Raw genomic sequence first — 61,138 nt, forward strand, 5'->3', positions numbered from 1 at the left:
AAACAGCCATGTTTGCTCGAGTTTGTGATATGTCAACACTACTATAGCTACTCATTCCTTCTTCGAAACCATTGCCAAGAAACCCAAACTCTCCATTTTCAGTATCTGCAGTTAGTGCAGTACGATTATTTTGGTAGAACGACTCCAACTCGGGCGCCAAGAAAGTATCAAGAAAAGGTTGGGATCCTCCCACAGGATAAGAATAACTGAATTCTTGTGGTGAAATGAGTCCCAAAAGTGAAGGATTCGATGCCACCAAATCTGGGGTTTGATCAAATGGTGAAAAGTTCCAACCATATGGAAGGAACTCATTCATTTCAGTTGGGAAACTGGTCCAACTGTCTCTCTTTGGAGCTATTAACTCATCTAACATATTCTCTTGAGTAAACTCCATTCCCCTCTCCCCTCAAAATATGCTTATTTGAGAAGCGAGATTAGTTTAAGCCTCAAGGAATATACCTCACTCTATATATAATATTGTAGTATTTTTTCCAGTACATAATGGGTAGATATAAGACCTAAAGCATAAGAAGCAATCCGCTTTTCTTCCATATGAATATCTTAGGACCAGTTTGGCAGGAATTTTTAAAAGACAAAAGTTGTTTTCTGAAATTAAAAAGTTGCATACTTGGATAATTTACTCGAAATGTTTTGTCCAGCTAAAAGAGATCAAGTAATTTTCTCAAGAAATTCTCCTAAAAAAAAAAATGAATAACTTTCACCGAAATCTTAAATGAGACAGGATTAAGTTGCTATCCTGTAAGGTTTGACCCACAAGTCTGTCTCAAACGAAAACGATGGAGTTGGCATCATAAACCTTGTCAGTTTGTTTTTTTATTAATATGTGACCTCAATAACAGTAAACTTTTTGCTTGATTAATTTCTCTTTCTGTACCAGGATGCTGCCGTTGGTCCCATTTCATCATGCCTCGATACCTTAAATTCTTGCTCGGTGAGCTAGTGGATTCTTAACTTTTTTTTCTTTCTTCTATATGCGAAAGTGTTGTATTATTTATCTACATATCTTTCTTTTCAGATTATTGGCTGCTAAATAATTATGTGATTTATGTTTCATGGTTTTGCATCCTAGATCATTTGAGATCAATAAAGAGTGCCGAAAGAGATGAATTCTGCACTTGATAGATATGATATTTGAGAACCTCAATTTTGAAATTTGAAGGCTCGTTTGAGTTTCTTAACTAATCAAATAGACCACTTTAATATTACGTGCTATGATAATAAATAATAGCAAACAAGGACTTGGTTTCATTTTAAAAAGATTAACATTGTTAAGACTAGTAGCATAATCCCTTAGTTAATGATCTCATCGTTATTCAATGAGGAAATTATCTCTCGACAAAGGTTATAGGCTTATAGCCATTTTTAAAAGTTTTTGAAGAAATAAATCAATGATCTTTATTAAACTCGATGTTGATATCCACTAACATTATAATTAATAATTCACCTAATATATAATTTCATGTAATCACGCCCCATTGTATCTTCAATTAATAAATTCTGTAAATATGAAAAAATCCATTTTTAAACATAATTTATATCGAAATATAATAACATTTTCACACTAATTTAAATATTATAATAAAATTAGAAAATTATAAACCGAAGAGGGAAATTATAAAATTTCAAAATTAACTAATATTAAGAGGGTCGAAAATTCGTCTATATCTCATTCGCATGGAAAAAAATCGTAAAAAATCGGAAACAGGTCTTAGACATGCAAATTCAGTCTCTAAATATCTAGATTCGTAAACATCTCAAACAAGAGTCATGTTACCTAATTCAAAAAACATAGTATATAAGATTAATAGCTGAAATAATATCATTTAACAACTTTAAAAAATAAATCACTTATTTCAATTTCACAACATACCAACACATACTAATTACGTAGAATGTATCTAACTAGTAACACAAGTTCAAGATCGAATACATGCAGGGAAAAACAATTAAACGCAACTTCAAATTTATATTTTATTCATTATTAATACCACTTTTAATGATTTACTTAAAAAAAAAAAGACAAATTTCATGTTAAGTAAATTAATCGACCATTTCTTCTTCTTCTTCTTTAACTTTTCTAGGTTTTTGGGGTGGGGGTGGGGGGTGGGGTGGTGAGTGGCTAATTTTTTGAGATGAAAAGGGTAGGGCGTGTACTAGGTTACAAATGGGGTTAATGGTTTTTTAATCTTCCTAGTGGCATTCTACTTAGTTTAGGTGAAGAAGGACCAGCTTATTCATATTAAATTCATCTTGTTAATTTTCTAACTAAATTAACCTTAAGAGGGATCGAAATTTGTTAAATAGATCTTTGTGTCTTACAAAACCTAATTCAGGAAGAACATTGAGTGGCTAATTTTTTGAGAGGAAAAGGGTAGGGCGTGTACTAGGTTACAAATGGGGTTAATGGTTTTTTAATCTTCCTAGTGGCATTCTACTTAGTTTAGGTGAAGAAGGACCAGCTTATTCATATTAAATTCATCTTGTTAATTTTCTAACTAAATTAACCTTAAGAGGGATCGAAATTTGTTAAATAGATCTTTGTGTCTTACAAAACCTAATTCAGGAAGAACATAGATAGAAACCACCCTTTCATTTCTAGTCTAATATTTCATTCTATCACATTTTTTTATACTTCAACTTCGCCAAAACTTGACATAACCTCCCATGATAAAATTTTCCATTGTGACTAGGTGGATAGATCCCTCTGAGATAGGTTGGTCATCGAACAAGAGTTTAACTTATTTCCATAAAATGGTCGAACGTTCAACGGAAATTCATAAATAAATTTCTTGGATCCGAAGATCATTAATAATGCAAAAGTATAGAAAGACTCATTGTCAAAACTTTTTGAACTTTCATTTTAGCTCCTTAGAATTTGCAGAAGTGCCCATCTTTCCAATAAACTTCTTAAAACATGCGAAGATGATTTCGCCCCTGGTTTCTGTGAATCTACAAATTCATGGGGAGAGAAATCCTCCTCTGGTTCATCCACAATAGAGGTGGTGATGGCAATGGCAGCGAAGTGATGGTAGTGTAGGTGGGATACTGGGATGTGGTGACGGTGGGAGTGGGGAAGATAATTAGTCCCTGTTTTAGCCTCATTATCTAAAAATTCATTTTTCATCAAATTTATTTTTAACGACAAATTATTTTAATAAAATAATTTTACACATAAAATCAAAACTTTTTACTATCTTTAACCTCATATTCTCCAAAAAATCACTATATGAAAACTCATATTTCATCAAATTCATATTCAACCACACCTTATTTTAATAAAATAGTTTTGCACATAAAATCAAAACTTGTTCCTATTTTTGAACCTCACATTCTCCAAGAAAAGACAAATTACTATTTTCAAACTCATTTTAAAAAAAAAAAATTGAGCTCAAACATTGCCTTAGTTTGTAGGTTTTAACTTTTTTTTTTTTTTTTTCAAACTTCAATAATAAAATCTAAACTGCTAGATTATTTTAAAAATAAGGGTCATGATTATTTGTCAAATATTATTGTCAAAGGTTGAACAGTCCCTTTTACTTATATTTTTAACTCAAATGAAAATTTTGTCAAACCTCCAAATCTAGTTGAGACTTAGTGCATCAACAAATTCTACCTATACTTCTCTCGAGCGTATGTTACGGATCCACTTGGAATGCATGCGTTAGATGTCAAAGACCGAAGTCTCTCTAAATACAAAAGGTGGGGAAGGTCGCGATCATTCATGCTCTAACACTTAATTCAGTCAAATACTAGATATTGCAGTGATGCTAAAAGGAGAGGAAATATGGGAGAAGGGTTTGCATCATAGAGAGATTATCAAGATTGTAACTATCTCCACCCGACTATTGTATGACAGTATCGTAGGCAAGGAAATAGATTTAAGGTTTTTTTGGATGTTTGACATGTGTTTTCATTTCAACGGCTCACTAGTTAAGTTCCATAACATCTCCATATTGCATCCTAGGCATCAATAGGTGTGCAACTCCGCGCACTATCCCTGGCAAGAAAAAGGTGAGATTTGACTTCCAATTGCCACTACAGAAGGTGTCACATCAATTACTTTTACGTGACTCCATGTCATTAAAACACACCTTACATGAGGTGCCTCTGAGTATCACCACCGCCTTACACACCAAAGGTCCATCTTATACAGCTAAGGGTGGTGGTCCTTCCCATCACCTCAGATATAGGTGTTGATGCTCTCGCTGCATGCAAAATAACCTAGGAGGCATTAGTCGATGAGGCGTCTGTCTTTACCTTCAATGCATCGAAAAGTAACGGTTGACGAGGCAATGTGATATTTTTTTATTGCTTCAGAAGGAGAAAAAATAGGGCCTTGAAAAAACTTACTGACAATTTTTAGATGGCATCACATAGCTTGCTACGTATGTAGAGGCGTAATAATGGCCCCCCAAGTTGGAGTTTGAAAGTGAGGCTTGAAAAGTTGTAGATGTCTTGTTGTTGATGCACTTACTATGAATGTCATTGTAGTGTCTTCACTTTGTATTTGATTCGAAGTAGTAGTGGTTGTATATTATAAATGAAGCAACAACACAATAGTCCCCAAATTCAAATATTGACATTCATACGAGGCATTGGACTTTGATGTTGAAGATGAAATCCAGTTGCCAAGGTAACAAAATAGTCTAATTTTATGGAGAAGCCTTAAAGAGAAGCTAAAGCTTTGAATACAAAAGTCTTATTTTTTGGAGAAGCCTTGAAAAGAAGTTGAAGCTTAGAATATAGAGCTAAATCCCAAATGGTTGACCTTAAATTATGTCTGATTGAGTGGTGAATAGGATCTTGGCTACCTCCCAGCGGCCTAGGCATCTCATGCACACTTAAACACGTCGTTACGATATAAAGGCCACTGTCCATTAGAAAGTCTGACGATCATTCGCACTCTTGTCAAGTTAAGAGTCAGAAAAAGGAATATGAGTGTAAGACAGATAATTGAGAAGGAATTTGACTAGGTTTTAAATGAACATAGGTATTGAATAGGATCAAAGTCCAAGGATGTGGTTTAATTTGATTTGATCCAATCCAAACAACATAAACTATGCTCAGTCAGTTATGTGAGTTGTTCAAGAAATATTTTCTTTCAGTTAAAATCATCGCAAGTGTACGGTTCGTTAACAAGTAATAAAGTGGATTTTTAGAGTCCGAATATCGTCCCACAGAGATTGAGTAATTCAATTTTACCTAGTATAGTCTTAACCGAGACGAATTTACTCAGTATCAATATCTACCTAAATAAACCCTAATTTTATGAAAACCATAATTATGCAAAATTAAATATTGGAATGAACTCAAGTATGCAAAACGATATTTTGATGAATTAAAATGCTATATGTTAGAGCGCAAATTGGTTGTATTCAATGGAAATTAAAGACACTAAGATCACGATTTCCCATGCAGTTATCACCTTAACCCTAATTTTACAATGTGACAACACACTTAAATTATTGAGGAATAAGTGCTCCTAATCTATCCAATACTCTCCCTCAAGATGTATCGAACCTATTTTTACATACCACCGGCCTATATTTCTATGATAAGTGCATATATAAAAATGCATGTAGTCTTGTGAACACTTAAAAATTCACGTAGGGCATAGTGATATATTTCTATCCCCTATCGGACCCTACGATGATTTATATTATGTCGAACCTATTCCAATTCTCTCGAATGCAAGAATAATCCACCTAAACTCACACAATTACGAGCCCTTAATTGCGAGAACAAAAATTGCATATAAATCATTCAAAACAATCAAAACGTGTCTTTAATGTCAAATTGTAAAATTAGAAAATTAAAGATCAAATCAAATGGTACATCAATCTCCTAGTATATAAAAATCTATCCTAACATTGATAAAATATATATTATTGTCAAAGGTTGAACAGTCCCTTTTACTTATATTTTTAACTCAAATGAAAATTTTGTCAAACCTCCAAATCTAGTTGAGACTTAGTGCATCAACAAATTCTACCTATACTTCTCTCGAGCGTATGTTACGGATCCACTTGGAATGCATGCGTTAGATGTCAAAGACCGAAGTCTCTCTAAATACAAAAGGTGGGGAAGGTCGCGATCATTCATGCTCTAACACTTAATTCAGTCAAATACTAGATATTGCAGTGATGCTAAAAGGAGAGGAAATATGGGAGAAGGGTTTGCATCATAGAGAGATTATCAAGATTGTAACTATCTCCACCCGACTATTGTATGACAGTATCGTAGGCAAGGAAATAGATTTAAGGTTTTTTTGGATGTTTGACATGTGTTTTCATTTCAACGGCTCACTAGTTAAGTTCCATAACATCTCCATATTGCATCCTAGGCATCAATAGGTGTGCAACTCCGCGCACTATCCCTGGCAAGAAAAAGGTGAGATTTGACTTCCAATTGCCACTACAGAAGGTGTCACATCAATTACTTTTACGTGACTCCATGTCATTAAAACACACCTTACATGAGGTGCCTCTGAGTATCACCACCGCCTTACACACCAAAGGTCCATCTTATACAGCTAAGGGTGGTGGTCCTTCCCATCACCTCAGATATAGGTGTTGATGCTCTCGCTGCATGCAAAATAACCTAGGAGGCATTAGTCGATGAGGCGTCTGTCTTTACCTTCAATGCATCGAAAAGTAACGGTTGACGAGGCAATGTGATATTTTTTTATTGCTTCAGAAGGAGAAAAAATAGGGCCTTGAAAAAACTTACTGACAATTTTTAGATGGCATCACATAGCTTGCTACGTATGTAGAGGCGTAATAATGGCCCCCCAAGTTGGAGTTTGAAAGTGAGGCTTGAAAAGTTGTAGATGTCTTTGATGCACTTACTATGAATGTCATTGTAGTGTCTTCACTTTGTATTTGATTCGAAGTAGTAGTGGTTGTATATTATAAATGAAGCAACAACACAATAGTCCCCAAATTCAAATATTGACATTCATACGAGGCATTGGACTTTGATGTTGAAGATGAAATCCAGTTGCCAAGGTAACAAAATAGTCTAATTTTATGGAGAGGCCTTAAAGAGAAGCTAAAGCTTTGAATACAAAAGTCTTATTTTTTGGAGAAGCCTTGAAAAGAAGTTGAAGCTTAGAATATAGAGCTAAATCCCAAATGGTTGACCTTAAATTATGTCTGATTGAGTGGTGAATAGGATCTTGGCTACCTCCCAGCGGCCTAGGCATCTCATGCACACTTAAACACGTCGTTACGATATAAAGGCCACTGTCCATTAGAAAGTCTGACGATCATTCGCACTCTTGTCAAGTTAAGAGTCAGAAAAAGGAATATGAGTGTAAGACAGATAATTGAGAAGGAATTTGACTAGGTTTTAAATGAACATAGGTATTGAATAGGATCAAAGTCCAAGGATGTGGTTTAATTTGATTTGATCCAATCCAAACAACATAAACTATGCTCAGTCAGTTATGTGAGTTGTTCAAGAAATATTTTCTTTCAGTTAAAATCATCGCAAGTGTACGGTTCGTTAACAAGTAATAAAGTGGATTTTTAGAGTCCGAATATCGTCCCACAGAGATTGAGTAATTCAATTTTACCTAGTATAGTCTTAACCGAGACGAATTTACTCAGTATGAATATCTACCTAAATAAACCCTAATTTTATGAAAACCATAATTATGCAAAATTAAATGTTGGAATGAACTCAAGTATGCAAAACGATATTTTGATGAATTAAAATGCTATATGTTAGAGCGCAAATTGGTTGTATTCAATGGAAATTAAAGACACTAAGATCACGATTTCCCATGCAGTTATCACTTTAACCCTAATTTTACAATGTGACAACACACTTAAATTATTGAGGAATAAGTGCTCCTAATCTATCCAATACTCTCCCTCAAGATGTATCGAACCTATTTTTACATACCACCGGCCTATATTTCTATGATAAGTGCATATATAAAAATGCATGTAGTCTTGTGAACACTTAAAAATTCACGTAGGGCATAGTGATATATTTCTATCCCCTATCGGACCCTACGATGATTTATATTATGTCGAACATATTCCAATTCTCTCGAATGCAAGAATAATCCACCTAAACTCACACAATTACGAGCCCTTAATTGCGATAACAAAAATTGCATATAAATCATTCAAAACAATCAAAACGTGTTTTTAATGTCAAATTATAAAATTAGAAAATTAAAGATCAAATCAAATGGTACATCAATCTCCTAGTATATAAAAATCTATCCTAACATTGATAAAATATAAGAATACATCAGATCTTGAAGAAAGAACAATACCGGATTATGAATACTTGATAAATCTTGAAAATTCTTGTGCAATTCTTCGTTACTTACGCTCAAAATCCTCTACAATATGTGGTTTCTTGCCTCCCAATGCGTTCTTCTCTTGTTTCTGATGGTTTTGGATATTTATATCGCGTTTAGATTATGTTTCCATAAGAATTTTATCCAAAATATACCTATGCGACCGCATAGGCTTATGAAAATTGGCATTTTAATTCCCTGCCTTGGTATTCACGACCGCATAGGAGTTTCTACTATGCGACCACATAGTAGAACAAACTTTCAAGTTATGTCATGTTGGTCCTCAAACTTCATTCCTCCACTTCTTAACCTCTTCTCGTGTTTCTAGTTGTTCCAATGTTCCATTATGATCTCCAATTGGTGCTTAGCTCAATCAATTGCTTGATGTGTCCATCAGATCAACTTTTAGATAATTGTACTTTGGTCCCTGAACTTTCACTTTGATTCATTTTGGTCCTTTTGCTTCTTTTTCTCGTGAATTCCATCAAGTCCATCATTATACCCTACAATCCAACAATTAAACAAATTTAAGCCACAATTTAATTATTTTGCTTGTAATTTAGTCATGTTTGTGCATTAAATAAGTGCACAAAACGTTGTTGATGCACTTACTATGAATGTCATTGTAGTGTCTTCACTTTGTATTTGATTCGAAGTAGTAGTGGTTGTATATTATAAATGAAGCAACAACACAATAGTCCCCAAATTCAAATATTGACATTCATACGAGGCATTGGACTTTGATGTTGAAGATGAAATCCAGTTGCCAAGGTAACAAAATAGTCTAATTTTATGGAGAGGCCTTAAAGAGAAGCTAAAGCTTTGAATACAAAAGTCTTATTTTTTGGAGAAGCCTTGAAAAGAAGTTGAAGCTTAGAATATAGAGCTAAATCCCAAATGGTTGACCTTAAATTATGTCTGATTGAGTGGTGAATAGGATCTTGGCTACCTCCCAGCGGCCTAGGCATCTCATGCACACTTAAACACGTCGTTACGATATAAAGGCCACTGTCCATTAGAAAGTCTGACGATCATTCGCACTCTTGTCAAGTTAAGAGTCAGAAAAAGGAATATGAGTGTAAGACAGATAATTGAGAAGGAATTTGACTAGGTTTTAAATGAACATAGGTATTGAATAGGATCAAAGTCCAAGGATGTGGTTTAATTTGATTTGATCCAATCCAAACAACATAAACTATGCTCAGTCAGTTATGTGAGTTGTTCAAGAAATATTTTCTTTCAGTTAAAATCATCGCAAGTGTACGGTTCGTTAACAAGTAATAAAGTGGATTTTTAGAGTCCGAATATCGTCCCACAGAGATTGAGTAATTCAATTTTACCTAGTATAGTCTTAACCGAGACGAATTTACTCAGTATCAATATCTACCTAAATAAACCCTAATTTTATGAAAACCATAATTATGCAAAATTAAATATTGGAATGAACTCAAGTATGCAAAACGATATTTTGATGAATTAAAATGCTATATGTTAGAGCGCAAATTGGTTGTATTCAATGGAAATTAAAGACACTAAGATCACGATTTCCCATGCAGTTATCACTTTAACCCTAATTTTACAATGTGACAACACACTTAAATTATTGAGGAATAAGTGCTCCTAATCTATCCAATACTCTCCCTCAAGATGTATCGAACCTATTTTTACATACCACCGGCCTATATTTCTATGATAAGTGCATATATAAAAATGCATGTAGTCTTGTGAACACTTAAAAATTCACGTAGGGCATAGTGATATATTTCTATCCCCTATCGGACCCTACGATGATTTATATTATGTCGAACCTATTCCAATTCTCTCGAATGCAAGAATAATCCACCTAAACTCACACAATTACGAGCCCTTAATTGCGAGAACAAAAATTGCATATAAATCATTCAAAACAATCAAAACGTGTCTTTAATGTCAAATTGTAAAATTAGAAAATTAAAGATCAAATCAAATGGTACATCAATCTCCTAGTATATAAAAATCTATCCTAACATTGATAAAATATAAGAATACATCAGATCTTGAAGAAAGAACAATACCGGATTATGAATACTTGATAAATCTTGAAAATTCTTGTGCAATTCTTCGTTACTTACGCTCAAAATCCTCTACAATATGTGGTTTCTTGCCTCCCAATGCGTTCTTCTCTTGTTTCTGATGGTTTTGGATATTTATATCGCGTTTAGATTATGTTTCCATAAGAATTTTATCCAAAATATACCTATGCGACCGCATAGGCTTATGAAAATTGGCATTTTAATTCCCTGCCTTGGTATTCACGACCGCATAGGAGTTTCTACTATGCGACCACATAGTAGAACAAACTTTCAAGTTATGTCATGTTGGTCCTCAAACTTCATTCCTCCACTTCTTAACCTCTTCTCGTGTTTCTAGTTGTTCCAATGTTCCATTATGATCTCCAATTGGTGCTTAGCTCAATCAATTGCTTGATGTGTCCATCAGATCAACTTTTAGATAATTGTACTTTGGTCCCTGAACTTTCACTTTGATTCATTTTGGTCCTTTTGCTTCTTTTTCTCGTGAATTCCATCAAGTCCATCATTATACCCTACAATCCAACAATTAAACAAATTTAAGCCACAATTTAATTATTTTGCTTGTAATTTAGTCATGTTTGTGCATTAAATAAGTGCACAAAACGCACTTATCAAATCTCCCAAACTTGAACTGTTGTTTGTCCTCAAACAAGATAGTGACTTAAATCTCAATAAACATGGCTTAATAACATGCCTTATCTCAGGGTTGGAATTCAGTAATTAACAAAGGAAACAGTTTCAATAATGCGATAATAGAATTTACTTTTACTTGTTGGGTGCAAAACTCATCGTGTGTGTGTGCTCATACCAACATATCCGGCTCATGATTAGTTCAATCCCGATCCCAAAATGGTCAAATATGTCCTTACTTCGCTCGAGAGATATTGCACAACCCCCCCCCCAAACTTATCATTTTCGCTCAATTATCCCGGAGTTGTGTTTTAAAGTTAAGGGCTTAGGTAATAGTAGTCCTTACTCTCTCTTTGTTTGGATAGATCCTACTATTACAGGTTCGCATGTCAACAAGTGAGGGCTCTCCTAGATTTGATTGCTTAAACTAAGTTACTTATCTCGCCTTGAAGGTGTGATTCTTATCGACCGAATGTCCAAGAGCTTTATTCATACCATCATATTCTATAATTTTTTTTTAAGCAACAACACAATAGTCCCCAAATTCAAATATTGACATTCATACGAGGCATTGGACTTTGATGTTGAAGATGAAATCCAGTTGCCAAGGTAACAAAATAGTCTAATTTTATGGAGAGGCCTTAAAGAGAAGCTAAAGCTTTGAATACAAAAGTCTTATTTTTTGGAGAAGCCTTGAAAAGAAGTTGAAGCTTAGAATATAGAGCTAAATCCCAAATGGTTGACCTTAAATTATGTCTGATTGAGTGGTGAATAGGATCTTGGCTACCTCCCAGCGGCCTAGGCATCTCATGCACACTTAAACACGTCGTTACGATATAAAGGCCACTGTCCATTAGAAAGTCTGACGATCATTCGCACTCTTGTCAAGTTAAGAGTCAGAAAAAGGAATATGAGTGTAAGACAGATAATTGAGAAGGAATTTGACTAGGTTTTAAATGAACATAGGTATTGAATAGGATCAAAGTCCAAGGATGTGGTTTAATTTGATTTGATCCAATCCAAACAACATAAACTATGCTCAGTCAGTTATGTGAGTTGTTCAAGAAATATTTTCTTTCAGTTAAAATCATCGCAAGTGTACGGTTCGTTAACAAGTAATAAAGTGGATTTTTAGAGTCCGAATATCGTCCCACAGAGATTGAGTAATTCAATTTTACCTAGTATAGTCTTAACCGAGACGAATTTACTCAGTATCAATATCTACCTAAATAAACCCTAATTTTATGAAAACCATAATTATGCAAAATTAAATATTGGAATGAACTCAAGTATGCAAAACGATATTTTGATGAATTAAAATGCTATATGTTAGAGCGCAAATTGGTTGTATTCAATGGAAATTAAAGACACTAAGATCACGATTTCCCATGCAGTTATCACCTTAACCCTAATTTTACAATGTGACAACACACTTAAATTATTGAGGAATAAGTGCTCCTAATCTATCCAATACTCTCCCTCAAGATGTATCGAACCTATTTTTACATACCACCGGCCTATATTTCTATGATAAGTGCATATATAAAAATGCATGTAGTCTTGTGAACACTTAAAAATTCACGTAGGGCATAGTGATATATTTCTATCCCCTATCGGACCCTACGATGATTTATATTATGTCGAACAATTAAAGATCAAATCATATGGTACATCGATCTCCTAGTACATGAAAATCTAGCCTAGCATTAATAAACTATAAGAATACATCAGATTTTGAAGAAAGAACATCACCAGATTATAAATACTTGATAAATCTTGAAAATCATCGTGCAATTCTTTGTTACTTGCGCTCAAAATTCTCTCCAATATGTGGTTTCTTGCGTCCCAATGCGTTCTCTCCCGAAATATGATGGCTCTAGGTTTTTATATCGCGTTCCAATAGAGTTCCAAAAGAATTATAACGCAAAAAGGAAACTGCAGAATCGTGACATAACTTTACACCATGCGGCCGCATGGTGTTAATCCATGCGGTCGCATGGCTGAACCAATTTCCTGCACTTTAATCTTGGATGGGGCTGTGCGGCCGCATGGTTATGTTCCATGTGGTCGCCTGGTTGAAATTTTCTTTTTGTGTCATTTTAGTCCCCAAATTCAATCTTCTTGTTTTTGATCTCTTTTCTTCGACTCTTTTGTTCCATCATCTCATATTGACCTCCAATTGGTACTTGGCACTATAAATTTTTTGATTGCTCCTTTGGCTCATCTTTTGAATATTTGCACTTTGGTCCCTGAACTATACTTCGATTCATTTTGGTCATATTTGTTTCTTTTTCTCGTGAATTCCATCAAGTCCATCACTATATCCTACAATCCAACAATTGAATGAATTTAAGCCACAATTTAATTATTTTTCTCGTAATTTAGTCATGTTTGTGCATTAAATAAGTGCACAAAAATGCACTTATCAAATCCCCCAAACTTGAACTGTTGTTTGTCCTCAAACAACATAGTGACTTAAATCTCAACAAACATGGCTTAATAACCTGTCTTATCTCAAGATTGGAATTTAGTAATTAACAAAGGAAACAGTTTCAATAATGCGAGAATAGAATTTATCTTTACTTGTTGGGTGCAAAACTCATCGTGTGTGTGTATACTCATACCAACATAGCAAGCTCATGATCGGTTCAATCCCGACCCCAAAATGGTCAAATATGTCCTTACTTTGCTCGAGTGATGCACAACCCCTCAAACTTATCCTTTTCACTCAATTATCCCGGAGTTGTGTTTTAAAGTTAAGGGCTTAGGTAATAGTAGTCCTTACTCTCTCTTTGTTTGGATAGATCCTACTATTACAGGTTCGCATGTCAACAAGTGAGGGCTCTCCTAGATTTGATTGCTTAAACTAAGTTACTTATCTCGCCTTGAAGGTGTGATTCTTATCGACCGAATGTCCAAGAGCTTTATTCATACCATCATATTCTATAATTTTTTTTTATTTTTTTTATCATCTTCTTATTCACTTTCTATATAACCCCTGTAACGAGCTTTAGGCTGATGACTCCCAAATCAGTTGACTTTAGGGCACTAGGTTTCAAATCCTTACAGGCTTATTCACTCGAGTTATAAAGGCTCGATCAGATGACTTTTTACTTATCGTCCCACAGAGATTGAGTAATTCAATTTTACCTAGTATAGTCTTAACCGAGACGAATTTACTCAGTATCAATATCTACCTAAATAAACCCTAATTTTATGAAAACCATAATTATGCAAAATTAAATATTGGAATGAACTCAAGTATGCAAAACGATATTTTGATGAATTAAAATGCTATATGTTAGAGCGCAAATTGGTTGTATTCAATGGAAATTAAAGACACTAAGATCACGATTTCCCATGCAGTTATCACCTTAACCCTAATTTTACAATGTGACAACACACTTAAATTATTGAGGAATAAGTGCTCCTAATCTATCCAATACTCTCCCTCAAGATGTATCGAACCTATTTTTACATACCACCGGCCTATATTTCTATGATAAGTGCATATATAAAAATGCATGTAGTCTTGTGAACACTTAAAAATTCACGTAGGGCATAGTGATATATTTCTATCCCCTATCGGACCCTACGATGATTTATATTATGTCGAACCTATTCCAATTCTCTCGAATGCAAGAATAATCCACCTAAACTCACACAATTACGAGCCCTTAATTGCGAGAACAAAAATTGCATATAAATCATTCAAAACAATCAAAACGTGTCTTTAATGTCAAATTGTAAAATTAGAAAATTAAAGATCAAATCAAATGGTACATCAATCTCCTAGTATATAAAAATCTATCCTAACATTGATAAAATATAAGAATACATCAGATCTTGAAGAAAGAACAATACCGGATTATGAATACTTGATAAATCTTGAAAATTCTTGTGCAATTCTTCGTTACTTACGCTCAAAATCCTCTACAATATGTGGTTTCTTGCCTCCCAATGCGTTCTTCTCTTGTTTCTGATGGTTTTGGATATTTATATCGCGTTTAGATTATGTTTCCATAAGAATTTTATCCAAAATATACCTATGCGACCGCATAGGCTTATGAAAATTGGCATTTTAATTCCCTGCCTTGGTATTCACGACCGCATAGGAGTTTCTACTATGCGACCACATAGTAGAACAAACTTTCAAGTTATGTCATGTTGGTCCTCAAACTTCATTCCTCCACTTCTTAACCTCTTCTCGTGTTTCTAGTTGTTCCAATGTTCCATTATGATCTCCAATTGGTGCTTAGCTCAATCAATTGCTTGATGTGTCCATCAGATCAACTTTTAGATAATTGTACTTTGGTCCCTGAACTTTCACTTTGATTCATTTTGGTCCTTTTGCTTCTTTTTCTCGTGAATTCCATCAAGTCCATCATTATACCCTACAATCCAACAATTAAACAAATTTAAGCCACAATTTAATTATTTTGCTTGTAATTTAGTCATGTTTGTGCATTAAATAAGTGCACAAAACGCACTTATCAAATCTCCCAAACTTGAACTGTTGTTTGTCCTCAAACAAGATAGTGACTTAAATCTCAATAAACATGGCTTAATAACATGCCTTATCTCAGGGTTGGAATTCAGTAATTAACAAAGGAAACAGTTTCAATAATGCGATAATAGAATTTACTTTTACTTGTTGGGTGCAAAACTCATCGTGTGTGTGTGCTCATACCAACATATCCGGCTCATGATTAGTTCAATCCCGATCCCAAAATGGTCAAATATGTCCTTACTTCGCTCGAGAGATATTGCACAACCCCCCCCCCAAACTTATCATTTTCGCTCAATTATCCCGGAGTTGTGTTTTAAAGTTAAGGGCTTAGGTAATAGTAGTCCTTACTCTCTCTTTGTTTGGATAGATCCTACTATTACAGGTTCGCATGTCAACAAGTGAGGGCTCTCCTAGATTTGATTGCTTAAACTAAGTTACTTATCTCGCCTTGAAGGTGTGATTCTTATCGACCGAATGTCCAAGAGCTTTATTCATACCATCATATTCTATAATTTTTTTTTTTATTTTTTTTATCATCTTCTTATTCACTTTCTATATAACCCCTGTAACGAGCTTTAGGCTGATGACTCCCAAACCAGTTGACTTTAGGGCACTAGGTTTCAAATCCTTACAGGCTTATTCACTCGAGTTATAAAGGCTCGATCAGATGACTTTTTACTGACCTCTTTTCCTCTTGCTTTCTATATGACCCCTGTAACGAGTTTTGGGCCAGTGTCTCCCAAACCAGTTGGCTTTAGGGTACCAGATTTCGAGATATCCTTAAAGGCTTATTTGTTCGAGTCATAAAGGCTTGGAAAGGTGTCAAATTTTCTTAACCTAGATTTATGCCCTTTTATTTTTCTAGACATTTGGTCTCTAAAATCAACCCCCAAATTAAGACTTTATCCCAGTCTTCATCTCATTTGTCTAGACAATCCACACAATGTAATTCATGCAAGGAGCCCCCACTTATCTCAATGTTCCCCTATAATTGTTAAACCCTCTCCAAACTATGCATTAAGGCATTTTGGTTTATGGATCTACATTATGGCTAAATCTAGTCGAGGTTTTCTGGTTTCTTCTGCTTTATTCAAACTCAATCACTTACCTGACATATATGGTATGAGTGGCGTGCATATGGAATGTCAAGTACTACCCCAACAAGTATCAGTTAATTAAATTCTGCACTATATTCACAGTTCCTAACACATACCTATTCCAATAATCACATCATTGCCGACAAGACTATCAAACCCACACAGGCATGCAATGAACCAAATATAGTATATTGATGCAATAATCACTTGTCAAGCATACAATGTTCAACCAGTGTCACAGAATTGAAAATTTACATTACATGCCGATAATTGTGTTTTCAAAAGCAAAAGGGTCACGTTCAAATATGCCTCCAACCCCCAAACTTATACATTACATTGCCCTCAATGTGAAAAATAAAGGTTTTAAAAGGCATATTTTGAAGACATTGCAAATTAGAGTTAGCAAATGAGTGAAATAAACTCCCCTGATCAATATGGAGGTGGTGGTGGGAAAATGTTTCCTGCTATACCATCATCTGGAGGTGGAGGTAGGCGCGCTAAAATCTTTCCCATCATTGCTGACTGCTACGCCATCTGCTTTTGGATTCCGCCAACACGTGTCTCCATTCGGCCCAGACGTTCCCAAGTCTCATTCACTTGCAACTGGATGCCATCCACCCTGGCCCACATACATACTCAATCCACCGTTCATAGTTTCCATCTCCCTCCTGGCTACCTCTGAATCCAGGTAAGCGACTCGTACCATATCAGTGGCGATACGAATGTCACGTCGGGCTGTCTATATGTCAGTCGTCAAAGCCCCCATAGCCTGCTAGAGACCCTGTATGTCGCGGCCGATTCCCGTGGTGGTGGCGAATATCTGACGCCACAACTGTGTAACCATTTCAATCTGTGGTTGTGGAGCTTGTGGCATCTCTTGATCTGCAGGCACTTAACCCTGCTCTTTCTGCTGCCTACGACGCTCGTTCTCTTGCTTTTCCCTGTGCTTTATCCTGGCTCTGTCTTAAGCTTTTAGTATACTAGGCTTTATAGGGGGGCTGGGTTTCAAGTACCTCCCCTGGTGCGATATTGATGCCAGTAGCCATGCATATTCTGGAGATGAGGCTGGGAAAAATCATTGAACTGTGCATGTCTTCCAGAGTACCCACATGATGGATCTGATTATAGCATAGAGTAGCGAGATCAACCTTATTTCCTTGCACCAAGTGATAGATGAACCCGGCTGTGGGATCTGTAAATGTGGTCCTATGCGATGTCGATTTAATGTTATGGCATATAAACAGCCACAAGATGGCTATAGAAGTGTCAACTCAATCTGGTGCCATGCAGTGGTGGGGAGTGGCCATGCATTTTGTCGCCCCAATAGGATCTCTACCACTTCATTCTAATTGAAATTGCCCAGGATGGGGGTTATGTTGTCCCATGTGAGCTGATAGTAGTCATGAATAATCTCTGGCGAAAATATAATCCACTGTCCCCTGACCCATGTCTGATGCAAGTGGTTGGACCCTGGTGTGTCGATTTCTGCATTGAAATTTGTATAGAATTCTCCCACCAATGATTCATAGATCCAATGTGGCTGCCCTACTACCTTCGCCCACCCACAGTTATCCACCAAAGTGATCAACTCAAAATCTGGAAATTCTCTAATTTAATCGCCCGCTCTGGTGTTACTATCCACCGACTCACAATGTTTTCATAGCGGGTTGCTGTCCCGTAAATCAGAAATAATTGTATCATCCCTTCAAGAACTTGAGTACGGGCTGTTCCGGAAGATGAGCCAATTTTTTCTTTCCCTTTCGAGGTTTGTTTTGGAGGTATCCTGCAAAGTTGTGAAGTAACATTCATTAGGTTTCATGTTGACACCCAAGGCATGGAATAAGGAAAACTAGGCATATATTATCCAAATCCCCCAAACTTGCTTCAAAATGTATGCACATGAAGTTGGCATTTTAAATGCATAAAATAAGTCCCAAAATAGGGTTATCATATCAAAAGGAGCATTGACCAATAAGATTTAGTATACTAGGCTTTATAGGGGGGCTGGGTTTCAAGTACCTCCCCTGGTGCGATATTGATGCCAGCAGCCATGCATATTCTGGAGATGAGGCTGGGAAAAATCATTGAACTGTGCCTGTCTTCCAGAGTACCCACATGATGGATCTGATTATAGCATAGAGTAGCGAGATCAACCTTATTTCCTTGCACCAAGTGATAGATGAACCCGGCTGTGGGATCTGTAAATGTGGTCCTATGCGATGTCGATTTAATGTTATGGCATATAAACAGCCACAAGATGGCTATAGAAGTGTCAACTCAATCTGGTGCCATGCAGTGGTGGGGAGTGGCCATGCATTTTGTCGCCCCAATAGGATCTCTACCACTTCATTCTAATTGAAATTGCCCAGGATGGGGGTTATGTTGTCCCATGTGAGCTGATAGTAGTCATGAATAATCTCTGGCGAAAATATAATCCACTGTCCCCTGACCCATGTCTGATGCAAGTGGTTGGACCCTGGTGTGTCGATTTCTGCATTGAAATTTGTATAGAATTCTCCCACCAATGATTCATAGATCCAATGTGGCTGCCCTACTACCTTCGCCCACCCACAGTTATCCACCAAAGTGATCAACTCAAAATCTAGAAATTCTCTAATTTAATCGCCCGCTCTGGTGTTACTATCCACCGACTCACAATGTTTTCATAGCGGGTTGCTGTCCCGTAAATCAGAAATAATTGTATCATCCCTTCAAGAACTTGAGTACGGGCTGTTCCGGAAGATGAGCCAATTTTTTCTTTCCCTTTCGAGGTTTGTTTTGGAGGTATCCTGCAAAGTTGTGAAGTAACATTCATTAGGTTTCATGTTGACACCCAAGGCATGGAATAAGGAAAACTAGGCATATATTATCCAAATCCCCCAAACTTGCTTCAAAATGTATGCACATGAAGTTGGCATTTTAAATGCATAAAATAAGTCCCAAAATAGGGTTATCATATCAAAAGGAGCATTGACCAATAAGACTCGGCTCGAAGAAGCATTTTTGGAATTTATGTTCCATGATCAACCTATGACTTTCATCACCGGACATCATCGAGAAAGGTTGAAATTTTCCCGAGCAACCTCTGGGCAAATGAGAGTGTGCAATATGTTCTACCACATATTCAAATTGCCAATCAAATGGGTGTCGTTAGATGTGTTAAATTATGTACCAAAGTGGGTAACATGAGGTGCCGTGACTTAACCATGTGCCTATGTGTTGCAAAATGGATATAGATGTTTTCTATTTCAATTGATGTGGGAATTCGTCACAATGTATTAGCCACCATGTTTGTCAATCATCATTCATGCAAACAAAACACCAAATTGTACACCAATTGTCACTAAGGCATTTCATCAAACACATTATGAGCATTTTAAGGTTTTCACTACTTTGGTATATGAAGCTCTCTAAATTAGCATCCAATGTCACAAATTAATCATAAACACCACAATTACCCAACCTCCATCGAATACCAATCAAATAAAAACAATTTTCCCAATTTCGGAATTGATGGAATAGGGGTAGAGAATTTACCTTGCAAACTTGTAGAGATTTAGAAATATATTATACCACCACAAGATGAATGGAAAGATGGGTTGTAATGTGGGTTATGAATTGTGATGAGTTGTGGGTCTTGTGTTTGTTGTGTGCAAGTTGAGATGCAAGGGATGAGAGGGCCGAGAGTTGTGCGTGAGTATGAGGGGGAGGGAACTGGGTGTTGATGTGAGTGTGAGAGTCATGTGTTTTAAAGTGAATTTTTTTTTTCATCATTACTCTATTCGACCGCATAAAGACCGCATAAAGTATGTCTATGCAGTCGCATAAAGATAAGGGTCAGGGCCAACTTTGGCCCTGACCACATCTATGAGGCCTTAGCCCTGACCACATCTATGCGGCCTCATAGATGTTTAAACGTCCCCCTTTTTTATATACATATTTAACTAAATGCACGTGAAAAAATTTTAAGAACACAATTGATTCCCCGAAATTCAACCTTGACCAAATTTTCTCCCAAATTCTTGGTTTTCAACTTGTGACTTCGAACTGACCTTTCATCGTCCCCCAAAATTTATCAAAACACAGTAGACCATATGGGGCACGTGTAGGTCATTGACTTAGTTCCAAAATCACTTTTTAAAATTGAAGTCACCCTTTGATCCCCGAAGTACTTTGAAAAACACACTTTCTGCCTCGAAATGCGTGATGTTCACATCCAATCACCTAAACACTAAATCAGTCATTCCTAACTTGTGCTCATGAATAGGGACCCATGTGGGCAGTGCTTAGACTCGATTGATATGTATGGATGATCGATGATCTAAACCTAAAAAAAAACCAAACGTGAAAATAGAAATTTTTTAAGCTAATGCAAAAATTAAAAGTAATGAAAAGGATACAGTGGGTTGCCTCCTATCCAGCGCTAGTTTATAGTCTATAGCTCGACTCCTCCAATTCTGCTTCAATTAGGCATTCCGAGTTAGACGGTAGACTTTTGTTTTGAGAAATCCTCGCCCCAGTAGTGTTTCAGCCTTTGCCCATTAACTGTGAATGTTCCTTTTGTTTCCTGGCTGACCTGTATAGCTCTATATGGCAGAATTTTAGTGACAATGTAGGGGCCCGACCACCTTGACCTTAATTTTCCAGGGAAAAGCTTGAGACTCGAGTTATATAATAGGACTTTCTGCCCTACCTCGAAATCTCGTCTCTGAATGTATAGATCATGCCACACTTTGGTACGTTCTTTGATAAGTTTTGAGTTTTCATATGCTTCCATTTTTAATTCATCTAACTCATTGAGTTGCACAAAACGCTTTTCACCGGCGGCTTTCAAATCCATGTTCAATTGTTTCATAGCCCAGTATGCCCGGTGTTCTATTTCCAGTGGAAGGTGGCATGCTTTTTCAAAGACTAGGCGGAATGGAGACATGCCTATCGGTGTCTTGAATGCTGTCCTATATGCCCAAAATGCATCATCCAACTTTTTTGGCCAGTCTTTTCGGGATTAATTTACTGTGACATCTAATATTCTCTTCAGTTTCCGATTGGACACTTCGACTTGCCCGCAGGTTTGTGGATGATATGGGGTTGTAACTCGGTGTTTAACCCCATATTTACTCAATAATTGCTCAAATTGGCGATTACAAAAATGTTTGCCCCCATCACTGATTATTGCCCGCGGTGTGCTATATCTGGTAAAGATGTATTTCTTCAGGAACCCAATTACCATTTTCGCGTCATTCGTTGGCAATGCAACTGCCTTCACCCATTTTGACACATAATCAACTGCTACCAGGATATATTGATTTGAAAATGATGGTAAAAACGGTCCCATAAAATCGATTCCCCAGACGTCAAATATCTCTACTTCCAATATGCTATTCAATGGCATCTCATTCATTCTTGATATGTTCCCAGTGCGTTGACATCTATCACACCTCTTAACATATTCAAATGTGACTCTGAACAATGAAGGCCAATAGAACCCTGACTGTAAAATCTTAGCTGTAGTCTTTGAAGCCCCCATATGTCCCGCATAAGCAGATGAATGACAATACTCAAGAATTTTAGGTACTTCATCTTCAGGTATACACCTTTTTCACGATCTGATCAGCCCCTCGCCTATAAAGAATAAGATCTTCCCAAAAATAATATTTCAGCTTGGCAAAGAACTTCGTCTTCTGGTGACTCCAGTAATCTGGCGGTGGGATTAACCTAGCCAAATAATTGACGATGTCTGCATACCATAGGGCTTCTTCTGCACTGAACATCTGCTCATCTAGAAAAATTGCATTGATTTTCACTGACGTTTCTGGCTCTTCTTGCTCTTCTTGCTCTAATCTGGATAGGTAGACTACTACCACGTTTTCACTGCCTTTTTTATCCCTAATTTCAATGTCGAATTCTTGCAATAGGAATACCCAACGGATTAACCTCAGCTTGGCATCCTTCTTTGTCATTAGATACTTTAATGCAGCATGATCTGTGCAAACTATGACTTTAGATCCCATGAGATATGATCTGAATTTGTCAAAGGCATAGACCACCACCAAGAGCTCCTTCTCAGTGGTCGCGTAGTTGATCTGGGCATCATTCAATGTTCGGCTTGCGTAATATATTACATGAAAAATCTTGTTCTTTCGCTGCCCCAGTACTGCACCTACGGCATGATCACTAGCATCACACATTAACTCGAAAGGTAACTCCCAATCAGGTGCTACAATTATTGGCGCTGACGTGAGTTTCTCCTTCAAAGTGTTGAAAGCTTTCAGGCATTCCTCATTAAATTCGAAGGGCATGTCTTTCATTAACAGGTTGCAGAGACGTTTGGTGATTTTTGAAAAATCTTTTATAAATCTCCTGTAGAATCCAACATGTCCCAAGAAGCTGCAAACCCCTTTAACTGATGTTGGTGGTGATAACTTTTCAATAACTTGAATCTTTGCTTTGTCCACCTCAATCCCTTTTGTTGAGACCCGATGCCCAAGTACGATCCCCTCTTCCACCATGAAGTGGCATTTTTTCCAGTTTAATACTAAATTGGTTTCCCTGCATCTTTGTAATACCAGATTCAAGTGTTCCAAACACTCGTTAAACGAAGACCCGAAGACCGAGAAGTCATCCATAAATATCTCAATAAATTTCTCTACCATGTCTGAGAAAATTGCCATCATACAACGTTGAAAAATGGCAGGGGCGTTGCAAAGGCCGAAAGGCATCCTGCGGTATGCAAAAGTACCGTAAGGGCACGTGAATGTAGTTTTCTCTTGATCGTCTGATGTCATTGGTATCTGATTGTAACCCGATTACCCGTCGAGGAAGCAGCAATGTGAGTGGCCTGACAATCTCTCTAGCATTTGGTCTATAAACGGAAGGGAAAAATGATCTTTCCTTGTTGCTGTATTGAGTTTGCCATATTCAATGCAAACCCTCCATCCTGTGATTGTTCTGGTTGGTATCAACTCATTCTTCTCATTGGGCACTATCGTTATTCCTCATTTCTTTGGCACCATCTGAACTGGGCTAGTCTATGCACTATCTGATATCGGATATATGATTCCAGCGTCAAGAAATTTGAGTACCTCTGCTCTGACCACTTCTTTCATATTTGGGTTCAACCTTCACTGATTTTCTATGGTTGGTCGGAAATTCTCTTCCATGAGAATCTTATGCATCCACAGTGAAGGGCTGATCCCTTTGATTTCTGCTATGATCCATCCAATTGCTATTTTATTCTCCCTGAGCACCCTAAGCAGTTTCTCTTCTTCTACTTCCCTGACTGTGTTTGAAATGATCACAAGGAGTGTACAGGATTTCCCCAAGTAAGCATATCTGAGGTGTGGTGGTAACTGCTTGAGTTCTAATTTCGGTGGCTGCTGAATGGATGGTAGTGATTTCGTAGGTCCTGTTCCAAGCTCCTCAAAATGTCATTTTCGCGTTTAAGGTGGGTTGGTATCCAGAAACCTTGCACAAGTCTCCATCTCCATTGAATCAGATTGCGTTGACTGCGAATGTGCAATGCAGGCTTCATTTGTATCTGATAGGTTGTGTAGCAAAAAGGAGTCTTGGATCACCGTAGCAATCACGTCGATTTGGAAACAGCTGTCTGTCTCTGCAGGTAGTTTTATTGCCTTAAAGACATTAAACGAGATCGGTTCTTCTCCCAATCTCAATATTAGTTGCCCGTGCTGAACGTCGATCAAGGCCCAGTATCAATGGAATATCCTTGTCTTCTTCTATGTCCAAGATTAGGAAATCTGCAGGGAATATGAATTTTTCCACCTAAACAAGCACATCTTCAATTATTTTCCTGGGATGTGTTAACGATCTGTCAGCCAGCTCGAGTGTTACAGTAGTTGCATTAGCCTCTCCTAAGCCAAGTTTCCTAAAAATAGATAGAAGCATTAAATTAATATTTGCACCAAGATTACACAAAGCTTTATCAAAATGAACTTCACCAATAGTGCAAGGAACAGTAAAACTCCCTGGATCTTTCAATTTTGGTGGGAGCTTTTTCTAAATTCTAGCGCTGCATTCCTCTGTTAACATTACTGTTTCATGATCCTCTAGCTTGCGTTTATTTGATAGTATGTCTTTCAGAAACTTTGCATAGCTAGGCATCTGGAATAATGCATCGGCGAGTGGGATGTTGATGTGGGGTTTCTTAAAAACTTCAAGAAATTTCTTGTATTGCTGCTCTAACTTCTGCTTTTTCAGCCTCTGTGGAAAAGGTATTGGAGGTTCGTGAGGGTTAACGATTGCTCTACTCTGTGTTTTGTCTGATTTTTCAGCTGGGGTGGATTCCCCCACCTGTTCATCATTCTCTATAGGTTCTTCTACAGTTGGAGATTCTATTTCTTGATTACACCTGGCCTTTTTACATGGATTTTTAGTAGCTGCTTTCTAGTTCGAGTTGTAATTGCCTTAGCATGCTCCTTCAAGTTTATTTTTGCGTTACTTGGCAAGTTTCCCGGTGCTCTGCTAGTCAATGCTATGGCTAATTGTCCCACCTGAGTTTCCAAATTTTTGATAGCTACATTTTGGTTCTGAAGTGTAGCTTCAGCCTTCTCCATGAATTTTCTTATCATTTCTTCCAACTGAGGTTTCTTCTCTTGTTGTTGAAATTGTCCATGTGGCTTGTTTTTATTCTGGTTGCTCCAAGAGAAGTTGGGATGCTTCTTCCAACTCGGATTAAATGTTTTCCCATATGTGTTATTTTGTTGCCGTTGTCCCCATCGAGTAAAATCTACCTTCTCTACTCCTTGTACCAAGATTGGGCATTCTGCTGTTACATGCTCAGCTCCACATTCTTCACAACTGCCCTTTTTCGACTGTGCTGCGGTAGCTGATTGTGTCATGTTTTCTTCCTTGTGAAATAGTGAATCAATTTTTACTGACAAGGCGGAATAGACGTCCACTTTGTAAACCCCGGTGTCTTCTTCTCAACTGCTTGTTCCGATGCCCTCATAGTTGAAGTGGTGGACATGGTCTCGAAAAGTTTTAGTGCCTCATCAATTGTTTTTGTGGACAGTGATCCGTTCGATGATGAGTCAACCATACTTTTAAAGGCTGGAAGCAATCCCGCATAGAAGTATTGGACTTGAAGTCCCTTGCTAATCCTATGATGTGGACACTTTCGCAGCATATTCTTGAACCGATTCCAGGCTTCATCGAAATTTTTCAAGTCGCCTTGGCGAAAAACAGAGATGTCGTGCTTGAGCTTCGCGATCTTAGCTGGTGGGAAGAACTTAGTGCAGAATTTTTAGGCTGGATCATTCCATTTGGTGATGCTTGCAATTGGTTACGAATCTAGAAATTCAATTTCCTTGTCGTGCAGTGTATGTGGGAACAACCTTAATCTTATTACATCGTCTAAAATTCATTGATATCTCAAGTGTTAGCACATCTCCAGAAAACGAGAAACATGCGTGTGTGGATTCTCTTTAGTCCATCCATAGAATTGATGACCGTTTTGAAATAATTGTATCACATTAGTCTTCAGTTGGAAGTTCGGCAGTCCAAACGGTGGATATACGATGCTTGACTGGCTTTGAATTATCTGAGGGGTCATGAAGTCTCCCACGAGCATATTTCCTTCATCTGCTGCCCCTTCTTCATTGGCTAGAAAAATTAGATTATTCTGCACATTAGTCATTCGTTGATGTGCCTCTTTGTTTTCTCGTTGCCTTCAATGGAAAGTTCGTTCAATTTCTTGATCAGCTGGTGTCAGTTCTCCTTCAGTAGATCTTATCATACAAATCTGCAAGAAGAGTTAATAGGAGTGCTTAGATGGTAAAATAAAATAATAACTAGAACAAACCCAAATGAAATTAATTGAAATAAAACACAACAAAATAACAGGAAATGTAAATATGGATGTCCGTATTAGTGCCAATTTAGATAAAATTAAACGAATATTCAATCCCCGGCAACGGCATCAAACAGTTGGTCACAAAATATTTTCTTTCAGTTAAAATCACCGCAAGTGTACGATTCGTTAACAAGTAATAAAGTGAATTTTTTGAGTCCGAATATCATCCCACACAGATTGAGTAATTCAATTTTACCTAGTGTAGCCTTAACCGAAACGAATTTACTCAATATGAATATCTACCTAAATAAACCCTAATTTTAGAAATAAAACCCTAATTTTATGAAAACCCTAATTATGCAAAATAAAAGATTGGAATGAACTCAAGTATGCAAAACGATATTTTGATGAATTAAAATGCAAATTATATGTTAGAGCACGAATTGGTTGTATTCAATGGAAATTAAAAACACTAGGATCACGATTTTTCATGCAATTATCACCTTAACCATAATTTCACAATGTGACAACACACTTAAATTATTGACGAATCGGTGCTCCTAATCTATCCAATACTCTCCCTCAAAATGTATCAAACCCATTTTTACATACCACTGGCCTATATTTCTATAACAATTGCATATATAAAAATGCATGCGGTCTTGTGAACACTTAAAAATTCGCGTAGGGCATAGCGGTATATTTCTATCTCCCTATCGGACCCTACGATGATTTATATTATATCGAACCTATTCCAATTCTCTCAAATGCAAGAATAAGCCACCTAAACTCACACAATTATGGGCTCTTAATTGCAGGAACAAAAATTGGACATAAATCATTCAAAACAATCAAAACGTGTCTTTAATGTCAAATTGCAAAACTAGAAAATTAAATATCAAATCGCATGGTACATCGATCTCCTAGTACATGAAAATCTAGCCTAACATTGATAAACTATAAGAATACATCAGATCTTGAAGAAAGAACATCACCGAATTATGAATACTTGATAAGTCTTGAAAATCCAAAAACTTGTTCACGAAATATTTTCTTTCAGTTAAAATCATTGCAAGTATATGGTTCATTAACAAATAATAAAGTGGATTTTTAGAGTTCGAATATCGTCTCACAGAGATTGAGTAGTTCAATTTTACCTAATGTAGCCTTAACCGAAATGAATTTACTCAATATGAATATCTACCTAAATAAACCCTAATTTTAGAAATAAAACTCTAATTTTATGAAAACCCTAATTATGCAAAATAAAAGATTGGAATGAACTCAAGTATGCAAAACAATATTTTGATGAATTAAAATGCAAATTATATGTTAGAGCACGAATTGGTTGTATTCAATGGAAATTAAAAATACTAGGATCACGATTTTCCATGCAATTATCACCTTAAACCTAATTTTACAATGTGACAACACACTTAAATTATTGACAAATCAGTGCTCCTAATCTATCCAATACTCTCCCTCAAGACGTATCGAACCCATTTTTACATACCACCGGCTTATATTTCTATGACAAGTGTATATATGAAAATGCATGCGGTCTTGTGAACACTTAAAAATTCGCGTAGGGCATAGCGGTATATTTCTATTCCCTATCGGACCCTACGATAATTTATATTATATCGAACCTATTCCAATTCTCTCGAATGTAAGGATAAGCCACCTAAACTCACACAATTACGGGCTCTTAATTGCGAGAACAAAAATTGCATATAAATCATTCAAAACAATCAAAACGTGTCTTTAATGTCAAATTGTAAAACTAGAAAATTAAAGATCAAATCACATGGTAGATCTCTTAGTACATGAAAATCTAGCCTAACATTGATAAACTATAAGAATACATCAGATCTTGAAGAAAGAACATCACCGGATTATGAATACTTGATAAATCTTGGAAATCCTTGTGCAATTTTTCGTTACTTGCGCTCAAAATCCTCTCCAATATATGGTTTCTTGCCTCCTAATCATTCTTCTCTTGTTTCTGATGGATTTGGATATTTATAAAGCATATAGATTAGGTTTCCATAAGAATTTTATCGCGAATAGGAAACTGCAGAATCGGCCTCCAAAATATACCTATACAACCGCATAGGCTTATGAAAATCGACGTTTTAATTCCCTGCCTTAGTATTCACGACCACATAGGAGTTTCTACTATGTGACCTCATAGTAGAACAAACTTTCAAGTTATGTCATGTTGGTCCTCAAACTTCATTCCTCCACTTCTTGACCTCCTCTCGTGTTTCTAATTGTTCCAATGTTCCATTATGATCTCCAATTGGTGCTTAGCTCAATCAATTGCTTGATGTGTCCATCGGATCAACTTTCAAATAATTACACTTTGATCCCTGAACTTTCACTTTGATTCATTTTGGTACTTTTTGCTTCTTTTTCTCGTGAATTCCATCAAGTCCATCATTATACACTACAATCCAACAATTGAACGAATTTAAGCCACAATTTAATTAGTTTGCTCGTAATTTAGTCATGTTTGTACATTAAATAAGTGCACAAAACGCACTTATCATGAGCCCCCTCCGCCACGTGAATGCCGCCTAATTTATAAGTATAACAAATATTGAAACAAAAGTACTAATTTCCTTGATCAATCTATTTTTTCTTATAAATTCATTTTGGGTAATTAATTTCTTACTTCAGTATTATTTATCATTATTCCACTTGAGCATAGTTTCATTGAGTTAATTGATTTTTGGCTTGACTTCGATTTAGTGGAACAACATAAACCACTTGAAAAGTAAATGACAAAATTGATAAAATAAAATGAAACCTATTCAAACATTAATCACTTTGTTTTGTTTTTTCTCTGTAAATTCCATTGCCTAAATTTATTTGTTTTTGAACTTTTGAGTGTCTTCCCTTGTCATGAAGATCCAAAAGTATAGGTAAATATAGGGTTTGTTTGGGAGATATTATTTGGAAAATGTGTGATTTTCAAATAAGCTGTGACAGACAAACCCATAAAATTTAAGTAACTAATTTTATAATCTATTAGTAATTAAAGTTTTTAGGTAAAAGAGTTCAATACGATATTAGAATAGACATAAGATATCATTGCTTTAAGCCTTTTAGAAATCAAATTTGATAAGCGTTTCTATGAGATAGATTTTTTTTCAAGGAGAAAAAATTTTATTTTTATTTACTTATTATTTTTTTTATTTTTTTTTTAAATGTAGGGCTAAAAAGTAAGAAAACTTTATAAATACTGTGTAATTAAAAATAATTTTTGAAAAATTCTCTCCAAACGCAACCTAAAATGTTGTTTAACAAGAAAGATAATTAGCATGTAATGTCCTTACCTTTCACTATTATTGTGGAAAACGTCAATACTTTTCATTTTTTAGCATTTTCATCCTTAATTATACCTTTGATTTTGCAAAACATAATTTTCATTCAATTTCTCGATAAAAAGTTGTAAAATGACAAATATACCTTCTATTTAAATAAAAGGAAAAGAAAATGAAAAAGAAAGAATTTTTTTAATAATTTATTTGGGACTATGGTTATAATTAGTTCTTTATTTTCCTCTCCTTTCCTTTCCTTTTTGTTTTGCTTAAATAGAAGGGCATATTCTCATTTTACAGCTTTCTATTGAGAAATTGGATAAAAGTGACATTTTAAACAATCAAATGTGTAATTTAAGGGTAAAAATATCAAAAAAAAAAAAAAAATGAATAGTATAAACGCTTTCCATAATAATAATGGAGGGGGTACTTTCTAATTTCCCTAATAAGAATACAACCAGCTATTTCAATCTACATGCCAACTTTGTAATTGTGCTATTATTAAATAACTTTAAAGTGAGTGTGTGTGTGTGTGTGTGAGCGTGAGAGAGAGAGAGAGAGAGAGAGAGAGAGAGAGCTAATAATTGTAAGGGAAGGGAAAATCACAAGTTTATGCTGGGAATAGAGACTGCTGTTTCTGGAATAGCTTTGTGGGGGTGGAATAAGAACTGTAGGAACAGTCGTGGTCTTGTCACAAAATGTACGAACTTTTCTTTCTATATTTTGTGAATCTAAGTCGACGTCTGATCAAATATTTTGACATAGATTTTGTAGGACGACAATTATTGTCCTCAGCATATTTAGATGGAGTTATATCAGTTACTTTATGTTTCCTTTCTTTATTTTCATGTCAAAATCAATTGGTTGGACACTAACACATATTTAAGAGCACTTTGATCGTATATCGTGAGATAATTTTCCAACAACTGGTTGTATTAAGTAGTCGAACTTAATTATCATCACTGTGCACAATCCATAAGCGAATCAGTCTTCGAGGTAAAGTCATCGTGAGGGGCAGGAAGTCCCTTAGATTAAACTTCCATTAAGGGTAATTTAGAAATTTTACATTTAAAATTTCGATTTTATCTTAATTTTCTTATAAATAAGAAGTGGTTATTAGAATTTGTAATCATCGTAAAGAGAGAGTGATTAGAGAAAGTAAAGGGTGCAAATTTTCTCTTTTAAATTTTTTTGCATGTGGTGAATTACTGAAGCAGATGATAAAGATGTAGTCTCACAATGAGACAAACTTTTATAACTCTTGTATGATCTTGTGCGTTTATTTTCTTTTCACGATTTGATTGTTCTCGGTGGTGTGGAGTTAGTGTTCCTAATTCCCAACAAGTTGCTATCATCAACTGAATTTCATATAGCTATCAAATAGATTGTGTCAATTGACGCACGATAAGTCAAGAATTTCTACGATAAGTCAAGAATTTCTAACTTATCTAGCTTATAAGTCGAGATCATGATTGTGTGGAATTTAATCCATACAATTTGTGACCAACTTATTCGATATCAAATTATTATTTTCCAAACATGCTCTATTTTGTAAGTTGACCAAAATTGTGAATATCATTTTTATTTTGTCTTTGAACTGCTGATCCAAATAATCATTAATTTCATCGAGACCATAAGATGGTTAGGTAAGAAGAATATTGCAACATTCACGTGACAACATAAGAATGAGAAAAAGTTGTGGCTGCGTAGAATAATCTAACATGCACAAATCAGATTTTGCATTCATTATCTTTTTTCACCCCTTGTAATGTACCAAGGTAAATGGGAAATAATGAGTAGATTCCACTCTTGTGATGAGTGGATTATATATTCTTCTCGTGTCCAATTTTTGTCTCAATTCTATTTCCATATGCTTTAATATTACCAACCATCTTTTGTATTTTTATGAACTTTTTTGTACTACATACAAATTTTTGTCACTAATGCTGTCCAAAGATAAGCATTTACAATTTCCATATTAGTTGACAATTCTTGTAATAACGGAGAAACTTCGACAACTTATAATCGGAAGAGGGATTTAAGCTCGTGTTTGATCCTAATTTTTTAAAACTCGTTTAGAACTACACATTTTATGAAATCCACTTTCAACTATACATCTCATCAACTTTATCGAAATTTATTAAAAATCTAATTTTTAGTCAAACTAACCAGGAGCTAATATTAGAAAGAAATTTGAGCATTCGAAGGGTGCTTTATTTTATTTGAAGGTGTTGTAAGAGATACTCAAAGATAGAGGATGATGAGGGTATCATTGGAATTGAATTTGTGTTCGATATCTCTAAGACTATACATTTTTACCGATTATTTTTTTCTTGATTGAGCTATATCTTGTTATTTCACTAAGTTGCTGTTCCTTTTTGAGATTTTTTGACAAAATACAAAAAATGTATTCTTTTGGGTAAGGTACGGTCTCCAGACTAATTGTACAGAAAGTAGCTGCCATAGACCTGTAGATTTCAAGTACCATACGGCCGTAACATCTCATTATTTTTTCACTCTCATTGTAAATAAGTTAGGCAACATTTTGATACTTAGCGAAAAAGTAGCAATCATATATTTTTAGATATCTCGGCCCCTTGTAAAATACGTCAAGCAACATTTGATTCTTAGTGAACATATTTATTATTTCTATAACCGAAAAATACACTAAAGCATTTAAAGATTACAAAATGATGCTTGTATAGTATATTATATTATATATAAAATACCGTTATCACTTGAAACTTGTCAATGTAAGAATAATATTGTGACTTTTTATAGGCAAATCCAACTATAATGGACTGATAGGATCAATTTAATCCAACCGTTTAGATTGTTTCTCCAATGGTTCCTAGATTTGTTTTCTAGATATATCTATACAACTATTTACATAAAATATTCGAAAAGAGAAATTTCTGTCCGAAACTGTGGTTTTGCTCTCTAGAAGCTTATGCTGGCATGTTGCATTCTTCGGTGCCTTTCGGCAATCCGATGTACTTTCCTGTGCTTTTGCCTGTCAGCAAAATATGCTTTCTGTCTGATAATCAATTGTCCTGTTTGTACTAAAGGGCATCCACTACCTACAAGGAGGTAGGCTATGGCTGACAAGACTCCGATTTATCCACCTTGAACTATCGAAGATTGTCTTCACATTGCAGCAAGTCTTCAAGTGGCGTTCGATTCGGATACCCTTTTCATTTGATAAAGTATCGTATGCAAAGAGGTATTCTGTGCCTCGAAGAAGTTGAGCTCATGCCCAAGACCATATTTTTCTAAAATCTCAACGAGATATAGATAGGTTGGGCTAACCGCGAAGGAGATGGATGTCTGAGCGATTGAAAGAGTCGGTGTGAAATGGCCACCCCAAAGAGCAAATAGTCCTTTGATTTTCGGGGGAATCGCCATGAAACACTTATCATTTTGAAACATGCAAATGAAGTCCTTCAACCTTTTAAACCCATTACTAATGTTAATGTTGTTGGGGGAAAATCCCACCAGGCGGAGTGGAAATGAAAATTCAAAACAAGGACGAAAGAGAAAAACACAAATTAAATGGCGTTCAACAAAATATCGATTGCCACAGGAGTATAAGACCTTACTAACTCAGAAAACCACAAAATGCAATATTTTTTTTTTTTTTTTTACTTTTCCAACTTCCAATCAAAACTAGAATACCAAATGTACCGTGAAGAAACGTTTACATGGTTTTCTATCCTTGTCTATCTAACAATTTTTCTATAACAACATGATTAAGTACGAGGAACAAAGAACAAACATGCATATTTATGGCTTTTTCTTGTGGATCAAATTGCTTGATGACTTCCTCAGTTCGTTCAACTCCTTTTTTGCCTGTCAGCAAAATATGCTTTCTGTCTGATAATCAATTGTCCTGTTTGTACTAGAGGGCATCCACTACCTACAAGGAGGTAGGCTATGGCTGACAAGACTCCCATTTATCCACCTTGAACAATCGAACATTGTCTTCACATTGCAGCAAGTCTTCTTGCGTCTTCCAAGTGGCGTTCGATTCGGATACCCTTTTCATTTGATAAAGTATTGAATGCAAAGATACCCTTTCCATTTGATAAAGTATTGAATGCAAAGAGGTATTCTGTGCCTCGAAGAAGTTGAGCTCATGCCCAAGACCACATTTTTCTAAAATCTCAACATGGTATAGATAGGATGGGCTAACCGCGAAGGAGATGGATGTCTGAGCGATTGAAAGAGTCGGTATGGAACGGCCACCCCAAAAGAGCAAATAGTCCTTTGATTTTCGTGAGAATCGCCATGAAACAATTATCATTTTGAAACATGCAAATGAAGTCCTTCAATCTTTTAAACCCATTCCTAATGTTAATGTTGTTGGGGGGAAATCCCACCAGGCGGAGTGGAAACGAAAATTCAAAACAAGGACGAAAGAGAAAAACACAAATTAAATGTCGTTCAACAAAATATCGATTGCCTCAGGAGTATAAGACCTTATTAACTCAGAAAACCACACAATGCAAATTTTATTTTTTTTTTTTCACTTTTCCAACTTCCAATCAAAACTAGAATACCAAATGTACCGTGAAGAAACGTTTACATGGTTTTCTATCCTTGTCCATCTAACAATTTTTCTATAACAACATGAATAAGCACTAGGAACAAAGAACAAACATGCATATTTATGGCTTTTTCTTGTGGATCAAATTGCTTGATGACTTCCTCAGTTCGTTCAACTCCTCTTTGCTAAAAATATTAGCATTATTTCGTAGATGAACCATCGAGTTTGATTTCTATAAGTGCTGCTTGTCGGACGAGTTCACCTCGACTTGTAAATTTTACACTTTTGTTATGTTTTGGAGCTTTACGTAAAGCTTTCAACATCTCTTTCTCTAAGCTCGGAATACAATAAAAAAAAATGCTAAAGAAAATGACTCTCATGGTTATACAAATAACTCATAGCGTTTAATGTCCATAGCAGTTCATCAAGCCACAGATTATACAAAATGATGATTGCTGATGCAACTAAATTATGCATATTAGAATCCATATCAAAATGGATAAAACTACATGCAGTGCTAAAACCTATCAATTGATCCACAGAAGCTTCCAACCGATGCCTATTCAACCTAGTTCTGGGAAAAAAGTACTAGCAACATAATTGTCAATTGATTAGAACAGTTTTACCTCACAACTCTTCCGGCTCGACATCTTTTTCCGTTTTAACATTTTGTTCCAAGTATTCCCCTTCAATAGTTTCTTTGAGAATGAAAAGCCGCTGGACCACAACAGGTTGGTTCATTTGCTTTGCTTCCCTAATTTCAGTTTCCTCTTTATTGAGATGATAAGCATCAAGCATGATCTTAATCCACTTGTGCAGTTCCTTTGGAGTTCTGCAATACCAAATAGAGGAAAAAAAAGGCCTCCGGTTAACTCATACGGAGTATTGAAAATAATCATGTAATTATTTGGGAGACAGTACACAATCAGCTTAATTGTAAAGCTCTATTACGTGTATATAGCACTTGGGTCTTTGGCATCATGTTCATCACCCGGGGAGAACGCAGTGGCCAATGCTGAGAATCGCTCCTCGGGATCTGTGATGTTGAGCAAATACTTGAGTAGCTTTATTTCTTTTGGTGCAATACTCCTCATACTAGTCTTTGTGGCCTTGTACAGATGATACATGATGTCTTTGGTCTGCGATGAAAGTTACATAAATTTTATATAGGAAAGGAAATTTGAAAAGAAAAACAAAATTAGATTCATGTGGTCCAGGAGAAGGTACGATGTTTCAGTTTCTCAGTTGTTGAACCTGTTCATTGATAAATTATTGGTGCTAAATGCCAGTGAAGTAACCACATTTCAAACATGTTTGAGAAATTAAATTCTGGAGCTCGAATTTCTATTATTTAAAAACTTGCTTCCATGTCATGTAGGACTATAATTCTATGATTCAAATTCAATTAACATAAAATGTCCCTTTAGGTACTTCATCACATTTTATAGCATTGTAGAGATAACATAGAAAGAAGCAATAAATTCAGGATTTAACTGCATTACAGCAACTTCTTCTGACAATTACATTTTGCTAAAATAACAGGAAACATATATACAGTAACTTGTATAGCAACTTCAAGCAACTGAAAGTAACCTGACTGTTTTTAAACTATACAACAAGTTTTCTTACCGACACACATGAACATTACAGAATTTATCAATCTTCAGATTTTTACGCAAAAATAGAAAACAAACTATCTCAAGGCCTTCTCGTCATCAGACTGTTATGCAAGATATTTTTTATTATTATCACATGCTGGAAACGTTCAAAAGTTGTACTATAGTAAGAGGCATCTCTACCAAATACTTTTCACAAGACAAAGAAATTCAACGCAAGGGGGAATTACTTAATTTAGTGAAAACGCGATTGTGCTGTCAAGTATGAGATTAAGTTCCAATACTAAGATTACTTTCTTAGTGTAAATATGCCAACAGTTTGGTTCATTTTTGGTTCATTAGTATCATTCCCTCTGCACAATTCATATTTACGACTCCAGAAAATGTTGCAACATTTCCTGAATCTCAAAAACCTAAGACAATTTCAAATCCAAAATGCACAAAACGACAAAAGTTTCTTCCCCTGAAATGTTACCATTAAAAACATAACTCATCAGCACTAGGTTTTACATTCCATATGTAGTCATCATCCCACTTCATTTGCATTAACTTATGTTAATTGGAATAATGATTTCTGTGTTATCCAATCAATCATGATAGACAGCTTTACCTCATTTTTCATGGTAGTTGACTCCTTTGCCGATGCCCAAGCACCATTTATCAACAGGATCAAGGATGAGTCAAGTTCTTTTGCCTTGGCAAGACTTTTGATCTTCTCACATGCCACATCTATCGAGGGAGAGTTCAAGATGTCTTCAAACTTTTTCTGGGCAGCATCTAATGAACCCACGATCTCTAGTGTATTATCAAAAGCACTAACTGCTGATAAGCATCGAGCCCCAAGTCGGGCAACCGCTGCTCAACCGAAAATAAACAGCGAAATGACCTTTTTAGATAAAATCAGATAACTGAATCGACAGTAGAAGTAATTGCTAATGAAAAAACGCGCAATTCCATTGTGACAAAGCTAAAATGACAGTATAAATTATGTATATGATAGACAGAAAGATGATAATGCATGGCGCTGTTTAGAGATAGCAGATCAGATAGAACTTTAGCATACTTATCATTAATGTGTTCAGGCAATGGCTACGCTAAAGAATATAATTAAGAGTATGAAAAATTGTCTGATTTAGTTAATTAAAGTTTCCCAAAAGAGCTCTTATTTTTTTGTTCGACATAATGAAACCATCAATTTCATGCATTGAAAGTCGTGTCAGGTCCAGATTGATAGAAATGAAACATTTCCATGAAAACACAAGAAGCTTCATAAGTAATATAAAGCTTTAGTCCTTCAGTGAAGAGCAAAGTAGATACGAGCTACTCATCTATTCGCACGAGTTGGCTGGCAAGGCAACACGTAATTGGTGAGTGAAATGCAATTTTCACTAAAAAAATCAGCGAGCTGTGAGCACAATTGATGAAGCAAATGCGAGCTGCTCGCATGGTGTGCCGAGCCGAGCCCGACGGTGGGGGAGCCTAGCGGCTCAGCTCGGTCCATTAACACACTTGCTAATATGTATGAGCAATCATGTGGAAAGAGTACGAGATTTAGTTACACTGAAATGATTACTAGGGATGCCACAGCTTAACAACAGTCAAAGGTGTTGCTTGAACATCCTATGCTTCTAAGCTGAATGTGTTATGCTGCAGTCCAAATCTCTGTAATCTTTTTTCATGCTTCAAAGATTTGTTTACATAATTGAAAATAAAAATGCAAACTTAGTGAGTTAAAAGTTTGGGTGCTATGTGATACAAATAGCCGAACAAAAGCCTGTTTAAGAATCAACTATGGTCATTCTTCATACAGAAAATCCAAACAAGCTTTTGGCTGAGGCTAAGTACTTTGCTCTCTCCAGAAAATCTTGAGGGTTCTCCCAAATAAATTCAGAGTGTCTTAGAACATTTTATATACATACTCTCAAAGATTTCTACAATAATCAAAACACCTAAAGTTTAGCCACATGACTCCTCCATTCTTATCATGATCAAGTAAGATGTATTGCATTTCATCGGTAAAGGATCGCTAGCACATATACTGATATGGCAATGTCTAACAATCAATCTTAATAAATCAATTGGATGTTAGACCACATAGGAATATAAAATTCAACTTCGCCCACTTGGGATCGATATGACAGCTGGAACAACACATTACCATCTCGATCCTCCAAGCTATCATGGGTTTCCGAGAGCAAAGTAAGATAACGAAAGAATTCCCCGGTGAAGTCCTTGCGCCGCTTTGTTACAATTGCATTTACATCAGTAGGATTATCTTGCAACTCTTTAAGAAGCTCAGTATGCCTTTCCATTTCATCATCAATCTGCAATGCTATTTCTTGATCAAACCAGAATTATGAAATTGCTCCAAAACTTATTAGCCATCAATTCTTATATCTCCATTTCAATTTGAATAACTTATATCTTATCCCAACAGGATTTTTGGTGAAGAGTTGAAAATACATCATATGTGAAGTCACAAGAGGCATTTAATTGAGTCCTAAATTGCTTTTCTAGCTAACAAAGTAGATAAGCTTGTCTCATACAGACACCTGAGATGATGATGATGATGATGATGATGATGATGATGATAATGATGATAATAATAATAATAATAATAATAATAATAATAATAATAATAATAATAATAATAATAATAATAATAATAAACTGCAAACAGTAAAAAATGAAATGATGCACTAGTACCTTTTTAACTTTTCTTGATAAGTCAATTAACTTTTGTTTCATTCCAGAATCATTCTCTGCATTGGCACGGTTTTTACATCGACTGTAAAAGCTTTCGCTGTATTTCTTCCACTCCTCTCTTAAAACCAAAAATCTTTTCCAATCTCTAGACTTTGGTTTCTCATTCAAGAATACATCAATTATTTTATCACAAAACTGCGTCACTGTGTACCCCTCTGCAACTTCAACTTCAACCTCTGCTTGTGCTGCAGTAACACAACTTGCCAAGACCCCTGAATTCATTAAAAAAGGAAAAAGAGTAAAAATAACCCTTTATAATTTTCTATAATCGTAGCAAAAGTAGTATGATAAAATAGATGACATTCGGAAAAATGTATATCTACCGGTTGATTTTTTGAGTCCGAGGGTACGAGAATGATTGGAGGGTAGGATAAGAGGGGAAGGGGATATAACCGGTATTTTAGAAGAAGTTGATGGTAATTCTGTATGGAAAGAAAAAGGTGTTCTGAAGAGGGAGACCTTGGTGCTCATGGTCTTGGCTGGTGTTTCAAACTGTAATCTTGAAATTGCTATGGCAGTTCTGCAGATTTTAGATTTTTATGCTGGATACACAGTATTGGGCTCACAGAGGCCCGCATATGAGAAGCCAAGCCAATTGATTATATGGGCCAGCCTGCAAGAAACCCAACCTTGGCCCATCATTGGTGCTGGCCAACCTAAGCCCATATTTGACAACCATTAAAACAAAATTATTTTTTTTCCGAACTCATTTTCAACTATATATTTTACACATAAATAAATAAATTCCTACTTTTTAATCATACATTCTTCAAAAAATCCCTACTCAAAAACTCATTTTTCCATTTTAATGGCTGTCAAATAGGGGCTAATTTTGCTTTAAAAAAAATTAAATTTTAAGCAAATTTATTATTAAAATTTATGAAATGGTTGATTAAAAATTTGATATAAATTGTGAATCCTCAAAAAATGTGTAATTAAAATTATTTATTGACTATGACTTAATTTTTTATCAATATTTTTAGCTTATAAACAATGGTGTCCAGAATTTTGATTGAAAGGCAGATTAAAAGCATGGAAAGAGAAGTCCACTTTATTAATGTTCTGAATTGATTTTATAACACCATAATACAAAACAATGGCTTTTGGAGAGCTTATATGCACACTTCTCTGATATGGGTACCAGTAGCTTTACTAAATTTGCTCCACTCATAGGATCACGAGTCGACTTTGATCATTATGGACTAGTACCAAAATCGAGTCCTAGACAAGCAGATTCTGCAGCTAATGTTAGTTAGCGAGGGTTCCAAACCAAGATCACCCATATAGAGCCTAAATCTGTTTTTCCTTGCAGGTATAGCCTGAAATTATTTTCCGGTGTAGTACACTTTGATTGTGAAATTAAAGCACCTAAACTCATAGAGAGGCTGCAACTTGCAACAACCCGTTGTGCCGAAGAAGTGGCTCTGGAGAAGGTTCCCGCCCTCGGAATTCAATGAAAACCTGAACCACAATTTCAGCACAATCAGAAGAAATTATTAAATTCAGACAAAGTCCAACAAATGAAATTGGTGAAACTTCATATTGAGGAAGGAAATAGCATCAAGCGGTTCAACCTCAACAGGTGCTTTTCCACCTCCAAGAGCAAGTACAGTTTCTCGGAATCTATGTCCTGTTTCTTTCACGGCCTGTTTCAACTCATCAGTCATTGTTAATAAATGAGAGCCCATTTTGACGAAAGAAAATTCTACTGAATGGTTGTTCTTACAATCTTTTCAAACTGCACTTACCTTGTCATCATCTAATCCAGCATCCTCAAATGCTGAGAAAGCATCAGCAGACAACACCTCTGCCCACTTCATAAATTTGGAAATTATCTACTATTACTGTCTTTCGTCCTATTATAAAGATTCTATAACTTAGATGCAAAAACCAATCAGGCAGCAATTTCTTATAACCAAATACCTTGTAACTGTAGTATCCAGCAGCATATCCACCTGCAAATATATGACTGAAACTGCAAAGGAACTTATCCTCTGGAAGTGGAGGAAGTATTTGCGTTCTTTTACTAACCCTTCTGTCAACATCATAGATAGACTCTGAACCACCTGGCACATACTTGGTGTGCAACTCAAGATCGAGAGATGCCAATTTAATCTGCAGTATACAAGATATGGAATAAGAACTTTTTGTTCCCTCACAAAGCTATAACATCCACATCATAACGTGATACTGAAGGTGACATCAATCGGAGAAGAATACAATAAAGAAATGAAACATAAGAATACACCAATATGAGGGGAAAATATTAACTAAAGCTTACCCCCCATGCCCACCCAAAATAAATAAATAAAAAGAGAGATTATGACCCGCAGACTAACAAGCTTATGGGGCCCTCTCTATCAATAAATTTTTAAATCAAGGAGTTCAACATGGTATCAGAGCTAACAAATGTCCTAAATTCAATTCTCGCATCCACATGTTTAATGAAATTGTACACGTATTGAGCTTTGATAGGAAAAAGTGACCTTCCTACCCATAGAGGTGTGTTGAAGACGAAATTTAAATAATATATATGTGATTCTTTAACGGCTTAAACTTTTAGATGAAATAGTTCAATAATTTGCTTTGCAACAATTCTTTTTCCATTATGAAGTGTATGTCAAGGTCATCTCAATCGTTTTGGAGGAAGAAAAAAATTATCTGGCTAATTGTGTATGAAGATAATGTCAGTTAATAGTAGGAGCGTTATCAATCATTGGCTGTCGAAGATATAGGTATGGGCTTCATTCAAATACTGGATCCACTCCCTCCCCCATCTCCACAACAAAAGCCAAACATTGACGAGAACGAGAACCACAGTACTTGAAAGGCAGGAAACCAAAATATACGTGGAGACTCTTTCTTTCTCATTTTTATCCAGCTGCAGCAAGGTAAAGTTAAAAATCACTTGCTTCTATGTAAATTACATGTTACCCTTCACTAGAAATGAGAAAAAATAATTTTGCAAACAAGGTGCACCTATAATACCAAATATATCAAAACAAGTGTTCTGAAACACTTGCTTTATGAACTTAACCTGACATCCTGCAAGAGAATCTCGATCATATTAAGGGTAAAAATAGAAAGTACAAGCATTGAACAAAAGAGCAGACAAATGCAGCTAGTCAGAATAAAATTAGAGGGTGCAATAGAGGAATATATCACAATACAAAAGACTGCAAGGGAACAAGGGAAAAAGAAGCTGCATGGACCTGACGAAGACTCTGGGAGCCAGCACGGAAGGTCCTAGCAGCAAGAAGCTTTTTGTATATGTCGTCCGGAATACTCTCTCCTGTTTCGTAATGCTTACCAATGCTCATCAATGTATCTCTGAAATAGCAGTCAGTAAATTTGGGTTCAAATGCATCCGTGCACCATCAAGTATCATGCATCATCAATCAACAATTCAACAATCAACTATAGTTTCATGCTACGATATTTTATAAAACTCAAATCCTACTGAAACCTTTTGGAATACAATTTTAATGAGGCTACTTCACGGGATAAAAGTAGAGATTCTGCCGTGCTTACTACAATTTTATTCAAGCATCATCCTCACAAATGTTAAAACAAAGTTATGTGCCTTTCACGAGGGAAAAAAAGAGAAGACCTGCTTTATTCATCAATAGTAAGCACATATAAAGGACACAATGTATTTGGTAGAGCGGTTGACTAATAAATTGAACATCATTTGATGATTTGATGAATGGATACAAATGTCATTGGTTGACATTTGCAAATGATGCATAGATTTGAATAATATGGGTAGATATAAAAGAAATTTCATGGATTCTTAATCAAAGCAAAAGTGAGACTCACTTAGAAAGTGCCACAATAGGCCCATCCTATACAAGAAATATACCTGTATCTATACTATAACAAAGAGACTAGGGAATTTTAGTCGTTTGATTTTCACATTATAATTACCCCTGTCATATTCCTGATTACTCCTATTGCTATATGACAAATTCCTACACAAAATCACAATTCTCATGCATATCGACTTTTATTAGATAAGTACAAGGTAGTTAAACAAATCTTAATAGAAATATAAACAAAAATATAACACAAACAATTATTTATTAACAAATATATTGTAACCTATGATGCTCGGACTTGGGTATGGATATCGGATACGGGTACGTATAAGTGTCTAATCTTTTATTTTCTAAAATGTAGGATACGGGGACATGACTAAAAAGAGTCTAAATTTCAGACACAGGTACGTGGGTATGTCATTTAAACTTCAATTTTTTTACTAATTCAAGATATAATCTTGAATAGTGATATCTTGAATAGTCCAAAATCAATTGTTCACAAAGAAAGAAATTGTACTGAATAAGGGGTTAAGACGAATAAAATAAAATTTTGAGATTTAGTTTTCAATTATGGAAAGTTAATTACTAAATGTTATATAAAATAGAAAAAGAGGGACTTGATTGCAATTTGGATTTAGTGGAGCACAAAGTAGCACTATATTGAACCATTTTCATTTTATACAAACAAAACTTTAAATCACCGATACGGAGAATGAAAGAAGGAAAAAAAGGAAAAGAAAAGGGAAAGAAAAAAGAAAGAAGACAGGAAAATCTAGTGCCGTTACCTTTCTCCATCCTCTTAGAGGTGCTAGGTTTATAGCTAATAGAACGGAAAGATAAGGAAAAGAAAAAACAAAGAAAGAAGCAAAAAATGGCGAAGTGTCCAATTGAAACTTGAAGGATCCGACACATATCTCATACTCATACTCATGTTGTATCGTGTCATGTCCGACACGGGTACTCCGACTATTTTGAAGAGTCCGAGCATCAGAGATCGTAATTATCAATCCATACAACTTAATACAAACATAAAATCAGACAAAGGAAAAAGAAAACTAAAACAAACATTCACAACCTTTAATACGTTATCGCCGATACTTTTGCTTTCTCACCAAATAAGTTTCCTTCAGAAATTAATAAGAAACTCCTCGTTAAATACCTTTCATTAGACAAGAAAAGTCTAATCGAGTAATTGAATAAATGATGACTATTAAATAATAAGTTGTTACGAAACATTGCAAGTCAATTATTTACCAGTGTCAACAGATAATGAAGAACAAAAAATTGTGTGAGCAAATGAGCTCAAAAATATTATTTATCTTTAAATTAAATTAAAAAGTTCAACATCTTATCATAAAAGCATTTTGCCCGTTTACTTTCTTTGTTGAATTATTCAGTTTGTATCTAAATCTTTTCCTTCAAAATGATCTCAGTGTTAAATAAAAAATTTATTACTTGGACAATTTAGAAAATCAATATTATGGGTATATCTCTCTTTCTATGGTCATTAATTAATCATCAAATTAGATTTTGAAGTTTAAAAAATAAATAATTACCATTTATAATCGTCTCAAAGACGCATTTTCTATTATCAAACATCGAGTCATGTTAGAGTTAATGATGGTTAGAATCTGCTAATTATAGCTGTTGAGAATGGCTATATCAGTTAGAAATGGGAGGGATAATTACAGCTAGAATCATAAAGTTTTTTTTGCTATTTTGTCCATTTGTAGAGGGGGTACAGAATCTGGAGTTGTTCTTTCCTTGTAATTCCTTCTATTTATATATACCAATCATTGTAAAATCAACTCATACACAGAAAATATGCAACCTTCTTGATTCTTTGTTTTCCTCTTCATTTAGTAGCAGGGCTCAATGGCTACCTATCCCACTGAATACTCCTCAGATACACTCAACCACAAAGCAGTTCTAATCCACCTCTCGTGTCAGTCATTCAGATTATTAACCCAGGCAACCATGTTTTAAGTACCACTGTTGAATGACGAAAATTTCCTCTCACAGAACCAACAAATTCTTGCTACTCTCTCTTTTTACTAGTTTAGAAAAGGAACAGAAAAAACATTATAATTACTTTAAATTTAAATTCTTTTGTTTTTAGCACATATTGCTTTCTAGAGAACCATTAGGTATTTATGCTTCACATACGCATCATTACTAGTATTACAGGAATATCTGTTACTGTAAGTTCTGGGACCAAAACTTGTGAAAAGATATACGACTTGATAGAGAAAAAAAGGACAGCATCTTTGACTAAGCCTTAAAAGTCAATTATGAGTTTCAAAGTAAATAATCGTTTATTGATAAGAAGATGGAAATAAAATACGTTAATTAAGTTGACAACAAGGTAAGCTATTTTATAAAAAGTAAACTTTTTCAGTCATAAATAAAAAAGAAAAAGAATAAGGTAACATATCCAAACATTGGAAACTTACCTTTATTAAGCTTATCCTCTGTGCTGATGTTTATTTCAAGTATAGACATAAACAGATAAAGGTCAAACAAGGCGAGGAAAGTTTTCAAGCTAACAAATATGAAGAAGGATACTGAGACGAATCTCTCTGAACCTCACAAAATGGGGTTTCTTATTCCCTTCAAATTTCAGAATCTTAAATAATATAAGAAATTACTGGGTACGCCACGTGGCGGGATGGACAAGTGCCCAAATTGTGTCATGGAAGTGTGGAGCATGCCAAAAATTTAAGGTATATATGAAAAATAGGACACACCATGTGAAGTGTTGAACGCATATCTCCGAGTGTCCAACACACTCCACCTTATGAGGAACATCAAGAGAGAGAGAGAAATGACGGAATATAAAGACAGAATAAAATAAGATTTCCTGATTTTCACATAGGAAAAAGGGAAAAACAGAAAAAGAGAAAGTACACCAGCAAGAAATTACCTATGATAGCACCAATTTTCCATGAATTGAGAGGGTAATTCTACAGCATCCCACTCAACGTTTCGTATCCCAGCAACCAAACCCTCATCCTGCTTTGTTAGCATATGTTGAAGTGCATGACCAAATTCATGGAAGACAGTCTCAACCTACAGGTATTACAATCCAATAGTCAAAAGTACAACATACTATAGCAATACCATAAAGAGATCAGAGATATGCAGAAGATCCCAGGTTAGATGAAATCTGGGTATCCATCATGTCTTATTAAAAGATTAACGACGAACTAATGTTTCTTTTTTCCTTATTAATCTCAGTATGACTAAGATAAATATCATTGTAAAGGCACCAACCAAACTTGTACAAGTCCTTTTAAGAATGAAAACAGGGATGTCAGCTGTCAAAATGGAAAATGAACTTCAAAGGGACATGAGACTGGTCAAATTTACAATATTAACAATGCCAAAATAACCGAAAACACCAAACGCTATTAGATCTTCCTACACAAGTATATTCTGAAGATTAATGAAAATTGTCCCATTAAATTCATCACCCGCAGACAACCATTTTACCCAGTAAATGGAACAAATCTCACAGTAAGTCATTTTCTACTATACACATGAGAATTACTAACAAGTAGAGAAGCCTTCAATTACTTCACCTCCCCTTGACACATAAATACCAAACAAAGAGTGCTGACCAAGGTTTGTGTAGGAAAAGGCAAAGGTGCAGGTCTAACCTGTTACCATAGTTCGATTTCCCAGTATAATAAATTTCAGAACCAGAATGTTTGATGCTTGAGCCAAACATACGCTCTTACCTCACGAAATGTCATAAGGCTTGGCTTGTCCCCTACAGGTGGCATTTGGTTGCACACCATGTGGGCAACAGGCAACCTAGGAGAGGAACCATCTTGTGACAAGACACGACTTCGACCAACTACTTCATCCATCCATGCTCCTCCACGTTTTTCAGATGGACGCGAATATGGATCAAAGTAGAAAAAAGCAATTGGGCTGCCTGAAGAATCGTTGACACGGTAAAATCGAACATCGTCATTCCAAACCTACGGATAGTAATGACTGTGTTAGGGGAAAAATTAATAAGCAGGAAATGAGAAAAGGAAATGAATGAAGGATGGAAATTTCTACCGGAGCTAAACCATCAGCAGGCTCAATATTGATTCCAAACAACTTATTTGCAAGACTGAAAAGACCATCCATTACTTTAGGAAATGAAAAGTAAGGACGCAAATCTTCCTGTTGATTTTTTAAAAGCCAACAAAATTAGAACTTACAAAATTAAGAAGAAAAAAAAAGATTGATAAGCCGGAAATAAAATAACAGCTATTATTGCAGGACTGTAAGTGCTAAGGGAAGAGGTTAGAGAAAAAATAATAACTGATAGTACATATCCCAACTCAACAGAAAGAGCGGTGAAAACAGAAAAGATAATATACAACTACAGAAATGAGGAAAGCATATTGCTCGAAAGCATCTAAAGCATGCAATGCAGGGAAAGAAGTCCTCAAAAATCGAAGAACAATACTTGTTAGTATATCCACACCGAAAATGAAAGGAATAAAAAGAGTATTAGGAATAAAAAGAGTATTACCAATGTTTCAGGCTAAGTGTAAATAAGATATAATTACACAAGATGAAGCTGCTAAACTACGTACATTAGCAATTATTAGATCTCAAATAAACAACCAACCAAGCTCCGTTGCAAACTTGAAGTCACATACATAAATCCATTTTTACCACTCAAGTGAATCCATTCGTACATGCTTAGATCTCAGAAGAACTTCCAAAAAAAAGAGAGGGAAACAGAGGAAGAGAGAGAGAAAACCCACCTCATTTATTTCATATTTTGATTCACGAAGCCTCTCACTCCAAAAGCCGATATCCCAATGGCTCAAATTATCAGCTTTTGGAACACCTTGATTTTTTGAGAAGTATTTAAGGTCCTCCATATCTACATAGGTAAAAAAATTAATACTGCTGATTATGATCTTCAATATAAAAGGTTTTCACCTTCACAACATGTTCATAAAAATGCTAACTAAAAAAGAAAGAAGTTAGCACAATAGTGCTAGTTATAATAAATCATTACTTATATTGCCTAATAAACTGTAACCCGGTGAAGAACTTTTTTACTTGAACACAATTGTATATTATTTCCTCATCCAACTGTTCATGACTCGGTCAGGACTACTTGAAAACATATGGTTGAACCATCGAAAGTTTTTAGAACATCCATATAACACTTAACTAGAACACAGAAAAGAAAATACAGGATATCCACTGAAGTTATAAAGTAGGACATGTTGCCAATTCCAACCATAAGATACTAAAAAAATATTACTGTTCAATAAGTAAAAGTATAAAATATCACTCATCTATATATTACTGTTTAAGCCTGAGGTACAATAGTAACAACGGTGTAGCTCTACATTATTTATACATAAATCACGAATTTCCGTAAAATACACTACCTTGAACTGCAGGATTCCATGATGCACTGCGAAGTTTTTCAAGAAGCTCGTCTGCCTTTTCAACAGTAGCCATCTTGGTAGCCATGCTTACCTAATATATAACTTTGTCAAGCAGATCCTGAGAGGCATATTTCGAATATAAAAGCCATACCTCTGCATAGTTATTGTACCCAAGAAGTTTAGCCTTTTCCAGCCTAAGCTTCAGAATTTGGTCAATTATTGCCGTGTTATCAAGATCTCCAGTAGATGCACGGTTTACAAAGGCACGGTATACTTCCTCGCGTAAAGTTCTATTTTTAGCGTGCTGCATTACAGCCATAAAACTTGGGGCATCTAACGTAATCATCCATGGTCCATTCTCCGCAGTAGCATTCTCATGACCCTGTTGATGGTAGTATGAGGAAAAAACTTAAAAGCAGAGCCAGCCAAGCAATATATGCAGCACAAGATAGAGTCAGAATAATAAAATGAGTTTCAACATAGAGTACCTTAGACATTGCAGTTTTTGCAGTCAATCCAAGAGCAGTAGCTGGCAATCCTTCAACATCTTTCTTATCCGTTATTAGTTTTTCAAACCTCTTTGTTGCATCCAAAACATTCTCCCCAAATTTTTTTGATAGTTTTGCCAGTTCCTACAAATAAATTTAAGGAAAGAAAAGATAACCATCCTAAAATAAAAATGAACAGCAATCTGCGAGTAGCTTACCAATGGAGCATGTCTTTTGGCATGTAGAAGATGCATAGCAAGTGTGCCACAGAAATGTATTTTGGCCAAAAAAAAAAAAAAGTAGATTTCATCTAAACAAATGAGATAATCTGTACTACGCCACCCCAAAGTAGGTATGTACGCATGTGTTTATAATGTGTGTGTATAGAGAGAGAAGAAGGGGGGGGGGGGGAATATTGTCAACAAAAGCAGAACCTGTACTATTTTGGATATATAGGATCCGAGCCTTCAGCTAGAAAAATCTTTTCATAAGTCAACAACATCCTTCGCAAAAAAGCCATAGAGGAAGTTTCCTTCTCTCTGATAACTGCCATCTCCCACTTCAAATTCTCTATCTCCCTCTCCATCTCTCTTTCAACCCCCACCCCCACCCCCACCCAAAATCGTGCAGCACAATACAGTGAACTCAACAATAAAGAGAAGAGTGGGATACAAGAGATAAAAAGAGAGATAGAGAAGAGAATAAAAGTAGAAGAATATGACGAATTGGGGAGAAAATTCACAATAACTTTGAATCCAATATCCAGTATTCTACCTCATAATAAAAACCATTCTCCTACTTATTCTTTAAAGGTCTAATAATAAGGGAAAAGCTTCAAGGAGAAACTTCCTAAGTGAAACTAAAAAAAAAAAACAGAGAAGGAAAAAATCATATTAAATGAAGTCTAACAACCTATTTATTTTTCCTCCTAAAATAGGTCTTCAATTTTGAAATGTTGTCCAACTTGACATCACTCCCAGAGGATGACGGTGGAGGTGTGAGGCATAGGTGAGGCTGACGAATTAGGGCTTCGAATGAGAGAGTTTCTAGTAGCAAATCAAAACACTATTAGTAAAATGTAGGTTTCCCATAAAGAGATGCTAATGTTTGAAAGCAAATGTCAGCCTTATCTCATTAATAGATATAAATATATCGTCCCTGTTTCAGATTCATTTAGCAGAGGAAAGGTTGTTACAATACACCACTTCTAATCAAGGTTGTTAAAATTGGGTTAATAAAATAGTTTTGGAGTGATAGGTACAGATCTTAGGATCAGATTGAGAAATCATATGATAAAATTAGACAATAAACTCAGAATAATATACCCTATAGCATGAAAATATTGATAATGAAGTATAAATGCGTCCAGATATCGAAATGTAGAGAGTTCACACCAATTTTGATTCTAAAAGACATATAAAGTTGAAGATGATAAGTAAGAATTTACAATTCTCCTGTTGTGAAGTGATTGAAGTCAATAAAATTTACTATATCTACTAGAACATTTACATTAAAACAGCAACATCAGCAACCAACTGAAAGGCTATCAAAAATTAGCCATAAATAGCAGTGATCAATATAAATTCAATGCAACAAGCTGAGCTCTAGAGAAATATTTGTTTGGCAGTGCAAGGGAAGTAATAATTACTAATTGTGGTGGCAGTGGAAGGATTGAAGTTACAAAGTATTATGTGCATGTTTCTGAGAGTTGGGAGGGGCTTAGGCATGAGAGAGGTTAAATGTAAAAGTTGGTCTCATTTAGGGTAAAATTGTAATTTGAACGAAAATTACAACAGTTGAAAAATTTTATTCTAGGCATTTGCCAGTATTTCACTAATACGCCATTCTATAAGACTAATTATGATTAGCATTATGTCATTCCATGTTTTTTTCCTTCCCTTCCTCTTACTTCACTAAACTCTTTCCACAGTAATCAATAAATGTCTACAGAGGGAGCTCTGCAACAGTAGAGTTCATAAACAATGTGAAGCATACCTGTTCAATTTTATTGAATTTCTCTCTTTTATCATCCTCGAGGGCAATACCAGTTAAAACAGCATCCTTGATTTGTGCTGCATGTAAGACAAAACAATTAAGAATTAACAAACTAAACATTAAATGTCTACAGAGGGAGCTCTGCAACAGTAGAGTTCATAAACAATGTGAAGCATACCTGTTCAATTTTATTGAATTGCTCTCTTTTATCATCATCGAGGGCAATACCAGTTAAAACAGCATCCTTGATTTGTGCTGCATGTAAGACAAAACAATTAAGAATTAACAAACTAAACATTGGGCCCCAATTTTAAATAATTCTGCGATGTAAAAGGCCATAATGTAGCATGCAGCTGCTGGATTTTTCATAACGGGAACTATTTCATAAGAATGTGTCAAAATCCTATGTTGTAACAAAGACAAGTTTGCGATACATACATTCAACTATCCGCTTTTTAGCATCACTTAGTGTGTCCCAATCTGGAGACTCCTTAATAGCTTTGAACGCATTGTAGATGGCCTTACTCTGACCTAACTTAAGATGAAACGCCACTGTTTCCGGCTGCGAACCAAAAACAACATTCAAAGAGCACATAAAACCATAGGAACAGTATAGTCACAATGAATATACATGCATATGCACCTGAACTTCTTCAATGGCAGAGCGAAGCTCTGGATCATCTTTGACAGACTTGAGATGGGAAATAACACCCAATACCACCACCAGTCTATCTACTATCCTTTCCAGTGGCTCCACAAGCTTCTGCCACGTGGGCTCTACTGTCCTCTCCAGTTCCTCCAATTCACGTTCCTACAATTTCCCAATACAAATCATATGCACATGTCAATAAATTCCTTATCAATTATTTCACATATAACAACGCGTACGAGTTGTTTTATCAAGCTACGGATCCCAGGGCGAACGTGGGCAGCCTTGATGGAATCAAAAGGCGGGAAATAGAAGTCCTTCAACAGCGGATTATTTTCAGTTCTGATGACCGTCGATGAAGAGTAGGATCGAAGGGCGGCGGTTGATCTTCGAGGAGAGCGGAAATGGAGAAGGCAGAGGGAGAAAGAAGAAGACCAGAGAGGACAGGGATAGGATTTAAAGAGTTGTTTGGGGTAAGAAAGGGAATGGGAATCTATTAGGGGGCAGATGGGTTGAAGAAGAATTGATCGAGATACAGAGATTAACAAGTGAAGTATAAGAAGAAGTGCAGTAGCAGTAAAGATCCTAGCTTTGCTCATTTTCCCTTGTTGCCAAAAATTTTCTGTTGAGTGCAACTCACTGCGTGAAATGATGGTTGAACAACGGTTTTGATTTCAAGGTTAGGTTTGAATTCAACTCATGAAAATTTCTCCCTAGTTGGAACCCATCAAGTCCGACACATTTCGAACCTTCAATTTTTAACCAAATGTCTCCATTAATCTATTATTTCAAAATACATTCATTCTCTCAAAATGGGACTCAAACAAAAGTAATTACAATCCCGCTACAGGTACAGGAAACCATTTACAGAACCGGTACAGGTTTTTAAAAATGCTAACGTGGCAGGAGTTGTTAAATAAAAAAAGAAAGGGAATAACGAGACGAGACTCAAGAGGGGCGAAGTGAAAGTGTGAAACGTTCTCCCCCACTCCAACACCCACACCCACTCAAGAGGAGCCCTAACTCGCCGACATCTGAACCCAACACCAACCGAAGCTCAACCAGCCGTCGCACTAGCCCGGGGACTGTGAAATCGATCAGCGCCCAAACCTGATGTTCAGAGCAGTGGCAAAGCAGCGATGAAGGCAAACCCGGAGATGGTGAAATCGCGCGCTACAAATCTTAATCGAACTTGAAATCAACGATCACACTACCTTCTTCTCAGTTCGGTGACGAAGCAGCTATATAAGTGTCTCCTTCTCCGACGGAATCTGCTGCAGAAGTTCGGTAAGTGGGTTCTGTTTATACTTGGTTTATGCGGCTATATTCATGTGTTTGTATTGATGCTGTTGGTTGAGGGGTATATGAAAGGATTTCACCATTGTTGCCCTTTCTATTTCGCTACCTTATGAGAAAATTTGTTTTCTTCTTTGCCCCACAACACAAGGTCGAACCCTGCTATGATACACAGCTTTATTATTTTTCTAAATTTCAAGTTACCAGACTTTGAGATAGTTCGCCATACTGTTAGTTTATTCTTGTAAGATACATGTGTGTTGGGATTGCAATCACAATTATAAGCTTTTACATTACAAGAAATGTGTTTGTGGAAGTTAAAATCTTGAAGCTTTTACTACTTCCCTTTTGTAATACTGAAAGTTAAAACTAAACTTCGTTCATTTTTCGATTAATCAGAATGTTGTCGTTTTTGTTTCATCCTCGAACCCCCCACAATTATGATTCACATTGTGTCATTTACAGTCATCCAGTAGAATGAGAGGAAGAAACTTTGGAGTTTGTCACGGATGTAGAAGCAACACTCACTATTTCGGACAATGCCAATCAAAACAACAATGCCCTAGTTGTGACCACAGATATCGAAAATGTTTTGAGGTCGAACGGGATACCAGTAACAAAGGGCGTTTGTTCTTCACATGTAGCGATGACTGCGGATACTTTGATTGGGTGAAAGATGAAGTCTTCGGCGAGGAATCGAGTTCGGTTAATTGTCCGGTGAATCATGCACCCAACAAGGAAGACGAGGAGTTGCCAACGTTGTTTGACGGACTAGCTAGAATTAGCGAGAAACGAGGCGTCGACATATCACTCAAGCTGACTTTCAGCAAGGGAAAAGATATTGCCAAATGTGATAAGCAAGGAAAGGGTCAAGTTGAAGGGTTTATTTATGTATGTGGTTGATGAATTGATATCCTTGTTCTCGGGTTTAAATGCGGTAGTTCCACTTTGACATTGTTTCCCAGTGTATGTAATTAGGAGTCCTCGCCAAAACTCATTGTTGAATCGTTGATGAAGTTTTTATCAATGTTTTGTTCTGGGATATAAATTTTGAAGGGAATTTGTAATCACCCCCCTTGCATGCTCCCTAAGATCCATAAGTTGGTAAAGAATTGGGTATAAAACTGTGGTGTATACTTGGTGATTAAGAACATTTTTTAATAGTTGTTTTTGTAGAGACGATTCTTAAGTAAATCATTTTAAGAGTCTAGTAGATGGAAGTAGAGTCATTTACCTTCATGTACACTTAAACTAACTATTAGCTCTCGAGTCAAGTTCAAAACTAGAGTATGTGATGTGATCATTCACTTTTACACAAATTAACTCTCAGCTTATCCTCTCCACTTTGTTTCTCCTTTCTAAAATACAAAGCACACACATTTTATACCAAACAATAAGCAATTAACAAACCAAAACAGATTGTCACTAGGTAGACCTGTTGCTTTAAGAATGTCACGGGTCAAGACGTTTTCTTACATTAGTTCAGCTCGTGACACATGATGTTTATTTTTTATAATTCTTTTGTCTACCTCTACTCATAACATTAGCTTTATCAACAACACAACGTTGGCATCGAGTCTAAAAACATTTGTAAGCAAAGGACAATATTTGATGGAATAGATAATTCTCTTGGTTTAGATATTTATAAATGAAATTAGATTTTGGATGAATTCTAAAACAATTTATAAATCATTGTTGAATTATCAAAAACAGTTTAGGAGTCCCCACCAAAAATACAAACATCCACTAACATCTGTTGAATAATTTCTATATTATATGGGAATTTATACAATAACAAAACAAATGAAAGGCAATGCAGTTCCCACGAAAGCACGCCTACCCTTCAAAAAATGCATTCATACTCTCACTTCGTGGGATGAATATATGAATTTTGATAATTAAATTATGACACTAAGTCGACTTCATCGTACCATAATTTCGAGATTCGACATGTATAACATTGTTTTTAATAACATGATTTCATATTTTATTAGTTATGTTATTTTTATTAATTGTACTATATTTTTAGAATATATTAAATAAATTCATATTTTCGTAAACGAAACGTAATTATGTATGTAGTAATTTATTTAGTATTAAATAGAATAAATAAATATTTTTTTAGCTATATAAATTGTTAAAAATAAAATAAACGAAGAAAATGACTAAACAATGTTCATTTGGTATAACTTTTGGTGCAATGGATTGGAGATAATTTTTAGTTCAGTGCAAAATTTGATGCAAATTTTAGTGCAGGGTTGGAGATGATCTATGCAGAGGAAAAAATATAATATTTTGTATCTTGGAAGTTCACGTATTAAAGAGTGGATAAAACAAATAACTTAGATCTAAGCAACGATTTGTTTGTCACAGCTACCTTGAAAATTATATTTCCTCAAACCTTTTTTCACTCGATAAAATAATTTTATGCATGAACTTCATAATTTTTCATACTTTTTAACCACATATTTCTAGAGAGTTATTTTTCAATTTAAATAATGTCTCCCAACCAAATAGTAAGTAAAGATTTGGCTGATTCTGATTTAGATCATTCTAGCATGAAGTATAGTAGTCCTTTATCTTTCATTTAAGGTAACTTGGTAATACATGACGATACCATATATTTTGTTATTTAAAAGAAGAATAATGATAAATGTACATTTTGTATGACAACTTGGTTGACCTTCCCCTATGTGGAGGAAATTTACGCACAAGTGTGATGAATGTATTTAAAATCAAAAGCGTAGATATTCTCATGTGAAAAGTGTTAAGATGCCAGAGACGGCGTAAATATAACATGACTATTAAAATAATTGATCTAGTTGTCAATTAGGATCTAATTATCTCAAAGCTATTGTCATCTTGATTATTTTATTCATTTATTTTTTGACATTTTGACACATCACGTTTTCATAGCGAATGCAAAGATAGAACATAAATTTCGATAATTCAACACATTACACATTGACATTTTTCTTATTTGCGATGAAGAAGTTAAATGTCAAATAAAATGTAATAGAATAATTAGGATAACACGCAATACACATTGAAAGTCACACCGTTGGACGTAATATCTAACTTTTAATAAACAGGTGAAGGAGGGTCTACTATTCATGCAATAGTAAATTAATCAAATTTTACTATGTATGATGTCATTTTTTATTTTTCATTTTATTTATGTCAAATAAATGTTTTTCCACACATCATCTCACTAGCATTAAAAAAATAATTATGTCAAACAAATGTTTTTCAACACATCATATCACTAGCATTAAAAAAAAAAAAAAATTTAGTAAATATAAACTGTCATGAGCATAAAAAAAAATCTTCATACATGAGCTTTAAAAAAATAAAAATAAATAAACTTTCGGCACAATGCGGAGAAATGACAAACCATGTGCGGAGTAAAAAAAATGAAGAAAAAAACTCTCCGCACGGAGAGATGAGAAACCATGTGCGGAGAGTTGACAAACTCTCCGTACAGTGCAAAGTAAAAAAAAATCTCTCCGCACAGTGCGGAGAGATGGCATTCTGTGCGGACACTGTCCTCATAAAGTGCGGACTCTTCATATAGTGCAGAGTAAAAAAAGAAAAAAAAAACTTCGCACAGTGCGAAGAGTTAGCAAACTCTCCGTACAGTGCGAAGTTTTAAAAAAAATCTCCGCACAGTGATTGTCACGTGCATTGCACGAATTTTGTATTTATCGTATTTTTATTAATGTATGAATTTTAGTTTTTTGGAAAGTTTTTGAAACAATATCTAGAAATATTTTCATGACATAAGAAAACATGCAAATTATTTTTACAATTACATAACAGTATTATGTCATCTAGAAAAAATATACTTATATATTTCATACTTGAATAAGAAATATAAGAAATTATACAAATTATTTTGCTTGTATTGTTTGATAGTATTGATATGATTAAGTTGAATGTGAATATTATATTTTTAAATTTTGTGTAGTTCACTATTGAAAAATTGAAGATTGAGCATCATATTCATATGCATTTATATTTTGTGTTTCATATATATTTAATATTTATTTTATACTTATGTTGAAAAAATAAAAATCTGATTTTTTTTAAATTCGGTTTGGTAAGTGAATGTACGGTGTTCTACATTCTCGATATTTGTGAGTGCAAAAATCGGTATTTAAAAATATAGTAAGCTGCAAATACGGTAAGTAGTATATGCGGTAAGTTACAAATACGGTAGACAGCATAAACGGTAAGCTGCAAATACGGTAAAGTGAAAATACGATAAGTTATTTACAAATACGGTAGGCAGCATATACGGTAAGGTGCAAATACAGTAGCTGCAAATACGGTAGACATCATATGCGGTAAGCTGTATATACGGTAAGCTGCTTGCAAAAACAGTAAGTTCCCTGCAAATACGATAAACTGCATATATGGATTTATAATTTGTTATAAATGTATAAAATTTATTTAATATTGAATTTCTTAAGTATTAAATGTTGTAATTCAATATTGTTTCATTTTTTATAATTGTATTTTCGAGAACTAAAAAAAAAAGTGGTTATGAAATTGCTAATTTTTAAATGTGTTTTTTGTTGAAGATAGAAATGATTTTTTTATGTTATTTGTAAAAAAAAAAAAAATTATTGTAATTTTATTAGCGTAATAAGAAGATTTATTATGCATTTTTATTTTTTACATTTTGTGAAGAATTTTGTTTATGATGATTGACAAATATTTTTCCACACACACATCATACTAACAACATAAAAAAAATTAGTATATATAAACTCCATGAGACCAAAAAAAAAAAATCTCCGCACACGCGCAAAAACAAAACTCCGTAAAGTGCGGAGAGATGACAAACTATCTCTCCGCACAGTGTGAAGATAAAAACAAAAACTCTCAGGACTTTATCTGCAAATTCTAAGTGGTCTTTTCTCAAACAACTTTTGAGCAATGCATCGAACACTTTAATTCCTGGCCTACAACCCAAAAGTATAATTTCATTGAAAATTATATCCGCTTCTAATGTCCAAGAGTTGTTATCAAACAAGTATAAAATATTGAATTTGGGTGGTACCCTAGAGCCTCTATTTGTGAAAGCAATGTCATGGTACTATCAATATCCCCTTCTTTGTACAACTCACATGTTGTTTCATTGTATGAATTACGAGAAAGCTCATTTCCATTACCGTAAATATGATTTGCACGCTTGGAAATTGAGTTATGATTGAAATTTAAAGAAGACATAATTGATTTTGAGCCATGTTTTTTCGACTCTGTTTCGTTGTATATACGAAAAATTTACAATCTTTGAAATTTGACTTGTAATTAAGGAATTTGAAAACAACTCTCTGCACTGTGCGGAGAGTTTTTTCTCTATGTACTGTGCGGAGAGCTGGTTTGTCATCTCTTCGCACTGTGCGAAAAGTTTTTTTTTTACTACGCACTATGCGAAGAGTTTGTCAACTCTCCACACATAGTTCAACTCTCTCCGCACTGTGCGGAGAAGTTTTTTTCTCTCCGACCTCTCCGCACTTTTTTTTTACCCCGCACGTGATTCAACTCTTTACGCACTGTGCAGAGAGTTTTGCTATGGTGCGGACCAACTCTCCACACTATGTGAAGAAATTAACTCTCTCCGCACGGTGCGGAAATTTTTTTTTTGCTCTCGGTACTGTGTAGAGAGTTAGTTTGTCATCTCTCCGTACTATGTGGAGAGATTTTCTTTTACTCTGTACTGTGCGAAGAGTTTGCCAACTCTCCGCATATGTTTCAACCCTCTCCGCACCTTTTTTATTTTTACTCTGCACTTGGTTCAACTCTCTCGGCACCGTGCGGAAAGTTTTTTTTCAATTTTACAATATTGAATTATACAAAATTTAGAAATATAATCTTCACATTCAATTCAATCATATCAACACTATCAAAGAATAGAAGCAAAATAGTTTGTATATTTCTTATTCAGGCATGAAATATACAAGCATATTTTTTTTTAGATAACATACTACTATGCAATTGTAAAAATAATTTACAATTATTTTCTTATATCATTGAAATATTTTTAGATATTACTTCAAAAACTTTCCAAAAAAACTAAAATTTATACACTAATAAAAATACGATAAATACAAAATTCGTGCAGCGTACGTGATAGCGACTAATATATATAAAAAGACCACCTGTTCCACATATTTCACCATTCATATCATTTTTCTAACTTAAAATCCGTCTTCGAGCTTTGGCCACTCAATTTCTTATTGGAAAGTTGGTAAATTTTTGCCAAAATGGGAAGCGAAATTATCAACTAGAAATCGTCGTGCTTCTCCGACTGCATTTCTCCGTCGTGTGTTCCTGTGCAAGAATAATACTCTCACATTAACATTAAAAGTCACAGTGGGCATCGAAAGCGAAGACGAAGAAAGCTACTAAGGAAACCGGTAAAGGATGGCAAGAGCTTCTATATATGGATCTGTTAGTTTGATTCCCTTTTTTGAGTAGTATTCTATAAAACGACATTATGAATTGACGTTTGATTATTCGTGGGTTAAAATTTGAAAAGATTATCTAAGATTTCATAATCATATAGAATGTCACAAATTGTATACTCGATAACTTAAGTATAGTAAGATACAATTCGTAATGTGATAAAAAAAAATATATGGTTCACAATTTGTATACAAAATTGGATGTTATATGTTGATAAGATTGCATTGTTCTTATTAAGATTTGTCTAGATTTTGAAGTAAGAACAATAATGTGTTTTTTATGCACATTGAACAGAACCGCGTAGATGACTCATTCGTGACCCCTTGAAATGAGACTTTATTTGATTATCAAAGAAGTCACCTAAATCCTAAGCAAGTAATGTACATTTGATTGCTAGTTTAAGTTCTTTAAGGCACCAGTGAGTAAAATCTTAATTAGAAGATTGATCTTAATACTTTAGGAATCGGACGAAACATTTAAAGATCATATACTTGCGATAGTGAAATTCATTAATCATCGAGATAAGACGATCGTCACTCTAAGGTATTTTCTATAGGTAAATTGAACTTGAGCTCAATAGTCTGGTGATGAGATCGTTAGACTTTATATTGTGATTTGATCACAACGAATTCATCTTATGAAAATAGAACTTAGAGAGTAATATATGTTGAAGGGCGAAACGATCATTTTGTTGTTTTAACTTATTGACGATCAAATAAGAGTTGACTTGTGGAACGATAATCGGAGGATATTATTATCGGATCATAATTTGCTTCTATAACTTTCGCTCAACTTGAGATTACAATCTCAATTTTTTATTTTGTTGTTTTAACATATTGACGGTCAAATGGGAGTTGACTTGTGGAACGATAATCAAAGGATATTATTATCGGATCATAATTTGCTTATATAATTTTCACTCAACTCGAGAGTGCAATCTCAATTTTTTGGTAGAATGAGTTGAGATTAATATATGTATTTCAATTGGTCAAGAGTTGACCTAATTAGAAACATCTATTGAAGCTTAAGTCATTTGAGTTCGATTACGTCCCTCTCTCGGCTCNTCAATTGGTCAAGAGTTGACCTAATTAGAAACATCTATTGAAGCTTAAGTCATTTGAGTTCGATTACGTCCCTCTCTCGGCTCCAATAAAGATATGTGATTTAATTGGTCTACTACAATAAAATCCAAGGATATTGTGTGCAATTTTCAAACCCTAATTGAGTTTATAAATAAGGGCACATTTTCATATGGTTTTAAGGTTAGCCACATTTCATTTTCCAAAAAAGGGAGGCATCTAAAAGAGTACAAAGGAGAATATCTAAGGGAAAAAGCATTTGGCTAAGCCATTAAAAGCTCCCTCAAGGTTATCATCTTTCCTTTATGTACGAGGATTTAAAAAATCCAACGATTTCAAGGTAATTTAAGGTCCTTTATTTAATCTTTAAAGAAAAATGAATTTCATATTTTGATGATTAAATCTAATAACCAACAAAATCTTCCAAACCTATATTGTTGGCACGTATCCATGTGTTCATGCCATGTAGCATGTAAAAACTCATTCGAGGATGAAACTAAAACCGAAAATTATGCTATGAGTTTCCATGATATTACGAGTTTAAGACTTGATGAACCATTTCTTTTGGTTAATGCTACGAGTTTAAAACTGCAAATTTATGCTACGAGTTTCAAGAGTCTAATCTAATATTTCTTCCTTTGGTTAAACTCAGGGTTTCTTTTTTTTGTTGTGGAACTCGACTTACGATGTCGTATGATTTATGGTCTCTTTGAAAAAAGTTGATTTTTTTTAATTTGTTTTTATTTTTCCTATTTTAGGTCGAGGTTGATAAAGATGTAGCATAATTGACCATAATCAGGTACCTTTGTTATTTCACTGTCCGTTACTCGACTTTCTTAAAAAATTGGCAATTCCAAAACCAGGAAGAATTTTAAAATTGTAAGGAGAAATTCTTATGCCTTCGAAAACAAGAATAGAGTAATGGGAAATAACAATTTAGGAAAAGTTGCAAAGAAAGTCCTAATATTATTTACAATTATACAATGAATTTTCGACTTTCAAAAATTAGCGACTTTGTTGTTTCCTTTTTATAGTTATAGTAGCGAAGGACCGAATGTATTTTAATATGGAGATCCTTTAAGTATTATGCCCTAGGTCCAATCAATTTTGGACATAAATACTTTTGATATATAAGTAATGCAATTTAATGGTAGATCTATTATTTAATTAATAGACAATTAAATAAATAATAGAGTCTGTAGATTCAAATCTT

The 61,138-nt window shown here is 35.1% G+C and overlaps 4 protein-coding genes across 7 annotated transcripts in view; 1 reads left to right on the plus strand and 3 right to left on the minus strand.

The window, feature by feature from the left end:
* LOC111397236 (transcription factor bHLH93-like) overlaps positions 1-625 on the minus strand; it is a 1,711-nt gene extending 1,086 nt beyond the window's left edge. The window contains exon 1 of the mRNA XM_023024054.1: positions 1-625. This exon is cut by the window's left edge and continues 149 nt beyond it. Within this exon, the coding sequence (XP_022879822.1) occupies positions 1-394 (394 nt within the window). The 5' untranslated portion in view covers positions 395-625.
* A 34,066-nt stretch (positions 626-34,691) lies between these two features.
* Positions 34,692-39,373, minus strand: LOC111397239 (uncharacterized protein At4g37920). The gene is made up of 6 exons (XM_023024059.1): positions 39,036-39,373; positions 38,653-38,924; positions 38,105-38,270; positions 36,557-36,801; positions 35,282-35,469; positions 34,692-35,162 (listed from the first exon to the last, which is right to left on the minus strand). The coding sequence occupies exons 1-6, from the start codon at positions 39,181-39,183 to the stop codon at positions 34,958-34,960; spliced, it is 1,224 nt and encodes a 407-aa protein (XP_022879827.1). The 5' UTR covers positions 39,184-39,373; the 3' UTR covers positions 34,692-34,957.
* LOC111397237 (probable cytosolic oligopeptidase A) lies at positions 38,797-51,819 on the minus strand. Of its 4 annotated transcripts, XM_023024057.1 has the most exons (17): positions 51,316-51,818; positions 51,071-51,238; positions 50,866-50,989; positions 50,606-50,682; positions 48,433-48,576; positions 48,096-48,326; positions 47,945-48,035; positions 47,303-47,424; positions 46,602-46,709; positions 46,271-46,516; positions 45,454-45,599; positions 41,925-42,042; positions 40,636-40,827; positions 40,461-40,526; positions 40,287-40,358; positions 40,081-40,173; positions 38,797-38,924 (listed from the first exon to the last, which is right to left on the minus strand). In XM_023024057.1, exons 1-16 carry the CDS (start codon positions 51,673-51,675, stop codon positions 40,087-40,089), a joined length of 2,352 nt encoding a protein of 783 aa, XP_022879825.1. In that variant the 5' UTR covers positions 51,676-51,818; the 3' UTR covers positions 38,797-38,924; positions 40,081-40,086. The 4 variants fall into 4 exon arrangements, with proteins under 4 accessions (XP_022879825.1, XP_022879824.1, XP_022879823.1 ...); XM_023024056.1 differs by lacking the exons at positions 38,797-38,924; positions 50,606-50,682 and adding an exon at positions 50,428-50,504 and having other exon boundaries at positions 39,737-40,173; XM_023024055.1 differs by lacking the exon at positions 38,797-38,924 and having other exon boundaries at positions 39,737-40,173; positions 51,316-51,817.
* Positions 51,820-52,356: 537 nt separating this feature from the next.
* On the plus strand, positions 52,357-53,442 carry LOC111397240. Its single transcript, XM_023024062.1, has 2 exons — positions 52,357-52,363; positions 52,838-53,442. Exon 2 carries the CDS (start codon positions 52,850-52,852, stop codon positions 53,273-53,275), a length of 426 nt encoding a protein of 141 aa, XP_022879830.1. The 5' UTR covers positions 52,357-52,363; positions 52,838-52,849; the 3' UTR covers positions 53,276-53,442.
* The last annotated feature ends 7,696 nt before the right edge of the window (positions 53,443-61,138 follow it).

The sequence above is a fragment of the Olea europaea genome, chromosome 7 (genome assembly GCF_002742605.1).
Source record: "Olea europaea var. sylvestris chromosome 7, O_europaea_v1, whole genome shotgun sequence".
Lineage (NCBI taxonomy): Eukaryota > Viridiplantae > Streptophyta > Magnoliopsida > Lamiales > Oleaceae > Olea > Olea europaea.

Coding starts and splice junctions, on each gene's coding strand:
- LOC111397240 (XM_023024062.1), top strand. CDS start 52,850: ATGAGAGGAAGAAACTTTGGAGTTTGTCACGGATGTAGAAGCAACACT.
- LOC111397239 (XM_023024059.1), bottom strand. CDS start 39,183: ATGAGCACCAAGGTCTCCCTCTTCAGAACACCTTTTTCTTTCCATACA. Junction 36,802..38,104: donor TAGCTTGGAGGATCGAGATG/GTAATGTGTTGT, acceptor TCGGTTGAGCAG/CGGTTGCCCGACTTGGGGCT. Junction 35,470..36,556: donor CAACTACCATGAAAAATGAG/GTAAAGCTGTCT, acceptor CTTTCATCGCAG/ACCAAAGACATCATGTATCA.
- LOC111397237 (XM_023024057.1), bottom strand. CDS start 51,675: ATGAGCAAAGCTAGGATCTTTACTGCTACTGCACTTCTTCTTATACTT. Junction 47,425..47,944: donor ATGGAATCCTGCAGTTCAAG/GTAGTGTATTTT, acceptor TTACCTATGTAG/ATATGGAGGACCTTAAATAC. Junction 40,174..40,286: donor GTGGAAAAGCACCTGTTGAG/GTTGAACCGCTT, acceptor ATTGTGGTTCAG/GTTTTCATTGAATTCCGAGG.